The sequence below is a fragment of the Paramormyrops kingsleyae genome, chromosome 10 (assembly GCF_048594095.1).
Source record: "Paramormyrops kingsleyae isolate MSU_618 chromosome 10, PKINGS_0.4, whole genome shotgun sequence".
Lineage (NCBI taxonomy): Eukaryota > Metazoa > Chordata > Actinopteri > Osteoglossiformes > Mormyridae > Paramormyrops > Paramormyrops kingsleyae.
In genome coordinates, this window is record NC_132806.1 from 8,337,338 (window position 1) to 8,407,174 (window position 69,837).

General features: G+C 44.3%; 4 long non-coding RNA genes across 5 annotated transcripts; 1 reads left to right on the forward strand and 3 right to left on the reverse strand.

The window, feature by feature from the left end:
- Positions 1-5,155: 5,155 nt before the first annotated feature.
- LOC111844262 (uncharacterized) lies at positions 5,156-12,882 on the reverse strand. The gene is made up of 5 exons (XR_011993523.1): positions 11,904-12,882; positions 11,263-11,535; positions 10,895-11,137; positions 8,172-8,288; positions 5,156-7,725 (listed from the first exon to the last, which is right to left on the reverse strand). It is a non-coding gene; the product is annotated as an uncharacterized lncRNA (long non-coding RNA).
- A 6,760-nt stretch (positions 12,883-19,642) lies between these two features.
- LOC140593266 (uncharacterized) lies at positions 19,643-23,922 on the reverse strand. The gene is made up of 2 exons (XR_011993520.1): positions 20,276-23,922; positions 19,643-20,105 (listed from the first exon to the last, which is right to left on the reverse strand). It is a non-coding gene; the product is annotated as an uncharacterized lncRNA (long non-coding RNA).
- Positions 23,923-27,106: 3,184 nt separating this feature from the next.
- Positions 27,107-33,621, reverse strand: LOC140593268 (uncharacterized). Its single transcript, XR_011993521.1, has 2 exons — positions 32,966-33,621; positions 27,107-32,735 (listed from the first exon to the last, which is right to left on the reverse strand). It is a non-coding gene; the product is annotated as an uncharacterized lncRNA (long non-coding RNA).
- Positions 33,622-47,211: 13,590 nt separating this feature from the next.
- On the forward strand, positions 47,212-49,996 carry LOC140593159 (uncharacterized). Of its 2 annotated transcripts, none has more exons than XR_011993422.1 (2): positions 47,212-47,273; positions 49,123-49,996. It is a non-coding gene; the product is annotated as an uncharacterized lncRNA (long non-coding RNA). The 2 variants fall into 2 exon arrangements; XR_011993421.1 differs by lacking the exon at positions 47,212-47,273 and adding an exon at positions 48,684-48,778.
- The last annotated feature ends 19,841 nt before the right edge of the window (positions 49,997-69,837 follow it).

Here is a 69,837-nt window from a genome sequence, read left to right on the forward strand (position 1 = left end):
TTGTTCCTGATCCCTGGAATCCTGCCCTGTTTATCTGTGCTCCGGGCGCGTACACGATCCATAACAGAATGACCGGACTCCACAAGACACCCCAGATCGGTGAGGCTGAATTCCTTGACCTCACCGACGAGGTTTTGTATTGGCTTGCCCAGCCCGAAGTCCAGGAGGATTCCCTGCTTCGGGCTATAGCCAGCCGGAGCAGGGACGTCTTAGAGGAGATGTCCCTGCCGGGAGACGCGCACCTTGCATGGGAGGTGCGCGACAACGTGCGGCAGCTTCGGGAGGGGGTTGCCAGGATATCGCTGAGGCAGGTCGCTTTGGACTGCGGGCTGCCAAACAGCGAGCTACCCGGTGTGCCCCTGCCTCCGCCTACCTCAGCGCGGAGAAGAAAGCGGAGATGCAGAAGACGGGAAGACGCGCATGAGGTCTTTCTGGGGGCCGTTTCTCTTTCTGCCACTTACCCTGCTGCGCGGTGGAAGAATCCTCACCCGATTCTTGACCCAGCGGTGTTCGCGGGTGACGTCACCGCCGCTTTGCCTAGGCGGACGCCCGAAGCCCGTCTGCCCGTCGCTTCTCTGCCTGAGCCAGCAGCTTGCCCCTTCTTCGGGACGCGCCTGGCCCTTAAAGGGGCCAGGTCCATTAAGGATGCTATCCCGCGGGTTCCGCGATTTCAGAAGCGGGCAGCGCCCCCCGTGGTTCCTGAGGCTGCAGCGCCCCCCGTGGTTCCTGAGGCTGCAGCGCCCCCCGTGGTTCCTGAGCCACTGCCCTGCCTGGAGACGGCCAGGAGATTCTTCACCCTCCAGGGTCTGTACTGGTGGGTGGTGGGTGAACCCGCCCTAAGAGGCTCCCTGGAGGCAATTGCGCTCCTGGAGCAGCTGCGGAGGGAGTTTGCAGCAGTGACCCCTGAGTCCCCGCTCTAGCAGCTGATTCAGGCAGAGGAGACCTTGAGGGAGCTGCTCCATTTGCGTTCGGAGCTGGCTCCTCCAGAAGCTCCTGCGGCGCCCCCTGTTGGCCCAGTGACTCCCGCGCCTGCTGAGGCGCCCCCAGTGACTCCCGCGCCTGCAGAGGCGCCCGTGTCGTCTCCTGCTCCTGCGGCACCCCCAGAGGCACCTGTGTGTGCTCCTGAGGCGCCTGCTGCGACCCCCGAGGTCCCCGTCGCCCCTGTGTTGCCTGCTCAGCTCCTCGAGGCCCCTGCTCTGTTTCCCGAGGTACCTGTGATGCCTGCAGCGCCCACTGAGGCTCCTGAGCCAGCGGCTGCTGCCCCTCCCGAGGCCCCGGTCCAGGCGTCACCTGAGCTCCCCGCGGCCCCTGAGCTCCCCTCGGCCCCTAAGCTCCCAGCTAAACCCCCTGTGGCGCCCCCTGCTGGCCATGTGTCGGCAGTGCCCGCTGTGGCGCCCCCAGTGACTCCCGTGCTCCCTGTGACTACAAAGCCTGAGCTCCCAGCTCAGTCCCCTGTTGCTACTGCTGCTGCTACGGCGCCCCCTGTTGACCCGCCGCCCGAGGCCCTTTCTGCACCCCCTGAGCTCCCCGCGGCCCCTGAGCTCCCTACGGCTCCCGAGGCCCCTGTCCCCGAGGAGGTCCCTGACTGCTGCCCTGAGGCTCCTCCCTCCATAGTGGAGTCGGAGGGGGAGCTTGAGTGGGATCCCTCGGGGATTGCCTTGGTTTCCCCCGTGGCTTCTCCTGTGACTCCGCCACCGTCACCCCGGTGTGACAGACCCCAGCCGGGTCCCCGCCTCTCGGTCTCCCGGAAAGGGAGGGGACACCTGTGCCGGGGTCGGGTCCCGCCCCACCCACCCTACCCCTCGGCTCGCCTGCGGTCCCCCTGGCTGCGGCTCGGCGGTTGCCTGCAGTTCCCCTGGCTTCGGCTCGGTGGTCGCCTCCGGCGCCTCGTCGGCCAGCTGCGGTCCCGCCTCCGACGCCTCGTCGGTCGACTGCGGGTCCCCTGCCTCCGACTCGTCGGTCGCCTACGCCTTGGCCGGCGGCGGCTGCGTCTTCGCCTGCCGCGGCTGCTGCTCCCTCCTTCCCTCCGCCTGTGTCCCCTTCATCTTCCTCCTTGACTCCTCCGTTGCTCCCTTCGCCTTCCTCCTCCTCACCTTCGGCCTTCCCTCCTGCTCCCTCCTCGCGGTCGCCTGTGGCCCCTGCGGCTTCCGCCCCTCGCCTGCTGGGGTTCCCTCTGGCTCCCTGTTTCCCCCCGCCCTTTGCCTTTGTGCCCCCTGTGTCTGCTCCTCGTCCTCCTGTTTCTCCTTCGTTCTCTCCTGGTCCCTTCGTTCCTCCCGTTGGTGTTTCCCCTGGGTCTCCGTTGTTGCCCCTGTGTCTGTTTGCTTTTCCCGTGGTTTGTCGGTGGTTGTCTGCGTTGCTGTCCCTGTGTCTGTTCTGCGTGTCTGTCCTGTTCCCTGTGCTTCCTTGATGTGTTTTGCTCTTGTTTTTGTCTCCAGGTCCTGTGTCCCCGGTCTCGTCTCATCCGTCGCCTCCCCTGGGGCGCGCCCGGTGTGCGCGCCTTTGGGGGGGGGGGTTCTGTCATGCCCCGATCGTCCGCTCCTCTCATGTGCCACGCCCCCTCGTTAACCTCATGTGGAATCCCAGTGTGTTACAGCTGTTTCTGATTGTTGTCATTAGTTCATTGTATTTAGTCCGCGTTTCCGTTTGTTTCCCGAGTCCGGTCATTGACGTTGTGACGTTGTTTCGTTGCGTGCTGCCATTAAAACCCTTGTTCCTGATCCCTGGAATCCTGCCCTGTTTATCTGTGCTCCGGGCGCGTACACGATCCATAACACCTTTTGTAAAAAAAATGGTGCCAATGTCATTTCAAATGACATGAAATGAACATGAATACAAATGTACATAGCTGCACTTATGCCTAGTTGGCTCTGCGACAGCATGTATGTTTGCAAAGTGATATTTGTACAACTTACACTTCACTTTGGACAGAAGTGTCTGTTTAATATGTACATGTAAATTTACTCTGAGTTCATAGTGGATTTTTTTTTCTGAAACCTTTATTATTTATGGTTCTCTTGACAAAAACAAATACATTCAAATAATTACATTTTGACAGTTGCTGCCATTTAAACATATTTCTGTTAATAACTTTGTATTTTCACATAGTTACAAACAACTTCAAAAAGGGCATGAAATTGTTGCCACATGGTCACACACATCCTGCCCGCAGCTGAAAGCATACGGCTTCTCTTAAAGACACGTCTCACTTCCTGTTATTCACCAACACATTTAAACTACATTTGATGTCATGCAACCGAGTCAGATCCACGTTTTTTTTTACCTGCCTGACAGGTAGCTGGGAGGAAGCAAAAACACAGACCGGCTGGGGGTATCCAAGAACCGTGTTACGAAACTACTCAGACTCCAGAGCATAAGACTAACATACTGTAGAGTATCTTTGAAGAAAATCATGGAAAATTCATTGTATGGACCTAAATCATCATTCCTCATTCAGATGTACAATAGTAATTTTTGCCACATTTGTTCTTAAGATTTTTTGAATACTCATTTGACAAAAACATAACATAAGTTATCCAGCAACCACAGCTTAAAAAGCTACAACGGACAATTGGATTACAATAAGTGTATAAAGAAAAAAAACAATGTATTATTTGGGTGGGGGGTAGATAATGTATATCACAAAGCTGCAGAATGTTTTCGATGCAGCAGCCCTACATGAAGAGGGTAAAAAAACGTATTATGGAGAAAGGCTGAGCCATATTAATAAATGATATGACAGCCCTTTTAAAATAAATGTTACTGTCTTTATTAAGACCCACTAACTGTTTAATACTAGCAGCAGCACAACCAGGAAAGCCAACAATATACACGACACTCAGGGATACAGGCTAAACACGTATTACCAGGGTTGCCAGGTCTCACACATCTGGCGTGACGCTCATGCTTTTTCACTCTTACGCAAAAAAATGTATGATAATTTTGTATTACGGTAATACAAACACTCTTTACAAAATATTGTATTTGGCGCCATCTATTCACTTTTTTTGTCTAGGCCCGAAATATAAGACGACACCACTTTTTCAGACATATTTTGAGGGAAAAAAACATCATATATGGATCAAACAGTATTTACATAAAAAATTCAGATTACAGTAGCATTAATACATCCTTCGATTGTTGACTTAGGATTGTTGTACGAGGCAGGCTATACAAGGTATACAAGTGCAATTAACAGCATTATGCATCTTTTATTGAACCGTAAATCATCTGTGCTGCTTTACAATTCGGACTTCATTGTAAACAATGTCTTAATTAACTGGTGTTGGTAAGAAACTGGGATCTTCTGTCATGAATTCGAAAAAACAAAATACAAGGAATGTTCCCTGAAGCATTTTGAAATTATCACAAACACACATGCATGTGCGCGCACGCACACACACACACACAGATGTATATATTCATGTCTTTGTGGGGACCATCAATTCATTTCTATGAGCAAAACCCTAATCCCAACTGTAACAACCTTAACCCCTACCCAGCCCTAACCTTAACCATAAGTAACCAAACAAAATACAATGGTTGGCATTTTTTGCTTTTTGGTTGCCATTACAGACTTTTATAAAATCCCCAAAAAATGTCCCACTAGGTCAAAATAACAGATTTTGGTACCACTTTATAATAAGGCTCCCTTTTGCCACTTACAGTATAAATGGTAGGAACTCAGTAATAAAAAGAAAACAGTATCATGACTTTTAAAATTGTCTATTAATAAAGTGTTAGAACATGATTAATAACCAGATTATAAACCATTATTGTAAAGTGGCACCCAGATTTTTATGTAATATATACATGACCACACACACACACACACACACACACAGGCCTGAAATTAATGCCAGAGCCTGGCCCGTATCTGACAGTTTGAGACCGAATCTGACCTGGCACAAATAGTACTAGCATATCTAACACCCAATCCCGTGTAGTAGCATTAGTCATACAGGTATACAGAGACATTTGCGAGCATTTGCCGTGTTTCTTCCATTGCTGGGCGGATGCTTGTCAGGTGGCTGATAAACGAGAGAGGGGGGGGCGGAAGGTGGGGGACGGGTGTGGGGGTGCTATGGAAAGCGCAAAAGGGCAAAGGACCCGGCAAGTGCAGACTGTACATTTTCTTAAATCTCATGAAAAGAAAACTAACCAGAACCCATCCAAATATATGAAAATCCTACTTAAGCTGTATTTCTTGTGCCATCTTAGAAAGCAGAATGAAATCCCAGCTACTGATGCAAGACATAGACACCGATCAGAGCATCAACATACCAGCTTTTCCCTGTGTGCCGTGAGATTCTGTTATTTTTTTCAGGCACAAAACCAAAAGTGATTTATCAGTGCTCAACAATATTTTCAGAAATGTCTTTATAACCTGTTTATAAACTTGGACAAGCTTCTGCAAAACACACAAGTGCTTAGATTTATAAATGATCAAGAAATCTTTTTTCAAAAAAATGATTACCAGTCAGAATTAAATAGTTTTACCTTAGATGTGTTTGTCAATGGTTCAGTTGAAGCCACTTATAGTGATCACGTCTGTCTGGGTGAAATTTATCACTATAAGCAGATGATCCAACCATCACCATCACCATTTAATCCCAACTAGGGTCACCGGAGCCTATCCTGGGAACAATGTGATGTGGGCAGTCGCCAACACACCACAGGGCACACGCACACACAACTTAGACTCATCAATCAACCTGCCCTGCACACTTTTGGACCGTGGGCGGAAACCGGAGCCCCCAGCTGAAACCCACGTGAACACAGGGAGAGCGTGCGAACTTCACACAGAAAGGAGCCAGGACCAAACTCTGGCCCTTCTTGCTGTGAGGCAGCAGCAGCGCTAACCACTGCGCTACTGTGCCGCCCCAGATGATCATTATAACTGATTTTTTTCTTCTTTGTATCAGACAGATTACCATCTGACATATGTATATTTATTATAGGAAAATAAGGTAATAAAATGGAGAGCTTCGCTATTTATGTAATTTTTATTGACTTGATTTATTTATTTTATTTATTTCAAAATACAGTACAGCTGTTTCAAATGCTTTTCAAATAACGGTACTGTACAAATTAAATTACTGAACTGTGAATAATTCAAATATGTTATAGTACAGTACAGTATTGTACATAAATATTCAGTTAAATTTTATTTACATGTTGCATTTTCACAACATTAAATTGTCTCAAAACGCTTATACTGTAGTAGTTTCGCTCCTGCATCTCAGTGGCTCATTTTTGGCGGTTTATCATAAGCTTTGATGAATCTATATTTGTCATTGAGAGAGAATAACATTCTTTTTCCCGTCATGTTTTCTGTGCACACAGCATTAGCCTCAGGTAGCTAGCCAGCAGTAGATGGGTTACCGCAAGGCAAAGTAGGGCTATCAAAGTAAAGAAAAAAAGAATAACCGCTGTCTTACTTTTTCAATATGTTGTCCTGTTTAAAAAGACCCAAAATTAACACTGGAAGCAGACCACTTGATTACTATAAGCAAATGATTTAAACGGTATTTGTACAGGAATGATTGTGTCCCAAGCTTTTTGATCCATATAAGCAGTTGATCACTATAACCATGATCACTGTAAGTGGTTTTCACTGTATTAATAAAATACTTTAAAAATATATGAATCGTCCATATGTCATACTTGTGGTATCTACACATTATGGCTCTGTTACTGCACTTTTATCAGAAGCATATACTCTATTTTTGCACTGTTTAGTATTATCTCTAGTTTTCTTGTAACCAAGTGTAGCAAACAGACAAGCATTCCTGTTGCACATGGCCCATAAAGATGTTTAATAATCAATCTTGTTTAGGACTCTTTGACATGTTCACTCTGAATACTGCAGCTCTTCCAGATATTGTCTTTACATAATTATATGTGCACATTAATATCAATGGCCTGGGAGGAATCCAATCATTTATATGTGGAACTAGGGTGACCACCTAATCCATGTCAGGAGGGACACTATGAGCTACAACAGGATTTGTAAACTACCATTTCATACATTTCAATTAAAAGGACCAGGATTTCACTTAAGCACTGGGTTCTTGCCGTATGCTGATTGGTCAGTCTCCTATAATCATGCATATGTGTCAGTAATGTTAATGCGAAACAGCTGGATGAGTCTTTCAATCTAGGAACTAACCAAACATTTTAGCAGAGCACAGAATCCTTTCAGCTTTAAAGTAGTTCGTAAAAGCTGAAGTAGCTCATAGTGTCCCTCCTGACATGGATTAGGTGGTCACCCTATGTGGAACAACCACTGTCGTTACCAGCTTTAATCATATCAGTGTAACAATGTTCATATTCAGAGACAAAGCTGCAGACCCCACAGTCCCTATAAGCCCAGAAAGGCTGGAGCACTACTCAACTGACACTTGAGTAGTTTCACTTCCTTTATCTATACATATACCAGCTTTCTGCATAAAGTCTGTATTGAATTAGTTTTAAAAGTATTCAAATAATAGCTCATCCTAACACAGATCTAATACACATATCCATTGTTCAGTATTGTATGGCTCCGGAGCACATCCCAAAAATCCTGCATTACCAGCAAGATATACAAGACGGTATAATCACTCTGATTCTTTAGTTGAACTTAAATCATCTGCGCTGCTTTGCAACTGACTTCTCTGTAAACAACTTCAGTAATATCTTCATTAACTGGCCTTGGTGAGACCCTGGAATTTTCTGACTTAGTGCCTAAAAAACAAAATGAAAGGTAGCTAGCTAAAATATACCCCGACTGGAAATGTATAGATTATTTTAAAACATGTATGTGCATGTATAATGGTCTAATTCATATACAATGATATTTAACTATTCACTAAATTTTTTAAATCACAAGCTTTAGACAAAAGGTAAAGGATATTTAATAAAATGGTATTAACATACTGTATACATTTACATTTACATTTACATCATTTGGCAGACGCCCTTAGCCAGAGCGACTTACATAAGTGCTTTAAGACTCCACAATGAATTTTTCCCGATACTAGCTCAATAAAACCAAGGCTATGAATACCATCGATCTAATACTCTGTTGGAAAAGTGCTTTTTTTTTTTTTTAGGAATGCCAGAAAGTATAATGCCAGACGTGCTAATTCAGGTATTTCTGGAAAAGGTGTGTTTTGAAATGCACTACTTACTTAAATGGTGTTTCTTGTACCATCTTAGAAAGCAGAATGAGATCCCAGCCACAGTCAGGCACAGTATCAAGACAGAGACGCCGGTCAGAGCTGTCAGACCCCAGGGAGTGGGAGTTTCTGTGGACAGACACAAAATCAAAGGTAATTTATCAGCTTTCAGCAATGTTTTCAGAAACTGTTATTGTTAATCATTTGTAAAATATTTTTAAAATATCCTGCGGCCCCTCCGAGAGCAGGAGAGGACCACGCAGGGGGCAAGGAGACAGGCTAAGGGACAGACGAAGGGGACAAGGAGGGAGTCGGGGGGGCACCAGGGGAGCCAACGAAGGAGCCTGAGGGTACACTGGCGAAGGCAAGGAGGAGGGGGAAGCCGCAGCAGGCGACAGAGCAGCCAGAGCCGGGGAAGGCGCCGTCCGGCGATGCTCCAGAGCGGGGGGACCCGCAGGAGACTGAGGGGCTGAAGCGGGGGAACCCGCAGGCGACCGCCGACCAGGAGGCGCAGGACCCGCAGGCGCCCCCCAAGCCCCAGCCAAGGCGACCAAGGGCGATCCAGGGGGCAGGGCGGGTGGGTCACGACCCCTGCGGAGGTGTCCCCTGCCCTTTCGGGACACCGAAAGGCAGGGTTCGGGCTGGGATCAACCCCGCCTGGACGAGGGCAGAGGCGACAGCAGGGAGGTCCCCACGGGGTCCCATTCAAGTTCCTGCTCCACCAAGAGGAAGGGAGCAACGGCTGAGAGGTCCGGGACCTCCTCGGGGACATGGACTGGGGTCACAGGGGTAGGAGTCACTGGTGGCACCGGAACCTCAAGTGCTGCAGGGGGCGAAGCAGAAGCCGGAGGCGGGGCCTCGGGCAAACCAGGTGGCACGGCCGGGGTTTCGGGCGTGGCGGCAGGCGGAGGAGGCACAGCAGCTACCTCTGGCATGGCGACAGGCGAAGGCGCAGCAGCTACCTCGGGCGTAGCTGCAGGCGGAGGCGGGGCTGCAGGCGGCGCCGGGACCTCGGGCGGTGCAGCCAGCGACTCGGGCGGTGCAGCAGCGAACGGCGACTCTCGGCCAACAGGGGGCGCCGCAGTAGCGATCGCCGACTCTCGGCCAGCAGGGGGTGTTGACGAGACAGGCGAGGTGAGCAGGACGAGCAAGGCAGACAGGACGGGCGAGACGGCAAGCGGTGCCTCGGGCGTAGCGGCTGCAGCAGGCGTAGCAGCGACAGCGGGCACCGCCAACTCATGGCCAGCAGGGGGCGCTGGCGAGTCAGGCGAGACGGACAGGACAGGTGGCGCCGGTGAGTCAAGCAGTAGGGCTGCGCTGGCGTCTGCCGGTGGGAGGTCGAGTTCCTCAGTCAGCGGGTCCAGGGACGGTGCCTCACGTGCCGGCATTGCCCCTTTCAGAGCCCGCGGGATAGCGTCCCATACTGCCCTGGCCCCTTTCAGCGCCAGATGAGTTCCCTGGAGCAGGGAGGCTGCCTGCAAGGGCAGCTTCACGGTGGCGGTGATGCCCGAGGCGAAGGCAGCAGCCACAACGAGGCAATCAGGTAAGAGGACTGCAGCTCCCAGGCGAATGTCGAGCAGCTCCGGTTGTCTCCGGCTTTTCTTCTTCTTCTTTTTAATGGTAGTCTGTGGCACCGCGGGTGGCTCCGATGACCACCTGCAGTTTATTGGCCTCAGCTGCCATCGTCCAGAGCTGCCGCAAGTTAAGCCGAACTTCCTCGGCTAGGAAGGCGTCCTTTCTAGGGGATATCTCCGGCAAGATATCCCCCGTGTGGATCGCTAAGGCGCGAGCTGCGGGGTCTTCCTGAATTTCTGGCTGTTGTAGCCAGTAAACGACCTCGTCAACGAGATCGCCGAGTTCAGCTATGGTGAGCTGAGGCGTCTTCTTCCCGAGATCCGTCATTCTGTTATGACCAGGCAGGACGCGGGGAATGATCCGGCAGATCGAGACGAAGATCAAAGGAACGGGTTTATTCGGGGTGGACAGGACAAGGTAATGAGGAGGGCGTGGCACACACGAGGATCGGACGAGCCGGGCATGACAGGTGCTATATTGATCCCTTTGGGGAAATTGTCCTTTCACATTTAGTGCATAAATTAAATGGTTTTAACTGACACATGTCTGTTAATGTTATATATAATATAATATAACAAAGATATTTGAGTTTGACTATTTGAGAGCAGTAAAAGATGACGGGTGTTTGTATGTATATATACATACACACATACATACATACACAGTACTGTGCAAAAGTCTTAGGTGGTCAAAGAAATGATGTTTAAATGATTTTAATTTTGGTGTGTAGCTGTATGCTATTATGGCTGTGAAAGGGTGTCAGTTTAGCCATTTCACAACGTCTGCTAAAATCATGCCAGTATTTGCAGCAACCATACAATACACCCATGTATTAGCAAACTTTGTATTGCTATTCAATATCTCACTGAGTTTTTTAACTAATTAAATTAATTAGATGAGCTGGTGGTGAAATTTAATAAACACATGGAATGGCTGGGGAGGCTCTGCAGAGAGGTTTGTGAACTGAAGCAGTGATCATCTAGCCATCCAACTAGATACCAGTAACTTTATGGAGAACAGAAGAAATTCTTAGTAGTTTTTATTGTGTGTGAGACTTTTGCACAGTGCTGTATAAACTGTATGTGTGATGTGTGTGTGTATACACACACACACACACACACACTATAATGAATGTATATGAATTGGTTAATTAAACTTACTTGTACAGTTAAAGCTGACAGGTTCACTCTGAACAGTGCAGCTCTTCGTTTTCAGAGTGCAGTGGACGCTTCCTGAAAGCACCTCCACAGAAATGTGTTTACTGCTGTTACTGAATACCTTCTCCTCACCCAGGACATCATCTCTGACAGTCCATGTGTACAGAGTATCATCCCCATTGTCATCAGAACAGTAAAACACAGATGTGCCATGAGCACAAGTGAGGAATTCAACCACAGGGTGACCTAAAAATAACAGATGAACAAAAAGGATAGATACTGTCCTAAAGATATTTTTAAGCTACAATTAGAAATCTCTAATATAATGAGCATATCAGTTTCAAACCAGGAATGAGAAGTTTTAAACATACCCAGCACCACCAAATGATGTGTCTCTGTCAGCACATGTTTCCCATTCGAATCATAGCCATATGCAGTAATGTCACCACTCCAGTTCTTCTGGATGTTAGTAATTTTAAGTGTGAAATTTTGAAAAACTTCAGTTGAGGATTTGTACCTAATTGTACTAGTAGCGACAGTGTAGTTACCATATTTCCATTGTACAGCCTCTATACTGCTGTCTGGTATTTGCATATAAACAGTTTCTCCTGTGCTGCAGCATTGCAGATTTACACTGGTCACACCTTCAGGACAACAAACACATTTCATTAGCCAGCAAAATTAAAACAAGCTTCTATAACCTTTTTAAACATAGATAATTAGATAGTAAAAACTATCACCTTTACTTAATTTAGCATTTTTGTGCAACTATATGCATTGTACAAGTTCATGTTACATTGTCATACATGTCAGTTGTCTATTTCCGTCACATGTGTTTCACATGGACAAACTCAGTTTGTGAGAGTTTGTATCTTCATTGAATCAGTGCTCAATGAAATTACTTATTTCAAACAATAACCTGAGTTCGAATTTGTGTAAATCAAGTCTGATATTTCTAACAACCAGCACTAACAAATTATGTTTCTCATAGAAGAGTTATCAGAAACATTACCTGAGAGGACAGACAAAATAACCCAGGAGAGTAAATGTGCTTGATTGTCCATATCGATACTCGTACTGAGCAGGAGTTCAACGAGAAATGTGGCACCTCAGATCAAAGCTGTCATGTGACCGGATGCTGAGTATAGCACTACATTTTTCCATTACTGTACAATACTTTCTATGTGTGTCTTCGTTTTGTTACCTTCGCATTCAGTTAATGGGTTTAAAATGTACGCCTTGTGACATTTACATATCATCACAGTATATACTGAAATGGAGAATGAAAATGAAATATTTACACGAAGCACTACTTCATTTTTGTCATCACTGATTTTAATTTTCCCTCAGAATTTGGTTTGGTTGAATATGAACATTGTTACACTGATATGATTAAAGCTGGTAATGACAGTGGATGTTTCACATATAAATGATTGGACTCCTCTTTAGATTCTCTCTAATCTATCAAGGTACAGATTATAACAGGGGTAGCTAATCTTATCCACAAAGGGCCAGTGTGTTTGCAGGTTTCTGGGATAACCTTTTGGTCAGCTGTTCAAACGCAGGTCTGAGGACTCTTCAGCCAACCAGTCCTCTAATTAATCTAATTAGGGAATTGCAGTAAAATCTGCATACACTGTGGCCCTTAATGCATAAGATTGGCCACCCCTGCTTTATAAGCATATTCTGTGACATATTGAGATTAATTCAGGATGCAGCTGAAGACTCATTCTGTCTCACATATGGGAATTTAGTCCTGAAAACAGCTTTCTGTCACCACTCAACTGGTTTCTCTGGCAGTGTCCTGTAGACTGTAGCTGCAACAGGAACAGAATGAGATGCAGAAAGTGGCTGCAGTGAGACATGTATGTGTAAAAAGTCACTGTGGTGTCACAGCGTCCTGCTCTTTAATGTCCCATGAAGAATAAGAGCACAGAAAATGCAACTAAGTGACACAGAAGAGGAAACAGCAGAGAGCAGGGTTCACAGCTCTATTTATAAACCCCCCCCCCCCCCCCCCCAAAAAATAAAACTTGCAATTTAGGCTTCGGTCTTGGGGGCTCTATGTGCGTGTCTACAGAGAGTTAACTCTGTGAGCAACAGATTGCTTATATACACTCCAGTGAAATTATGGCGTCATTGTTAAAAAGGTATTGCTTACATTTTATCCAGTTGTATTTTTAGAAGTTAAATTGCTTTGTGTAATAAAGGCTGCAGTACTGTCTCTGAAGGTTTGAAACCCAGAGGAAGATGAAGTTGCATCAGGAAAGCAAATTAATCTAAAATGTATAATATAATTACATTTTATCATTTTACTCTAATATTTCCCAATGTACTCTGGTGTTAAAATATCAACTGCAAAGTTTATACTGTCACTTACTTGTTTTTTCGAAAGCTCTTGTTCCCCTCCTGCCCTTTGGCCTCATGCTTCTGTTAGTGATGTCACTAACCACAGATACATTCAGAGTCTAATTATAGGTCTCAGTGAACCAGTCACATAGCCTGATTTGTTAAAGTAACTTAAGAGATGTTGGTTTTAGACATAGTCACCATAGCAACACACATAGATAAACTGCCAACAAATGATAAGCATACAGTCAAACAGATAGTTCTTTTCCAAGAAAGAAAATTTCTTTTTTATTTTCGTTTGAATACAAATTCAGTTCCACAGGTTATTATATCAAAATGAAAGACCTTTGCCTGGGTAGATTCCAGTCATTAATTTCATAACTCAAACACCCAATGGAATTACTTGCTTTAATGTAAAACAATGTTCCTACTCAGAAACTGTATAATGTTCTGTTGTGAATCTTGGAATTTCAAACAGACAACAACGACAACTGTGAACTTATTTTATTTACTTCCAATTCGCTGTATGTCCAATTCCCCAATACTTTAGTGCCCCCTAGTGTCCTGACATGGATGTACTACACCTCCCACTTTAATGAATTAACATACAGTGATCCCCCGCTATATCGCGGTTCAACTGTCACGCCCCCGCTATACCGTGGATTTTTCCCCAATGCATCACAGTTCTCTGCGTATCACGTACCTTGCTTGTGGTCCAATTGTTGTGAGCAAACTTTTTGTGAACTTTTCGTTTTGTTTTAAGCCCTACAATTTAAGGCTTAAATGATAAAAGAATGTTTATTTATATGGTCTTTCTATATTGTGGATTTTCTGCACCTATCGCTCTTAAAGCGTGTGGGAGGGGTATTTAAAGTCTGGAACGTAACTTCCGCAATAGGGAATCACTGTATTGCTTTACTCTTCTTTTCAGTCTTATCCTGCTAGTAATAGAACAAAACAGTACTGTAACGGCAGTGTGTCTTTTCTGTAAACATTAACAGCATTACTACTTTCTTGTAAACATACAGTAAACAGCCTTATTTTCCTTCCCTAAGCTGAAGGACAGGCCAGGCCATGGACTGTTGCGCCTTGGCGATGCATTTTGTCATGTCACAGTGTCCCTGGTGAATTTTTTCAGGCATCTCTCTGCACATGGATGCCAGACTAAGGACTTGTTCTCCCTTCAGCAGGATATCCTCTGATACATGAATATCCAGTCTGTACAGCTAGTATGGTAAGAGATTATCTGGGACTGTTTTCCTGTACATAGACCAGCTTCTGTCCATGAAGACACTTATTTGTCTCATGGTTCTGTCTTTGTTCTGCATGTATCTAATCTGTTCTAGTTTCATTTTTAGTGCTGGTATGCGCTCCATGACATGATCAATGCACACTGCCTTTCCAGTGTGTTACTCTCCTAGTGCCAATGCATCAGCTGTCCCCAGTTGTCTTCCTGCAACGTGAATGCTTCTGTACTTGAATCTCATCGCCCTCAGTCTCAGTCTGAGTGTTCGCTGAGGTAAATCATCAAGTACTCAAGAGATTAGCAAGATCAGAGGCTTGTGGTCTGTATGCACCGGGAAGTCAAAACTCAAGAAATATGCAGTCAGGCGTTCACACGCCTACGTCGTGGCAAGGGGCTGTTTTTCGATTTCTGCATATTGGGTTTCAGTGGGTGTCAGACTCCTGGGTAAGTACACTACTGGTCTGTATTCTACATCTGCTGTTTCTGCATTAGCTCTCCTCCGAAGCCATATGATGATGCATCTGCTGACACCAGTTTCTCTTTTTGCACTGTACTGCACTAACACAGCTGGGGAGCTGAGTTCCTTCTTTACTTCCCCTAAAGCATCCTCTTTTGCTCTATGTCCATTGTCCAGGTATTGTCATTTTCCAATAGGTCCCTCAAAGGCTTTGTGTGATTGGGCAGGCAGGGAGAAAACTTGCCAACATAGTTCACTATCCCTGTGGAAGGAAAAATGATCTATTCAACCTTTCTAATTATCCTAACACCCCCTTGGTAGAACTACGAATCAGACTCCAAACCTTGCAGATGGTGAGCAAAGTTTTCTCATTTGTTCTGCAATCCAGCACAGCGTTCTGGCTACACAAGAATAAATAAGTTAATATACTCTAACTCCAAATCCTCTACAAGGACTTCTAAGTCCTGATTGGTCATAGAATACCAAGCTTTAAACACACAACAAACATAATTAACAAACATATAACCTTTCACCTAGCACCCGCCCAGTACTCAAAATATGGTATTTTCCCAATGGGCTTCTACTATCAAGCTTATATACTGTGGATGCATGATAAATCGTGCTTATACACTTATAGTAAACTGTACCATATAACACTGCAACTCCATTCTAGTTCTACAACATTCTGTACACTGCCCTGGGCCTAACCATTTGCAGCAGTTTCGAATCCCTTCATGTAGGTGCCCCCCCCCCCCAGGAGTTTCCTGCTGCCTGACTCTCCAAGGTCTTTTGGCTTGTGAAACTGACTATGTGCAGGCTGCTGCAAGGCAAGGACATGCAGTACCAGTTCTAAAACATCTTCATGCCTAAGGCCTAAGACATAACAACCGTCCCACAATGCTTCCCCCCCCCCCCCGGCCTACCATTGCTTTTAATGAAGTGTCTCACTCCTTCAGTACTCTGAAGTTGATAATGGCTTTAATTTTATCTGGGTTTGCCTCAGTCCCTTCATCACTTATTTTATGTCCCAGGAAGTTCACATAATTCACCCCAAACTCATGTTTTTCATTTAGAGTGAGTCCAGCATTATCAAACTTCTGGTGAACTTCGCATTGTCTATCGTCATGATCCAGCTGGTCTTTGCCAAACACCATAATGTCATCACCATGACCCAGTGTTCCTGGTGTCCCTGAAACAATCTGAAATATTCTCAGCTGGAAGTGCTCAGGTGCTGAGGAGATCCCAAAAGGCAATTTTTTACAGTTTTTCTCGATTGCTAAAACACTATAACCAATCTTTTGAACTAAAATTTCAAAACCATAATGCTATTTTTCAAAAAGCACACCCATTTCCCTGAACTATAAACACTATTCCCCTGCTTTAACACATGAGTCAGATTTGGTGAACTGTTACTGCAAAACTCTACACACAAATCCCTAAATTTTTCAGTGCTTACACCATGTGGTCATTTAGAAAGCACTAGCATTCAATAATGTTAACTTAAGTCAGCAGAGTTTAAGCTCAGTTAGCACACAATTAACCAAGTGGAAACACTAGGAGTCAAAATTTATCACACACCAATCAGAAACTTTGATGGATAGATAAAAGGGCCAAAGTCAGCTCATTCAGGTTTGAAACAATGGATCCAAAGAGATGCAAAGGAGGAGGTCGAGGAAGAGGAGTAGAAGGAGGTCCAGGACATCAGGGAGGACGAGGTGGAGGAACATAATTGGCCATCGGGCTATTGTAAATGTCCCTAGTCAGCGTGGAGGGAATGTCACTATGTGCGCAGCCATCAGCCAACGAGGGGTACTCCACCGCCATGCCATTCTAGGACCCTATAACACTATGCTTCTCCTTGCTTTTCTTGATGGTCTAAGACAACATATGTTCCAGCTGGACTACAGGGAACCAACACAGCCAGAGCAGCCTCATTACGTTGTCGTAGTGAGGCTGGATAACGTCAGCTTCCATCGCGCTGCTCTGGTTCATGACTGGTTTACCAATAACCCAAGGTTTTCTAACATCTTTCTGCCTGCATACTCTCCCTTTCTAAACCCGATAGAGGAGTTATTTTCGGCATGGCGGTGGAAAGTGTACGACAGAACCTTATGTCCGTGTTCACCTCCTCCAGGCCATGGAAGAAGCCTGCCTAGACATATCAGTAGATGCATGCCAGGGGTGGATCAGGCATGCATGAGGATTTCACCCCCGCTGCCTGGCTAGGGCCAATATAGCCTGTGATGTGGATGAGATTCTCTGGCCTGATCCAGACCAAAGACAGGATGCTGAGGTGGAATAATGTTTTTGGTGTGTGTTGTACTGTATAGTACATGAATAAAAATGTGTCACTGTATATACATTGGTTGCGTCTTTTGTGTTCATCATGTGAAAAGATTTTTGAGGGGAAGAACCACAAGCAACATAACTTGCCAGCTTTGGCAATATTGTTTTTAATTTATTGCACCAATGTGTAAGACTATGTTGTAGTGTGTGTGTTTTGAGGCCTTGTGTGTGATGTCTGTGGGCAAAGTTTGGTTTTTCAGCAACAGTGAATGGTTTTGAGTGTAGAGCTTCATTTTGACCTGAAAATACGATGTTTGGGAAATTGGGTGAGACGTTATGGATTTGTGTTTACTGTTTTGAGAATACGAGGCATAGTTTCAAGAAGTGTGTTTAAGCAATCGAGAAAAACTGTAAAACTACCTGTCGAAAGGTGTAATATCTGCCAAAACCCCGGTGCCATATGGAAAAGAGAATTTGTGGTAAATAAGATGCAGCAGGCAGTTAATGCAGTGGGAAATGGGCCCTTCAATGCGGTTTTAGGATTTCACTGGATAAAACTAAGACCCCTTTTTTTCCAGAAAGGAAATAGCTACGAATCAGAAGATTTAATTGTCTGAAACTGAACTAGAAAGGGTTGAATATTATAAATATTTGGGTATATGGTTTGATAAAAGACTAACAAAGTCAATGGATGTACAAAAAATGATTGACAAATGTAAGAAAGTGTTAAATGTAATGAGGTGTTTATGTGGAGTGGAATGGGGAGGGAGTGGGACGCCTTAAATACGATCTACACGGGACTGATTAGGTCTGTACTCGATTATGGAAGCATAGTGTATGGATCTGTGACTAAAACATTACTTAATAAGCTGGATGTGAACCAAAATCAAGCGCTAAGGCTCTGTTGTGGCAGCCATCCAGGTGGAGATGGAGGAGATGCCCCTCCACCTTAGGAGAGGTCAACTGGGCCTGGTGTATTGGGCAAATCTGAGGGGTCACAGTGAAAGTGCAATGTCAAGAGTGAGAGAAGGGTTTAGTGAGAAGTTATGGTTGGATGATTAAATGAAACGTGAAGGAAATGAAATTGAATTCATTTAAAATAAGTCTCACTGTAGTCTTTCCAACAAAACCATCATGGATACTTAAAGAATTGTCTGTTGACTTGAGGCTATTGGAAGAGAAGAGGGCAGGTGTTGTGGATAGATAGAGGGTGGAGAGCTGTGATATGTGGTGGAAAAATACAGAGAAGATGTAACTCTGTATACAGATGCATCTAAGAAGAATGATAAGAGAGTGGTAGTTGCCTATGTAATTCCATGGCTAAAATTAGTAACCGCTACAAGATTTGACATGACTGAGGTGTGTACACAGCAGAATTGGTCACAATATGTTTGGCTCTGCTTTGGGTGGAAGGCAATAAGCGTAAGATTCCAGTAATTGCTTCTGATTCCAGTTCAGCATTAAAAGGTGTCATTCAGAATCCAGACAGCATATTATATTTGAAATAGTACAGCTAGCAGACAGTCTTCTACAATCAGGAGCTTATTTAACTTTTGTTTGGGTGCCAGCCCATATAGGAGTTGAGGGGAATGAAATGGCAGATACATCTGCCAAGACAACAGCAGGAAGATCCACTGTTAAAATGCCCATTTCTACTGTTAGGGCAATAATAAAAAAGTGGACAACAACTGGAAGCCCCCTGGAAGAGGACCCAAGATTGTTTTTCCCCACTTACAGTGAGGAGGATTGTAAGAGAGGAAAAAAATCCCCAAGGATGACTGTTGGTGAATTACAGGATCAAGTAAAATCTTAAGGTTACCACGTCTCTAAAAAACTATCAGACGCTAACAGATTTGTGCTAACAGATTATTTGGAAGGTGTGTCAGGAAAAAGCTTTTTTTTGTCCTTCACAACAGTCAGACGACACATCAGGACAACATGCACCAGGTGGCAAGATAGTTTATGTGGTACATATAGATAACTGGTCCTTCCAAAACCAGACAAGGCTTATGTTTAGTTATAGCTTAAAAACCTTCAAATTACAGGCTAAATTAAATGTTTTACAGGGTATTTAATTAAAATTGAGTTATCCTTTTTTTTTAACAAAAATATTTAGTGATTTAACAACTTATTTTTACACAGATAATCATTCAACCTTGAAAAATTTTATTAAACTTACTTAATGTGTCAGAAAACTTACAAAACCTGTTGAAGTATGGTATAAATTTGTGTTCCTATCAGTTAAAGTTACTGTATTCTAACAGTTTTTAATCATCTTTTCTGAAAATATTTTTCACCGTTAACAGCTTTTGTCTGACACGCCTGCTGCCAGACTTTTGACTTATTTTACAGATTTTTTTACACTGTGATAACGCAGAGAGTTACCTAGAATACAAAAGTCTGGACCTCTCAGTTTGGTGAGTAAAGAAAATCTCTTTTATTCCAGCAATTCCAACAAACGCTCCCGTCACACTCTGGCGCTCGGTACCAAGTACCCCGAACACACAGAGCAACCAGTTGGTAAAGCATAACTCCCAATTCCCTATAAGGACTTCTAAGCCCTGATTGGTCACAAAACACCAACAAATGGAGCTCAAACGTAGAGCAGTATTCAAAACAATCTCTTCTTGCCTAAGGCCTAAGACATAACAGACCCAATATGCCTCCCCTCCCGGGCCTACCAATGTCCAATTGTTCTTCTACACTCCCCGCTTTTGAACACGCGAGATCCGCGCTGTTCACAAATAATCAGAGTCCACGGTGTAGTAGTCCTCCGGACGAAAGCGCAACGGGTAGAAGCGGGCCGGTGGCGGTTGGATGGAACACGAGTCACCAGCGGTGTTGGTGTTGCTGGTGACATTGATGACGACCGGGGGCTGAGGCCCGTAGAGCCAGGCAGGAATGGGAGGATCATCCACGTATGGAAAAGAGGGAGCCCGCAGGAACATACAGTAAGAGGTTTTGCCTGAAAAGACAGAACTAGCAATATGATTAGTAGCAACACTACAAGCAAAAGCAATATACTAAAAACTAATGGTTTAATCACCCCGGAATCAGTGAGGAGAACCAATTGTCCCAGATGTACTCAAACAGGCCATGCTCTTCATGTATCTCAGACAGCTGTTTGTGCACTGCGTCCTCTAGATCCTGCACAGCCTGAGAGGAATCAGGGATGTACGCGCAACATTCTTTCCCCACTATAGCACAAACACCACCTTTCTCAGTTAATAGGAGATCCAATGCCTCACGGTTTTGCAGAGCTACCTGCTTCACTGTGGATAATTCACCTTTAACGGCCTTTACAGTGTCAAATGTCTGACTGGTCACTTTTTCAACTGCAGTCTGCAGGGCAGCCACCTCTGTCTGAAGGTCTGCTACACCAAGGGATGGAATAAACCCCAAACCATTGCTCAGTTCGACTAAGAGACCGTCTGCTCCGTGAATAGGCACGCAGTCAGCAGAGCAGCCATGACAGACAAAGAGCCGGGGCATGTTTGATTTAGGACTGCCATATCATGATTGGTGTATGGAATCCCGTAGATTCCACACAATTGTGACCCTCTCGGGGGCCAGTCTCGAAGGAACCACCAGGGTCGGACACGCGTCTGCAGTGGACCCGATGGACCCAAGCGTCGATTCCCTCCACTTTCACTGCGTGAGGGGTCACCATCAGGACCTGGTGTGGTCCCCTCCATCTCGACGTGGTCCATCTCTTCCCTCTCAAGTCACGAACTAACACCCAGTTCCCAGGTTCGAGCGGTGTCACAGCTTGTAACGGCTTACCGTCCGCATTCCTCCAATTGGCACGAACCTGGTCCCAGGCTGCACCTGTCGCTCACCGCAGACCTGTCAGATAAGTCAGCAAATCCCCATCCACGGTCTCCAGTGTAACATATCGTGAGGGAGACAAAACACGCATCGGCCTTCCTGCATCGACCCAGGGCAGGCCCGTCATCTCTGAAATTTTGGCCAATTTCAGTTTCAGTGTTTGATTTGCCCTCTCCACCATCCCTCTAACCTGAGTTCCCCACAGCATGTTTTGGGACTGTGGGGGGGAACCCCATGATGACACGGGGAGAATATGCAAACTGCACACATGGAACCCTGGCAGAAACTCAAACACAGGTCCCAGAGATGTGAGGCGACAGTGCTAAGCACTGCAGCACCGTGCCACCCGCCTCTGGGAACATACTGAGGTTAACTGGAGTTACCAAGTTGACCATAGGTGTGAATGGTGCACACAGGTACGCACATACACAGGCAGGCACTCATGCACACAGGCACGCACGTACGCAGGCATACAGGCATGCATGCACACAGAGACACACAGGCATCATCGGCGATCACTCGGAATCGAGTAGGATGGTCCACCTGGGGGGTCCTTATTGTGGATCTTCAGATGGCTGAAGAGGCCAATTCTCGAACCACAAACCTTATCCCAACAGGTGGACGCCTGTGCGTGGCTTCTTTTAATGTGGGGAGACTGGGGCATAAACAGCCACCACACGGTCCTTGACAGAGACAAACCTATTATCAACGGCATGGACTCCAAGACAGCTGAAGGTCCATCTCTGCTGCAGCCTTCTTCCACCTTCACAGCCGTTGTTGTGATCCACCTGCATGCCTGGACACAATCCTCCGCCTGCTCCGCTCTTGAGGTCTTTCTTGAGTCGCGCTTTGTCTGGCACCTCCCCCTCAACCTTACCGCCAAGGGTGACCCTACCAGGAGCGTGGCTCCAGACGGTATCGCTCTCGGGATCTTTGGCACACGCAAGCCTCCCCACCACGACAAGGTGGCGACTCTCCGGAGAAGACACACACAGGCACACAGACAGGTACACCGACAGGCACGCATGCTCGCACACAGGCATGCATACAGGCACATACACAGTCAGGGACGCATGCACACAGACAGGCAGGCACACAAGCAGGCACGCACGCAGACACACACAGGCACGCACACACATGCATGCACGGACACACACACAGGCACGCACGCAGACACATACAGGCACGCACGCAGACACACACAGGCACGCATGCAGACACATACTTGCACGCATGCAGACACATACAGGCATGCACGCACACACAATTGCACGCAGGCAGGCACGCACACAGACAGGTACAGACACACGCATGTACATAGGCATGCACAAGACCACAGGCAAACGCACACACACAGGCCCACACACACGCACAGGCATGCACGCAGACAGGGACACACGCACGCAGACAGGGATGCACGCACGCAAGCACACAGGCATGCAGTTACACTTGCACACAGACACACACACAGGCATACATACAGGCACGCACACACACACGCACGCACGCAGACACACACAGGCACGCACAGGCACGCACGCAGACACACACAGGCACGCACGCAGACACACACAGGCACGCACGCAGACACACACAGGCACGCACGCAGACACACACAGGCACGCATGCAGACACATACTTGCACGCATGCAGACACATACAGGCATGAACGCACACACAATTGCACGCAGGCAGGCACGCACACAGACAGGTACAGACACACGCATGTACATAGCCATGCAAAGACCACAGGCAAACGCACACACACAGGCCCACAGACACACACAGGCCCACACACACGCACAGGCACGCACGCAGAAAGGGATGCACGCACGCAAGCACACAGGCATGCACAGTTACACTTGCACACACACACACAGGCATACATACAGGCAGGTACGCACACAAAAACTCTGGTTCTAAGCTAGGTATCCTTAACCCAGGACTTCCAAACATAAGCAAAACAGTTACATTACTATTAGTTAGCATTATTATTAGTAAGATTCCCTTTACATTGCATAATAGATAAGAAATAAATGGATGTAGAGAAGAAACATGTTTACAATTTAAAGTATTTTAGAGATGCTATAAGTACAGTATGCATGTGAATGGTTCAATGGGGCAAATTCAAATAAGAGGCTGAGAAGGATGTTCAGCTTCAGCCACCGGCTCTCGTGGTTGGCAGTGGGCTCTAATTTTGCCGGTTCTTTCCTTTCTTCTGTTTCCCATGCCCTGTTTGCAGGGGCACCTTCACCGCATTGCCAATTGATGTGGACACCTTCACACTGCCTGCTTCTGGATCATTTACGTTGAGGTGTTCCACTGATAGTTTATCCACTTTAGTTTCAGCAATGTCCCAATTAACAGCATTCAGCTGGAATTCACTGTCTACAACTTCTATCTCTACATCCATAATTTCCAATTCAACTGCTGAATCAAAACCCCTCTCTGCAGTCTCCTCCAATATCACTTCTCCAATCTGTACTTCTACTATTTCAAAATTAACATTACTTTGATTTACATCATAAAGATCAAACTGGCAGAGGTCTACCAGTACAGCTCCTACCTTCAGCCTGTCTTGGTGGTCGTCTGCAGGCTTTATGGAGATTGTCCTTTTATTTAGCACAAAGGCCTCCAACCCATGTGCATCTAACCGCTTATCCCTCCCAGGCTGGTTGGTGGGTGCAGTTACTGGGAAGCACTCTTCTCCATCACCCCAGCAGATGATCTCCTCCCACTTGTCCCAGGCTGCCCAATACACATCATCCGTCCAGCTAACTGCCTTGGCAATTGGCTTTCGGGTGTGTGACACGATGGAACCGTCAGCCTGGTCAGAGGGTGATTCTGCTGGGGAGCACAGCTCTTCCTCTTCTCCCCAGTCAATCACCTCTCCCCACTTGTCCCAAGTCACCCAGTACTGGTCGTCGCTCCAGCTGACAGCTTTAGCCATTCTTCTGATTCTGAATGAGGAAAAACAACATACAGGCAATGCAATGGAGCTGTCAGTCACTCCAGACACACAGAATACTGGTCTGCACAGACCCACACCTTTGCAATCAACAACCGCATTACTGCATAGGAAACTAGCTGTCTTTCACATAAAATTTAAAAATAATCAAAACAGAAGGCTGGGACAATTTAAATTTTATTTAATAGCAATGTACCGATTTCAGTCACCAGACAAAGTTTACCCGTTTCGCTACACTGCCTTTATTAGTGTTTGTTGCAACACATCCGCCCTCTCCTGGTCTGGTGGAATATCACTGCTGTAGGCAGCACCGACCGCAACCATCCGCATCCGAAGCCGAACGCAACATGAAAGCGCGGGAAAGTGTACGCGGAAAAGGGACATATCAACTAGACTTTGCGGCACAGGAAACTAGCCGACTTGCACATAAAATTTAAGTGTAATTAACACAGCAGCCCAGAACAATATTCACTTTATTTAATAGCAATATACTGATTTTACTCACAGTCAAGCGCAAAATTTACTCAAGCGCAGGAAAGCACACGCGGAAAAGTTTAATATCAACTAAAATATACTGATTTTACTTAGAAACATTTTAATATACATGCAAATTTGACAGATACTAAAGTGTAAGATAATTAACATAATAAAATGGGAGCAGACATTTATCGTACCTCGCCATCTTGGTCCAGAAACGGAAGTGAAGCTGCGTGTTTCAAACTTGCAGCGTCCCACGTGCCGAGACGTCTAATGTAACCAAGCAACGCAGCGATAACATAATTAAATAATAACATAACAATAATTATAGTAGTTGTATATAATAATAATAAGAATGGAATTTTATAAGATGAATCGTACAGCGATACCGATACATATTGATATCGGTATGCTGAACAAGGTTATGCCGGACAAGCCTCCTACAATTCAAGAACCTGAAGTTAGATTAATTCACAATTTATCCGTTTACATTTTACCGTGACTGAGCACGATTGCCCCCCCAAACAGGAAGGTTTGCGCAGTCGCACAGCAGAAAGAAATTCCTGATTAATGCCCTTATTTTGTGACTTATTTGGAGTCGTTTTGACCACGACGATCGACACACATAGATTTATTAAGTATGCAGCGCAGTGATTTTAATTCATTCATGCTGCACGTATAAGAAGTTACTTCTATATTTTACTAATTATCTTTGAGTTGTAAATGTAAATCGATCCCGCTGCATGGGATACCGATATAGAAAAGGGAGTGTGGTACCGCGTTTTTGAATGCTGTTCGGTATGTATTACATTTCTTAATTAGTACCGGTGTTCTGAGATTATATTATACCGATCAGAATAACACACTCTGATTTCGAGTGCATGCCTGAACAGAATTACAGGATGTTCTCCGCTAGCCCATAAATTCAACAGACTGTTTCCACGGAAAGTAAGCAATTATACTTTGCTGTTTTTACGTGCAGTTACAGTTATAACTGTATACGTACAAGTAGCATTTATGCTGTTTCTCAAATGTGAGCTAATACATAAACTAAACCCACCGCTGCAAAAACATTCTAGCTTTAATTCTGTCATGCATATTCTTTTATTTGTTTGCATTGTCCGGTTTTGTTCATAATTTGTAATATCCCGAATAAAGCCAATTTCAGATAACTAGATATGTTGATCTAATGCCTTTTCAGATTTTCAAATGACTTTGTTTTCAAAACAACATGGATATTGTGATTTAGGAGCGTATTTTCATTGTTAGTAGCTTAAAGTGCAAAAATAGCCCATCTTCCTATTACCTGCCTGATAGACACACTGTCCTATGACTGACTGACCACATTTAACTGGTCAGTATGAGCCTAGTTGGACCCGTTTATAGCGCCCTCCACAATTATTGGCAGCCCTTGTAAAGATTTGTAAAAAGGGTTAGAAAATATCCACCTTTTGGTGAAGCAGCTTCATGTCACACTGAAAAAATGAGAAAATCATTAACATTAATTTATTCCAAGGAAAAATCCCTTCATCAAGAAATAATTATCTTTAACAAAACACATGTGCCACGATTATTGGCACCCCTGGAAATGATAGTGAACACAATGTAACTGAAGCATGTTTCCCTTTAATTTGCACATGTTTGAGTTGAGTGGAGTGAAGAGGAACCTTCAAGCTGTAATCCATGACTTCCTGGTTAACAGGGATACGAACATGAGGTGACACAGAGCCCAAATTCCCTTAATCATCCATCAACATACAAACCAAATGTGGGAGATGTGTGTTGACCTTCATAAGTCAGGGATTGTGTATTAAAAAATAGCTACTTGCCTTAAAATGCCCATTTCTACTGTTATGGCAATAATAAAAAAGTGGACAACAACTGGAAGCCCCCTGGAAGAGGACCCAAGATTGTTTTTCCCCACTTACAGTGAGGAGGATTGTAAGAGAGGCAAAAAATCCCCAAGGATGACTGTTGGTGAATTACAAGATCAAGTAAAATCTTAAGGTTACCACGTCTCTAAAAAACTATCAGACACCCCCCCCCCCCTTTGTGCTAACAGATTATTTGGAAGGTGTGCCAGGAAAAAGCTTTTTTTTTGTCCTTCACAACAGTCAGACGACACATCAGGACAACATGCACCAGGTGGCAAGATAGTTTATGTGGTACATAACTGGTCCTTCCAAAACCAGACAAGGTTTATGTTTAGTTATAGCTTAAAAACCTTCAAATTACAGGCTAAATTAAATGTTTTACAGGGTATTTAATTAAAATTGACAGTTTTCCTTTTTTTTAACAAAAATATTTATTGATTTAAAAACTTATTTTTACACAGATAATCATTCAACCTTGAAAAATTTTATTAAACTTACTTAATGTGTTAGAAAACTTACAAAACCTGTTGAAGTATGGTATAAATTTGTGTTCCTATCAGTTAAAGTTACTGTATTTTAACAGATTTTAACCATATTTTCTGAAAATATTTTTCACCGTTAACAGGTTCTGTCTGACATGCCTGCTGCCAGACTTTTGACTTATTTTACAGATTTTTTTACAGTGTGATAACACAGAGAGTTACCTAGAATAAAAGTCTGGACCTCTCAGTTTGGTGAGTAAAGAAAATCTCTTTTATTCCAGCAATTCCAACAAACGCTCCCGTCACACTCTGGCGCTCGGTACCAAGTACCCCGAGCACACAGAGCAACCAGTTGGTAAAGCATAACTCCCAATTCCCTATAAGGACTTCTAAGTCCTGATTGGTCACAAAACACCAACAAATGGAGCTCAAACGTAGAGCACTATTCAAAACAATCTCTTCTTGCCTAAGGCCTAAGACATAACAGACCCAATATGCCTCCCCTCCCGGGCCTACCAATGTCCAATTTTTCTTCTACACTCCCCGCTTTTGAACACGCGATAGGGCTGCACGATTTTGAGAAAAAACCTAATTTTTTCTGACAAATATTGCGATTGCGATTTTCGCTTTCGATACTTTTAAGTGCATAAAACCTAAAATTATGAATAAAATATGTTGTTACTTTTACGACACAGAGGGTTAAATAAACTACATACATAGTGATTGAGGTAATGAGATTGTTTGATGCTTCGTGACTATTAAATACCTGAACCTAAATACCAAAGAATATGAAGACATAATGGAAATTAACTTAACCACGTGGCTTCGTCTTCATCCACACTTTTTGTGCATGCATCATATTGCTGTCGGTGGTGATTTTTAAGATGCTGGTATAGATTGGTAGTGTTTCCTCTGGATCGGGCCACGGCACGTCGACATATTTTACATTTAGCACTCTTTTGCTCCACGTCGTTCTTCGCGAATCCAAAATAAGTCCAAACAGCTGAAGTACCACCCTTCTTGTTAACCAAGTGCTCCCCCGCTTCCTCTCCCGTCACCGAAGAAGTGCCTTCGGCCATTTCTGCGCAGTTACAAGCTTTTTCTATTGGCACAATTCGAGGTACACGTTGTGTGTTAGCTGCTTTGCTGCTGACAGAAAGCCGGTGCACTGCATACAACCTTGTTTCCATTGCCATTTCTAATTGGCCAGCAAGCCAGGAACGCGAGATTCGACCATTTTGATTGGTTAATAGGTTTGTCCTCAAATGTCAGAGGCGGGGGAAAAAACCTCACACTCCTGAGGTTAGGTTATTGCGGGAGTTAAAACCTCAATATCGATGCGATAAAGGTTAATCGTGCAGCCCTAACACGCGAGATCCGCGCTGTTCACAAATAATCAGAGTCCACGGTGTAGTAGTCCTCCGGACGAAAGCGCAACGGGTAGAAGCGGGCCGGTGGCGGTTGGATGGAACACGAGTCACCAGCGGTGTTGGTGTTGCTGGTGACATTGATGACGACCGGGGGCTGAGGCCCGTAGAGCCAGGCAGGAATGGGAGGATCATCCACGTATGGAAAAGAGGGAGCCCGCAGGAACATACAGTAAGAGGTTTTGCCTGAAAAGACAGAACTAGCAATATGATTAGTAGCAACACTACAAGCAAAAGCAATATACTAAAAACTAATGGTTTAATCACCCCGGAATCAGTGAGGAGAACCAATTGTCCCAGATGTACTCAAACAGGCCATGCTCTTCATGTATCTCAGACAGCTGTTTGTGCACTGCGTCCTCTAGATCCTGCACAGCCTGAGAGGAATCAGGGATGTACGTGCAACATTCTTTCCCCACTATAGCACAAACACCACCTTTCTCAGCTAATAGGAGATCCAATGCCTCACGGTTTTGCAGAGCTACCTGCTTCACTGTGGATAATTCACCTTTAACGGCCTTTACAGTGTCAAGTGTCTGACTGGTCACTTTTTCAACTGCAGTCTGCAGGGCAGCCACCTCTGTCTGAAGGTCTGCTACACCAAGGGATGGAATAAACGCCAAACCATTGCTCAGTTCGACTAAGAGACCGTCTGCTCCGTGAATAGGCACGCAGTCAGCAGAGCAGCCATGACGGACAGAGCCGGGGCATGTTTGATTTAGGACTGCCATATCATGATTGGTGTATGGAATCCCGTAGATTCCACACAATTGTGACCCTCTCGGGGGCCAGTCTCGAAGGAACCACCAGGGTCGGACACGCGTCTGCAGTGGACCCGATGGACCCAGGCGTCGATTCCCTCCACTTTCACTGCGTGAGGGGTCACCATCAGGACCTGGTGTGGTCCCCTCCATCTCGACGTGATCCATCTCTTCCCTCTCAAGTCACGAACTAACACCCAGTTCCCAGGTTCGAGCGGTGTCACAGCTTGTAACGGCTTACCGTCCGCATTCCTCCAATTGGCACGAACCTGGTCCCAGGCTGCACCTGTCGCTCACCGCAGACCTGTCAGATAAGTCAGCAAATCCCCATCCACGGTCTCCAGTGTAACATATCGTGAGGGAGACAAAACACGCATCGGCCTTCCTGCATCGACCCAGGGCAGGCCCGTCGTCTCTGAAATTTTGGCCAATTTCAGTTTCAGTGTTTGATTTGCCCTCTCCACCATCCCTCTAACCTGAGTTCCCCACAGCATGTTTTGGGACTGTGGGGGGAAACCCCATGATGACACGGGGAGAATATGCAAACTGCACACATGGAACCCTGGCAGAAACTCAAACCCAGGTCCCAGAGATGTGAGGCGACAGTGCTAAGCACTGCAGCACCGTGCCACCCGCCTCTGGGAACATACTGAGATTAACTGGAGTTACCAAGTTGACCATAGGTGTGAATGGTGCAGACAGGTACGCACGTACACAGGCAGGCACTCATGCACACAGGCACGCACGTACAGTACGCAGGCATACAGGCATGCATGCACACAGAGACACACAGGCATCATCGGCGATCACTCGGAATCGAGTAGGATGGTCCACCTGGGGGGTCCTTATTGTGGATCTTCAGATGTCTGAAGAGGCCAATTCTCGAACCACAAACCTTATCCCAACAGGTGGACGCCTGTGCGTGGCTTCTTTTAATGTGGGGAGACTGGGGCATAAACAGCCACCACACGGTCCTTGACAGAGACAAACCTATTATCAACGGCATGGACTCCAAGACAGCTGAAGGTCCATCTCTGCTGCAGCCTTCTTCCACCTTCACAGCCGTTGTTGTGATCCACCTGCATGCCTGGACACAATCCTCCGCCTGCTCCGCTCTTGAGGTCTTTCTTGAGTCGCGCTTTGTCTGGCACCTCCCCCTCAACCTTACCGCCAAGGGTGACCCTACCAGGAGCGTGGCTCCAGACGGTATCGCTCTCGGGATCTTTGGCACACGCAAGCCTCCCCACCACGACAAGGTGGCGACTCTCCGGAGAAGACACACACAGGCACACAGACAGGTACACCGACAGGCACGCATGCACGCACACAGGCATGCATACAGGCACATACACAGTCAGGGACGCATGCACACAGACAGGGATGCATGCACGCATACAGGCATGCACACAAGCAGGCACGCACGCAGACACACACAGGCACGCACACACATGCATGCATGGACACACACACAGGCACGCACGCAGACACATACTGGCACGTACGCAAGCACAATTGCACGCAGGCAGGCACGCACACACACAGGTACGGACACACGCATGTACATAGGCATGCACACAAGAACACTGGCACGCGCACACACACAGGCCCACACACACGCACAGGCATGCACGCAGACAGGGATGCACGCACGCCAGCACACAGGCATGCACAGTTACACTTGCACACAGACACACACACAGGCATACATACAGGCACGCATGCAGACACATACTTGCACGCATGCAGACACATACAGGCATGCACGCACACACAATTACACGCAGGCAGGCACGCACACAGACAGGTACAGACACACGCATGTACATCGCCATGCACAAGACCCCAGGCAAACGCACACACACAGGCCCACAGACACACACAGGCCCACAGACACACACAGGCATGCACGCAGACAGGGACACACGCACGCAGACAGGGATACACGCACGCAGACAGGGATGCACGCACGCAAGCACACAGGCATGCACAGTTACACTTGCACACAGACACATACACAGGCACTCACGCAGACACACACAGGCATGCACGCACACACAATTGCACGCAGGCAGGCACGCACACAGACAGGTACAGACACACGCATGTACACAGCCATGCACAAGACCACAGGCAAACGCACACACACAGGCCCACACACACGCACAGGCATGCACGCAGACACATGCACGCAGACAGGCATGCACAGTTACACTTGCACACAGACACATACACAGGCATACATACAGGCAGGTACGCACACACACCAGCATGCACGGACGCACACACAGGCACGCACGCAGACACACACAGACACGCACGCAGACACACACACACAGGCACGCATGCAGACACATACTTGCACGCATGCAGACACATACAGGCATGCACGCACACACAATTGCACGCAGGCAGGCACGCACACAGACAGGTACAGACACACGCATGTACATAGCCATGCACAAGACCACAGGCAAACGCACACACACAGACACACACAGGCCCACACACACGCACAGGCACGCACGCAGACAGGGATGCACGCACGCAAGCACACAGGCATGCACAGTTACACTTGCACACACACACACAGGCATACATACAGGCAGGTACGCACACACACCAGCATGCAAGCACGCACACAAAAACTCTGGTTCTAAGCTAGGTATCCTTAACCCAGGACTTCCAAACATAAGCAAAACAGTTACATTACTATTAGTTAGCATTATTATTAGTAAGATTCCCTTTACACTGCATAATACATAAGAAATAAATGGATGTAGAGAAGAAACATGTTTACAATTTAAAGTATTTTAGAGATGCTATAAGTATGCATGTGAATGGTTCAATGGGGCAAATTCAAATAAGAGGCTGAGAAGGATGTTCAGCTTCAGCCACCGGCTCTCGTGGTTGGCAGTGGGCTCTAATTTTGCCGGTTCTTTCCTTTCTTCTGTTTCCCATGCCCTGTTTGCAGGGGCACCTTCACCGCATTGCCAATTGATGTGGACACCTTCACACTGCCTGCTTCTGGATCATTTACGTTGAGGTGTTCCACTGATAATTTATCCACTTTAGTTTCAGCAATGTCCCAATTAACAGCATTCAGCTGGAATTCACTGTCTACAACTTCTATCTCTACATCCATAATTTCCAATTCAACTGCTGAATCAAAACCCCTCTCTGCAGTCTCCTCCAATATCACTTCTCCAATCTGTACTTCTACTATTTCAAAATTAACATTACTTTGATTTACATCATAAAGATCAAACTGGCAGAGGTCTACAAGTACAGCTCCTACCTTCAGCCTGTCTTGGTGGTCGTCTGCAGGCTTTATGGAGATTGTCCTTTTATTTAGCACAAAGGCCTCCAACCCATGTGCATCTAACCTCTTATCCCTCCCAGGCTGGTTGGTGGGTGCAGTTACTGGGAAGCACTCTTCTCCATCGCCCCAGCAGATGATCTCCTCCCACTTGTCCCAGGCTGCCCAATACACATCATCCGTCCAGCTAACTGCCTTGGCAATTGGCTTTCGGGTGTGTGACACGATGGAACCGTCAGCCTGGTCAGAGGGTGATTCTGCTGGGGAGCACAGCTCTTCCTCTTCTCCCCAGTCAATCACCTCTCCCCACTTGCCACAAGTCGCCCAGTACTGGTCGTCGCTCCAGCTGACAGCTTTAGCCATTCTTCTGATTCTGAATGAGGAAAAACAACATACAGGCAATGCAATGGAGCTGTCAGTCACTCCAGACACACAGAATACAGGTCTGCACAGACCCACACCTTTGCAATCAACAATCGCATTACTGCATAGGAAACTAGCTATCTTTCACATAAAATTTAAAAATAATCAAAACAGAAGCCTGGGACAATTTAAATTTATTTAATAGCAATATACCGATTTCAGTCACCAGACAAAGTTTACCCGTTTCGCTACACTGCCTTTATTTGTGTTTGTTGCAACACATCCGCCCTCTCCTGGTCTGGTGGAATATCACTGCTGTAGGCAGCACCGACCGCAACCATCCGCATCCGAAGCCGAACGCAACATGAAAGCGCGGGAAAGTGTACGCGGAAAAGGGACATATCAACTAGACTTTGCGGCACAGGAAACTAGCCGACTTGCACATAAAATTTAAGTGTAATTAACACAGCAGCCCAGAACAATATTCACTTTATTTAATAGCAATATACTGATTTTACTCACAGTCAAGCGCAAAATTTACTCAAGCGCAGGAAAGCACACGCGGAAAAGTTTAATATCAACTAAAATATACTGATTTTACTTAGAAACATTTTAATATACATGCAAATTTGACAGATACTAAAGTGTAAGATAATTAACATAATAAAATGGGAGCAGACATTTATCGTACCTCGCCATCTTGGTCCAGAAACGGAAGTGAAGCTGCGTGTTTCAAACTTGCAGCGTCCCACGTGCCGAGACGTCTAATGTAACCAAGCAACGCAGCGATAACATAATTAAATAATAACATAACAATAATTATAGTAGTTGTATATAATAATAATAAGAATGGAATTTTATAAGATGAATCGTACAGCGATACCGATACATATTGATATCGGTATGCTGAACAAGGTTATGCCAGACAAGCCTCCTACAATTCAAGAACCTGAAGTTAGATTAATTCACAATTTATCCGTTTACATTTTACCGTGACTGAGCACGATTGCCCCCCAAACAGGAAGGTTTGCGCAGTCGCACAGCAGAAAGAAATTCCTGATTAATGCCCTTATTTTGTGACTTATTTGGAGTCGTTTTGACCACGACGATCGACACACATAGATTTATTAAGTATGCAGCGCAGTGATTTTAATTCATTCATGCTGCACGTATAAGAAGTTACTTCTATATTTTACTAATTATCTTTGAGTTGTAAATGTAAATCCCGCTGCATGGGATACCGATATAGAAAAGGGACTGTGGTACCGCGTTTTTGAAAGCTGTTCGGTATGTATTACATTTCTTAATTAGTACCGGTGTTCTGAGATTATATTATACCGATCAGAATAACACACTCTGATTTCGAGTGCATGCCTGAACAGAATTACAGGATGTTCTCCGCTAGACCATAAATTCAAGACTGTTTCCACGGAAAGTAAGCAATTATACTTTGCTGTTTTTACGTGCAGTTACAGTTATAACTGTATACGTACAAGTAGCATTTATGCTGTTTACACATAATACATAATACATAAACTAAACCCACCGCTGCAAAAACATTCTAGCTTTAATTCTGTCATGCATATTCTTTTATTTGTTTGCATTGTCCGCTTTTGTTCATAATTTGTAATATCCCGAATAAAGCCAATTTCAGATAACTAGATATGTTGATCTAATGCCTTTTCAGATTTTCAAATGACTTTGTTTTCAAAACAACATGGATATTGTGATTTAGGAGCGTATTTTCATTGTTAGTAGCTTAAAGTGCAAAAATAGCCCATCTTCCTATTACCTGCCTGATAGACACACTGTCCTATGACTGACTGACCACATTTAACTGGTCAGTATGAGCCTAGTTGGACCCGTTTATAGCGCCCTCCACAATTATTGGCAGCCCTTGTAAAGATTTGTAAAAAGGGTTAGAAAATATCCACCTTTTGGTGAAGCAGCTTCATGTCACACTGAAAAAATTAGAAAATCATTAACATTAATTTATTCCAAGGAAAAACCCCTTCATCAAGAAATAATTATCTTTAACAAAACACATGTGCCACGATTATTGGCACCCCTGGAAATGATAGTGAACACAATGTAACTGAAGCATGTTTCCCCTTTAATTTGCACATCTTTGAGTTGAGTGGAGTGAAGAGGAACCTTCAAGCTGTAATCCATGACTTCCTGGTTAACAGGGATACGAACATGAGGTGACACAGAGCCCAAATTCCCTTAATCATCCATCAACATACAAACCAAATGTGGGAGATGTGTGTTGACCTTCATAAGTCAGGGATTGTGTATTAAAAAATAGCTACTTGCCTTAAAATGCCCATTTCTACTGTTATGGCAATAATAAAAAAGTGGACAACAACTGGAAGCCCCCTGGAAGAGGACCCAAGATTGTTTTTCCCCACTTACAGTGAGGAGGATTGTAAGAGAGGCAAAAAATCCCCAAGGATGACTGTTGGTGAATTACAAGATCAAGTAAAATCTTAAGGTTACCACGTCTCTAAAAAACTATCAGACGCCCCACCCCCCTTTGTGCTAACAGATTATTTGGAAGGTGTGCCAGGAAAAAGCTTTTTTTGTCCTTCACAACAGTCAGACGACACATCAGGACAACATGCATGATGCATATTTTTGGCACAAATGGAACCAGAATTTGGTGCTACGCCCCTGGCGACTGCTCACAGTTTTTCATTTTTCATTCCATCTACCAATTAACTGTGGAAAGGATTTTATTGTTGCTATTTTTCTTGCGTTTCAAACTGCCTTTCCAAAGTGATGGGTGTGGGGTGCAGTGACATTCCAGACTGATGGGCCATTGACAGTATGCAAACTACTACAGGTGTGGGGACGCCTATTTCATCAATATTCATTGTGCAAGCTGAGCACTGAGTTTGAGAAAAAGAGTGTCACTCCTGTTACGATCCAGTCTAGGGTTGGACCGCAACAAAGTGAAAGGGAAGGAGGGATTGGGGAGGACAGGACAACTAGGGCTAGGAGAAGGGAACACGAGACACAGAGGGAGTCTTTTTTTATAGTATTTTTTATAGTTTTTTCACAAACACAGTACAAACACTAGGTGTAACGAACGTCAGGAGTGACAGAGGCCAAAGAAACAAACAAAAGCACATCTACCGAGTAACCCAAGCTGAGCTATCTAAGTGAACACAAAGAAAATGGTGAAACGAAACAACAATGCCTAAATCTATCTCCCTGACCAAACAAACAATAATCCCCACGTTAACGAATAAACAAAAAGGCAGACACTCCCTACACACCTAGTGAAACACGAAACACCAAGCCGAGGCAAAGGTATCAAAAGGGAAAACCGAGAGGCGAAGTCGAAACACAGGCGAAAGTCCAAAACCAATCAAGCAATCAGAGACCAAGGCGAAAGTACAAATAAGGGCGAGGCGAGAATCGGAAGTCAAGGGCAAAACAGTCATACACGATCAATCAAACAAAGCAAAAGCGAACAGAGAGCGAGCTAGCAGGCGAGAAGCAAGTAGCGGGCAGACGAAGGGACGAAGCGGCGAACTCTTCAGCTGGCGAACCGGAAACGGCTCCGAGGGCAAGGGAGGCGGGGTCAGGTCCTGAGGGCGGAGTCGAGGGGGCGGGCGACCAATCGGCGAGTGGGCAGGACGTCCGAAGGACCTGCAGGCATCCTCCGAAACTTACGGCACATATCCCTTACGGCACGTAACCAAAACTTACGGCACGTAACACCCCCCCACACAAGAGTGAACCCACACGGGTCACCAAAATACACATATCCCAAACAAAAAACAACAAAAACCACAAAATAAACATAAGAAAACAAACAGAACGGAACTTCAGGGGAGGTAACAGAGTTATTAGGATCCGGGGTCACAGACTCAACCTTCGAAGGTTTATCCAACACTGGCACGGACATGAACGTGTCCTCGAGGTCTATGTCAGCGAGCTGGCGCCGCTGTGCACGAGTAAGCACACACGCAGGAAACACCGTCGGGTGTTCCACCGCTACATCATTTTCACACAGCACAGGGTCCAGAACGACTTCGGGTAGAGGAATGATTCTCTTCCCCGCTATGTCATTCCCAAGAATAAACGTAATGCCTGGGACAGGTAACTGGGGCTGGACAGCTACTCGCACGTATCCCGAGAAATCAGGAGTACACAAATAAACGGTGTGCAGGGGAACTTCAGCCACACACAAATCGATTCCCTGCACCAACACATCCGTACCACAGTACGTTTCATCACATAGGGGAATAACTCCTTCCACCAAGAAGGACTGAGCGGCTCCCGTATCCCGCAGGATGGTCACAGGGTGCCTAGCATCAGTCACACTGAGCGAAACCGAACCAGTAAATACAAATGGTTCGAAAGCAGCGTCAATACGAGAGGACGAGGGCGAAGAACTGTTGGGGCAGGCAGCAACATTCACTTTTCTAGCTGCTGTACGAGCTTCCTTGCGCTTTAACACAGGACAAACAGATATAATATGGCCCACCTCGTGGCAGTAAAAGCACTCGCGTTTCTCCACGGGTGGTGGAGACGCTTGCGAAGGGGAGGTTACAATCGGACGAGTTTTACGAGGCAAAGGAATCGGAGCAAACACAGTTTTGTGGGTCAAAACGAACTCGTCAGCGAGGGTGGCAGCTTCAGTTAGCGAAGTGACCTTTTGCTCATTCAAGTACACTACCACTCGATCAGGAACACAGTTCTTAAATTCTTCTAACAGGACCAGTTCCTTAAGCTGGTCGAAGGTAAACACACCACTAGCGCCGCACCACTTATCAAACAAGATGGCTTTCTCGCGTGCGAACTCCACGTATGTTTGGCTGGCGGATTTGGGAAGATTTCGAAAGTTCTGCCGATAAGCTTCCGGCACTAACTCATAAGCGCGAAGCACAGTAGCCTTCACAATGTCGTAATCAAGGCTCTGCTCTAACGCAAGAGCCGAACAAACCTCCTGCGCCTTACCCACAAGCTTACATTGCAGTAACAATGACCAAAGGTGTTTGGGCCAGTTCAATGTCATAGCAATGCGCTCAAAAATGGAAAAGTAAGCGTCTACCTCATTTTCCCGAAACACAGGAACAAGACCGATGTGTCGGCTCACATCAAAGCTCGATCTACCAATTTCCGGGGAGACAGGCGAGCTCAAGGGAGACCGGGGACGGGGTCTAGGAGCGTCTTGGGCGTCAGCCTGGTCTCGGGCGGAGCGAGCTGCGGGTGGAGGTGTACCTGGTGTGGGTACCTTACGTGGAAGAGGCATTGGTTTTTGGTCGCCCATGCTCATCCGACGTAACTTCAGCTCCTTCTCAGCCTCCATCTCCATAGCCCGGACATGGAGTAGCTGAGCCTGGTACTCCTGTCTCTTAATCTCAAGCTCTAACTCCCGTAACTTAATTGTCAGCAGTAGGTCCTCCCTGGTTGAGCGGGGATCTCCAAGATCCATGCGGTGTCCACTCCCTGGATCGTCGCTGCTGGCCTCCGCTACAGCAGACATCCGAACCGGGGTGGCAGCAACACTAGGGGATCCACCCAACTCAGGCAGTATACCTTGCTGAACCAATTCATCGAGCAAAAATTGCTTAACGACCCGCTTGGAAGCCTCAGCGGGGACCAAAATGTTAAAGAAGTCTGCTATCTGTAGCAGATCATCCTTGCGGCACACATCAAATTGTTCGAGTGTGGGGTAAAGGGTGAACGCAACAAGGTCGAATTGGGCCATCACGATTACTGCAATTATCACAACACCCCCCCACACAAAAAAAATCCGCCAGACAAGCACGAAAGGGAAAGAAGGAAAGGACGAGCCCCCAATTTTGTTACGATCCAGTCTAGGGTTGGACCGCAACAAAGTGAAAGGGAAGGAGGGATTGGGGAGGACAGGACAACTAGGGCTAGGAGAAGGGAACACGAGACACAGAGGGAGTCTTTTTTTATAGTATTTTTTATAGTTTTTTCACAAACACAGTACAAACACTAGGTGTAACGAACGTCAGGAGTGACAGAGGCCAAAGAAACAAACAAAAGCACATCTACCGAGTAACCCAAGCTGAGCTATCTAAGTGAACACAAAGAAAATGGTGAAACGAAACAACAATGCCTAAATCTATCTCCCTGACCAAACAAACAATAATCCCCACGTTAACGAATAAACAAAAAGGCAGACACTCCCTACACACCTAGTGAAACACGAAACACCAAGCCGAGGCAAAGGTATCAAAAGGGAAAACCGAGAGGCGAAGTCGAAACACAGGCGAAAGTCCAAAACCAATCAAGCAATCAGAGACCAAGGCGAAAGTACAAATAAGGGCGAGGCGAGAATCGGAAGTCAAGGGCAAAACAGTCATACACGATCAATCAAACAAAGCAAAAGCGAACAGAGAGCGAGCTAGCAGGCGAGAAGCAAGTAGCGGGCAGACGAAGGGACGAAGCGGCGAACTCTTCAGCTGGCGAACCGGAAACGGCTCCGAGGGCAAGGGAGGCGGGGTCAGGTCCTGAGGGCGGAGTCGAGGGGGCGGGCGACCAATCGGCGAGTGGGCAGGACGTCCGAAGGACCTGCAGGCATCCTCCTGAACTTACGGCACGTAACACTTACGGCACGTACCCGAAACTTACGGCACATATCCCTTACGGCACGTAACCAAAACTTACGGCACGTAACACTCCAAAGTTCTAACACTTTAGTAGTCAAACCACATAAAATTTCAGAATGTCTCTTACACCTATGTGTAGCCAACCCCTGTGTCTATAAGCTTCAGAGCTGAAAAGTCTTGGCTAGAAATGTTTATAATGTGATTTTTTACAATTTCTCAGCATGTCTGAAATAGGTTTTTGAAAAGTATATGTTTAAAGTTAATTAAAAAAAAAACAGAATAATAACATTCTAAGTGGTCTCAGATTATTGATGCTGAGTTGTTGCTGAATAAAAGCACATGTAACGCTTTGGGATAAATGTTTTTTAGATAGGTGAAATATTTTAAAATGTCAAGGCATGTCAGACTACCCCGAAGGTGCCTGAGAGGCCTCAGACCCCAGAGGGTTAAAATCATAATAAAATCTCCACAATAATACTAGTAGTCACTCGTGTAATCTTCTGCTATAAACCAACCCGGCCCCCCATTAAAGCAGGAAAAAATTATGTGGCCCACACAGAAAAAAGTTTGGGGAACCCTGGTGTAGCGTCACCGAACAACGAAATAGGGAACTGCTTCCCCGCACGCAAATCCGCCGTTGATGACTGGCGGATTGTCGGTGAGATTTGATCGCGGAAACGTCATTCCAGGTTAGATTTAGAGTTTTTTTTGCATATACTGCAGAAAGCTTTCCATTCATTCACCATGACCGGCTTAAGGCAGTCTTTAAATGATGGGTTATCAAGCCAACTTTTAGAAAACTTACATTTCCCCATTTCACCGCCAAGTGCCTACTAGCTAATTTTAGAGGCTCTCCTAATATCAACACGTTAAATCACCCTGGCACAACTGAGGTAAAAGGCGGAGAAATGGTGTCAGCATCACTCTGATAGGCTATTAATTCCGACTCAGGTCCTGTTAGCATGTATATTATATATTTTTTAATTAGATGAAGTTAAAACACGTAGACAAATGGGAAACTCATAATATATTGAGGTGGATGATGAAAAATTTACTACCAAGTCAAATTCCATTTACTACCTTTTAATACCTTTCAAGAGCCTTAATTTTGTCTGATTTAATTTACTACCGCGCGGACACCCTGTTCTTGGGAGTTTTTCCTTGCCACTGTCGCCTATGGCTTACTCACTGGGGGCTTTGGGTGGGGATGCTGTAAAGTGCTTTGAGACGATGTCATGTTGTGATAATGTGCTATACAAAAATAAATTTGTTGTTGTCATACCAGTTGTGTGAGAGTTGGCGCGTGTTTAGCGTGTATCCCACAGTGTCAAGTAAATTGCTGGTTTCCCTGGCTGTGACGCTGCTAGTATTTAACTGACAGTGGCTGTTAAAAAGGATACTGTACCAACTATACGGAAATGCATGGAAGTTCCCAGGGCAGGATTTCTAAATGTGCATTTCGCCCTCTACACTGTAACCATGGGGAAGCTGGCATAAATAATCTTCAACTAAAAGTCCACAGAAGTGGCACATAGAAGTGAGGCCCCAGCACATGTTATATATTGCCAGGAAGGTCGGAATTTGTACTTTACGAAAATTCAAGATTGAAGATTCAAGATTCAAAAGGTTTATTCGTCACGTACACAGTTGTTCTTCATGTTCGTGTAGGTGGCCTTGAAAAAGGACTTTTTGTGTCTCAGTGATGGCTCAGTATCTGGTGGGTCACACTTTGTTCTTCATCACCTGCCTGCACCGTGTCGGCATTGAGTGAACCAGTTTGATGAGGTGATCATGGCTGATAACATGATTCCAGGCTGCATTGAGTGACTCAATCAACTCATGTTTTGATTTTGGATGTCTCTTGGATATCTCCAAAGCCACCTTGTGCCACAAGTTCTCAATCGGATTCAGATCGGGAGATTGGGCAAGCCACTCAATTGATCGATGTTGTTCTGACGCTTCCAGTTGATCACCTGTTTGGAGCAATGGCACGGTGCATTGTCATCTTGGAACAGGAACCGGCCTTTAAACAGCTGCTGCACTGACGGCACCATACACTTTTGCAGTACTGTGATGTACTTGGTCCCACTGACCATGCCGTCAACGATGTGCAGACGTCCGACGCCACTGGCAGCCATGCAGCCCCAGACCATGACCTTCAAAGGATGCTTCACAGTGAGGTTGAGGCACTCAGGCTTGAACTCCTCTCCAGGAAACCTCCTCACATAGATGTCTGCCTGGCTACCAAACAGGTAGAAAGTGCTTTCATCGCTGAAAAGCACCTTTTCACATGGACCTTTCACATGTCCAGCGTGAGTTCTTCCGTGTCCAGTCAACCCGGTTGCACCTTTGGACATCAGTCATCAGTGGCTTGTTGCGTGCCTTGCATCCCCACAGACCAAACTGCGGGCACCGGCGACAAAACTGTTGATGAGGTGACACTGACATGGCAGCTGTCTGACCACTCACGCAGTAGCTGAGGTGAGGTCAACTTGCGATTGCTCAATGGAATGCGTCAAAGTGCATGATCCTAGCATGATTGTCATGCTTGTGGATGACCAGACCGAGGCGTGTCTGCCACCAAACTCACTTTCTTCTTTTGTAGAATCTTTACAAGTGCTCTGTGACTGCAGCCGACTTTGTTAGTAATCTGGCAGCATGAAAATCCATGAAAATTTGTTGTTCCAAGGAATATTTCTTAAATAATAGTTTATTTTCATTTGTAATTCTTCATTCTGCCAATGCATATTTATTTGTTTAATAAATTGTGTTGTTCACAAAACTACAAAAAGTAATGTGAGAACATAGTAATTCACTACATTCACTACTGTTCATGGCTTAAGGGCCATTTGTTAGACTGCACAACACAATTGTGAAAGAAGGTGAGAGCTCCCCTAGTGGCTATGGGAGTGTATTTCCATAGAGCAGATATTATGTATGGCAGCCTCATTGCTTTTAGAGCACAAGGTGGGATAGAAGGACAAATCAAATCAATTTGCTCATTTAATATTTAAATTTTTTTTAGGCTTGATTTTTGGAAGCCCAAATTTAGAAACCCACCGCAACTGAAAATGGAATGCCACAGATATAAGTCTCTTCCATATATTGTTAACCATTTGTTGGCCCAGAGTAATAGCTTTTAGGCTAGGGATCTGTGTCAGCAATTGGAATATTGCTGGCTTAAATCATGGTGAAAGGTTAAAACAAAGGCAGTACCCTGTCATGCTATGCAAATATATATCAGAGCTATTGGTCTTCAGGAGAGTGGGCAGGTCCAGGAGCTGCAGAGTGAAACAAACTTTATAATCTGTGTCAATGAGCACTGCCTTGCCTGAAATGCTTACCTGGAAATTAACTTAAACGTGTATTACATATTATAGGAGAAATACTTAAAAATTAATTAGACTGGCTGGCTGGCTCTTGAAAGTAGGAACTGTAAATAAACTGACCTTAATGAGTATTACAGTCAGGTACATTGCAATTCATTCCACTTGAAAAGTTACAACTTAAGCTAGTTCAGTGTAAGTGTATAGCTCAGTAGTCTAAGTATGTGGCCTTGTAATCCAGAGGTTGCTGGTTCAAATCCAGCTTCAACTAGATAAGTGCATGTTTATGGGCCCTTGAACCATGGAAAGTAGTGAATTGCCATGTTCTCAAATTACTTTTTGTAGATTTCTGAACAACACAATTTATTAAACAAATAAATATGCATTGGCAGAATGAAGAATTACAAATGAAAATAAACTATTATTTAAGAAATATTCCTTGGAACAACAAATTTTCATGGATTTTCATGCTGCCAGATTACTAACAAAGTCGGTTGCAGTCACAGAGCACTTGTAAAGATTGTACATGAGAAGAAAGCGAGTTTGTTGGCAGACACACCTCAGTCTGGTCATCCACATGCATCAAAATCATGCTAGGATCATGCACTTTGACGCATTCCATTGAGAAGTCACAAGTTAACCTCACCGTGTCATGTCAGTGTCACCTCATCAACAGTTTGTTGCCGGTTCCCGCAGTTTGGTCTGCAGGGTTGCAAGGCACGCAACAAGCCACTGATGACTGATGTCCAAAGGTGCAACCGGATTGACTGGACACGGAAGAACTCACGCTAGACATGTGAAACGGTGGGAAAAGGTGCTTTCCGGCGATGAAAGCACTTTCTGCCTGTTTGGTAGCCAGGCCGACACCTATGTGAGGAGGTTTCCTGGAGAGGAGTTCAAGCCTGAGTGCCTCAACCTCACTGTGAAGCATCCTTTGAAGGTCATGGTCTGGGGCTGCATAGCTGCCAGTGGCGTCGGACGTCTGCACATCGTTGACGGCATGGTCAGTGGGACCAAGTACATCCCAGTACTGCAAAAGTGTATGGTGCCATCAGTGCAGCAGCTGTTTACAAGCTGGTTCCTGTTCCAAGCTGACAATGCACCGTGCCATTGCTCCAAACAGGTGATCAACTGGAAGCATCAGAACAACATCGATCAATTGACTGGCTTGCCCAATCTCCCGATCTGAATCCGATTGAGAACTTGTGGCACAAGGTGGCTTTGGAGATTTCCAAGAGACATCCAAAATCAAAACATGAGTTGACTGAGTCACTCAATGCAGCCTGGAATCATGTTATCAGCCATGATCACCTCATCAAACTGGTTCACTCAATGCCAACATGGTGCAGGCAGGTGATGAAGAACAAAGTGTGGCCCACCAGATACTGAGCCATCACTGAGACACAAAAAGTCCTTTTTCAAGGCCACCTACAGGAACATGAAGAAAGCTTGACGCATGTCTGTTCTACTATATAGTATTACTCATTTATTTTGCAACTTTGGCGAGAGAAATACATTACGCAAATTACTCAAAAAGACGACTGACATGGGAACTTTAACAAACAAACTCAGAAAAGTAAAGCCAAGCTAGAATAAAAACTTGATTTTTATTACTGTGTCCCCTGTAACACTGTTTTCAAATAAATGCATTGGCTCAACGAAGGAGTTAAAAGTAAAAGGTCAAAAGTTGGAATAAATGCTAAATTAACAAGTGGTTGCAGACTTTTGCATACCACTGTAGTGTGGCTGCGTTTTTATAAAGAAGACTCCTCTTCACAAGCTGTGCAATACCATTTAACATTTGTTATGTGTTTGAATTGGCTCTTGGTCATGCCAGTACAGACACGGTGTTGCCACCTCTGGCATCCATCACAGAGTATCTACAGTGGGATTAACAACATACAGTATAGGACAAGTAGCCATATTTTCCCATCTATCAAATGACTACAGTAATTTCCTCACCCAGTCACCATCTTTATTTTGAAACTGTCCACACCATTGGCAGGCCTCCTCAAGAGATACTGTAAGGAAATAAGCATGAACTTACTGGTGAGCAGGCATTCATCATTATACTTATCACCCAGTTTGCCAAACATGTTCACACACCCTTCTGACTGACTTTGCCTGAGTCACTTGCCCTTTATTGTGCTGTTGTGGTTTTTTTGTCCACTGTAACACAATTCAGTCTTCAAATGACTTCACACACACTGTTTTTTGTATTATCTCAAATTAGTTGTACTCTTGGCATAGCAATCTGACTTTTCCGGCTCAGATTCTGTGAAAACATAGCTAAAAGGCCCTTCTGTCAAAAGGGGCTGACAGACATTCGCTATAGTCATGTTAATATAATATAATATAATATAATATAAAATTCTTTAAAACCTGTTAAGTCTAAAACTGTAAGAGTAGGTATACCTGTTTACAAGACAAAAAACAAAAGTTCTCTTACATAACTTTTGTAGTATTTGAAGGATTTTATACCCCATTTTAAGCACAACTGTACAATTGATTAACCCTGCCCATAACAGCCTTTTACCCCTAACTGTGCAGTATCTGTATAAACTGGACACATCTGGTTTGACCGCCCCAAGGAGCTTTGGTAAGTTAAAGTTTACCTTGCCTTATGTTTCTGTTACAGTTTTTCTGAATTGCTAAAAGACTAAACCTCATTCTTGGAACAAAACTTCCAATTGCCAAAACTCATTTATTGAATCAATCACTCTTCTGGTGAAACTTTAAACACAATTTGCAGATTTGAGCAAAACTCTAAACACATTCCCATTCATCAAAACACATTTTGCACTGTGGTGAACTTTGATGCAAAATAGAAAACACAGGCTGCAGAAGTTCAGCACAGCCACCATACAGTAGTCATCATTTAAACACAATGACTCAAAACTGTTCACACATGTTTCTAAACATGAGAAGAAGCCAAAGAGTGACTAGAACATACAATATGTGCTAGATGAGAGTGCAAGTGCCACTGGTGAGTTGAATTTCGACGTCAACGTACAGATGGGTCACACAGAGGATTCTTCCCGCATCACCCAGCAAGGTGTCCCTATTGCTCACTACCGACAGTTACCGTACTTATGACCAGAGACCCACACAACAATTACGTTTCAAACTACATTTTCAGACAACTTCACATTATATGTGATTGTAGAGCTAAATTATTCCCTATTAGTTATGAAAGATTATTAAATTTCTTACTTACACGGTGACTATACGCTTATTAGACTGCATTTTCCACCATCGCTGATGTATTTACCCGGGACTAAGCTTCTAACTACAGCTCAAGAACTGTAGTTCAAACTACGCAACTTTACAACAGTGTTGCTCCACTATGGTCTTTGGAAATGCATCCCAGAACGGAAAGGTTAAAGAGGAGCTTTTTCCCCCAGGTCATAATGCTCCTAAATCAGGACAATACTCAATGCCTCTAAGTGCTGCTTCACACTGTCCAAATCATTGGCACATACCTCAGGCCTCTTGCACATTGCACAGCAAAATACCTCTTACCTATCACTTATGTATAGATTATGTACAGCTGAACATTTCATATATTTTTTATCATATTATTTTTCTTATTTTTTTCTATATTTTGTTACTCTCTTATCATGCACAGCTGCTCAGAGTGACCAGGGTTACATTCCACTACATGTTGTGTGTGTACAACTGTGTACATGACGAATAAACCTTTTGAATCTTCAATCTTAAATTTTTGTAAAGTACAAATTCTGACCTTCCTGGCAATATATCACATGTTCTGGGGCCTCATTTCTACATGCCACTTCTGTGGACTTTTAGATTATGTAGGGCAGCTTCCCTATTGTTACAGTGTATAGGACAAAATGGATAATTACAAATCCTGCCCCAAACACTTTTAAATGTTTTCGTAAAATACAAATTTAGCCTTTTCCACTACTACTGTATATGCCAAGCCTGGGGGACTTATTTCTACATGCTACTTCCATGTTTAAATGTAACAGATCTGCTTTGCAATGTTCTTTTTCTTTCTTGTATTAATTCTGATATAATGACTTGTACAGTGCCAACCAATGTGACGTTTCTATAATAGTGTAGATATTTCACATGAGTGTTTGCAAGGTGTACAGTAGTCTTACTTATATGAGAAAATGAAACCAGACAACACGAAGATATAGTTCGATAGTGTTTCGATATGAGATCTACAAAAATACTTAAGAATACACTTTATTGGTGAAAGAAACATTTTTATTTATTGATTTATTACGATTTATTTTACTCATCCAGAACAGGCACCCACAAACTGTGAAGTTCATGGTAGCTGGACGTCCAAATGCAAATTATACGCGACTAGAGAACGCTCAACAAATTATATATTTTCAATTTTTTTTTTCAAAAAAACAACAATGAAATAATTGTTAAACATTAACAACAATAAGGATTTCGGACAATCGTATTGTACTCTGTAATATGGATGACAAAATTGCACTGGCTGAACGCGCAGCTGCTGCGCCTTCCTGAGCTCCTCGAATACCCCTATGTTTACATCCAGCGTATACTCCACCCCTGCAGCCGACGGCAGATCGCGCTCCACGTCACGTCAGCTGCAGACACACCTCGAACGCACCCCGTGATTAGGTAACGTCGTATGGGTTTCTTTCTATGCCACGTGATCTGTCTACGCGGCGTGCGTCTTTTGCGACACGTCTGTTTATAAACACGGAATCCGCTGTTTGTAAACGGTCCGCATTTTACCCTCACCCCCCCATTTCTTCCAAGCGGCTTGGTATTACGGTGTTCCCGGCAATTCAGTTGCCCTATGTTTCTCCTGTCTATCAGGAAATAATGTTTCCCCTAATATTAAAGCAAAGAGGTATGTGAAATGTCTGAAAATCACTCAGGTACATTATTACATGTGAATACAGTAGATCGTCACACATAATATAGTCTTATAAGCAATACTATACCGTTTTCATCAAGAAATAGCTCTATCGAGCGAAATAAGTAATTTAATTTATTATCTGTAAAAACAAAAAACATAGAAAAGGCATGTGATGTTTTAAAATTAATATATGGCTTGTTTACCTCAAGAGCTTCGTAAAAAGACATGAAAACAACAGCGAAACCGTGTACAAATCAGCGCGCGACAGGGGAAACAGGGAAACTGAATTGCCCGGAACGGCAAAAACTTTTTTATGTCGAGTCGTGCCATCCAAATCCCACTGGATCTGTGGCCTGTACTACGAAGCGGGGTTACTGGCTTATCGGGGTAACTTGTTGGATTTAAGGTAGTCTGGGCAAAATGTAAGTGAGCGAATATGAAGTCCATTTAAACTGTGGTACCTTAAATCCGACAAGTTACCCCGATAAGCCAGTAACCCCGCTTCGTAGTACAGGCCACAGAACGGCAAAAACTTTTTTATGTCGAGTCGTGCCATCCAAATCCCACTGGATCTGTTCATACGACCATATGGCGATTAAAGCCTGTGTTTCCTCGTTTGTCCATCCTTCCATTTTACTTTTTTATATTTTTGTTTCTAAGGCTTTTTATTTTGTTTCTCGCTGTGATCGCTCTGTTCGCTGTGTGTTTCAAAAGATGGCGGTTGTATTTTGTGTTTCAGCGGTAGGCTATTTGCATAACCAATCGACAGCAAATACATTTGTAGGTCCCACCCCAAAGTACCGAAGTATCAAAGAAGTACCCCAACTGGTTTGGCACTTTTGGTACTCGAGATTTCGGTACTGGTGAGAAATGAATGCAAATCTGGATGAAAATAAAAGGGTGAGATGTTGCATAAGCCTATGGAAACAATGCCATGACAAATGTGCGCCATACTCAAAGCTAAAGGCGGTCCAACTAAAAATTTAAATGGCGACTTTTTTTTGGACGGGCAGTGTATTATATGCATGCTCTTGTAAAAAAAAAAAATCTTTATAAAGGTAGGATTTAGTATTCCAAAAACTTTTTAAATAAAAAAATAGCTGATAAAAACGCGTGCGTGCGTGCGTGTGTTTCTGTGTGGGCGGGGGGGCGGGGTGTCATATTCGGCCAATACGGTATATTATACACATTCTAGAACGTTCGCGCATTCTATGATGTTGACCCATCCCCAACGAATCTCATTCTTGATCAAGATGGCAAGGTAAGTGGTAGACTCCCCCTCTTCCAGCAAATTTTCGCCAAGATGGGGATGCTAATTATTATTGTTAATGACAATTAATATTGATTAATTGCAATCAGTTATTATTGTTAATTATTGTACTGCCAAACTAGCTAGCAGAGGTGTTTGGAGGATAGGTGATGAATGTGTATATGTAACATTAAAATGCTCTGGCCGTCTACTTTGATGGTACTTAGATGTTTGTTATTAAATATTATTTGACTAAACCGGATTATGCAGCTGTTTGTTCTCTGTGAGGTTTTCACTGTTATCTCTTTTCCTGTACTGCTACCTTTTTAACCGAATGCTGTTTCTTCTCTCAGCAGCAGGCGAATGGAAAAAGCGGTTTCCTGGATATACGATGCTTACTGGGCAGCCTGGGATAAATGGGATGAGATAATCCAGTGGGAAGATGAGGAAAAGTCTTCATCCACAACCCCTCCCCATAACCTGGTTAGCTCACGTAATGGAGGCTTGGATGCTGGTGTGGCAGAAACCGCTGTCGAAGAGAGTCTGCAATATTATCAAAAGAAAAAGAAAAAGTGTCGAAAGACCAAGAATCAGACACCAGCAGCAGAAGAAAAGAGAGCTGAGGTTGGCCTAAGACCAAAAGTGGAGACCGAAGGGTTCATGAAGCTGCAGCAGGTGGAGGTTGCAAAAGTGGAGGGAGGGAAGGTCATCATAAGAGTCAGAGATGAAAAAAATTTGAAAATTGAAGATCTCGACATCGAAATAAGCCTGACAGACCTTCAAGAATTCAAAGGTGACGCCCATTTTGAGATTGTTGGGCTTGACATTGGCGATGTCATTGTGGAAGTGGTAGAGGATGACATACAAGAGACAGAAATAAAAGTGGAAGTCACAGAAGTGGAATTTGCAAACTGCGAAGGCGTCCCATTGAATGACGTAGCAGTGGATATCTGTGACCTGCTAATGAAGGAAGTGCAACTAAGGCAAGATGACTTCCATGAAAATGAAGCAGGAAGAGTGAAAGTGGCAGCCAAGGGTGGGAATGTGGTGGAGCTGCCATTGAAGACCTCCGGCACCCGTCGACGAAAGAAAAAGAGGAGGCAAAGTTAGGATTGGAAGCCTGACCTATCCAGTGCTGTCAGAAAAAAGAACACCAGGCAGAAGGTCAGCATCCTTCTCAGACTTGTAACCAAGTGTTACTATTAACTTTTAATAAATGATTACATTTAATGTGGCGAGTTTGAAGTGTGTTCCTGAAGACTGAATATCAGGATGATGAGAGAAAAGTTTTGAGTTTAAACAGGAACTGTCAGACCATGGCATTGGTGCAGATGGGAAAAAGACAATGATCCACTTACAGCTCCCAGACACACAGGATTTATTGATGAAACAATACTACTAAAACAAAGGACCACAAGGGGTCACAAACAGATGGAGCAACACTAAGGTAAATAACTAAATAAGACCCTCGTGTAATTGCATAGGCTAGGCTTGCATGGGCTACATTTAAATAAAACAGAATAGAGGTACTTTATTCATCCCTGTGGGGAAACTGTGTTTTCATCTGTCCTGTCTTGGTATCAGTGAAAGAAACATACAGTACAGGTGACAGCAAGTTTGGCTGTTTATGCTTGAAATGATTAAAGTCAATTTTTAGGCCAAAACTCAGCCTTATATTAACTATCCAGATAACTAGCCACCACACCCCCAAATTATAACGGATCTTCTTAAATTCTTTTATAATTCACCTTCCTCTTTGCACATATCGACAGCAGCTGATGCCAGATCTCCTGGTGAGCTGCTTCAGACAGAACAATCCTCAATTCACCACTAGGGGGTGCCAACGCTGCAGCTTGGTTCAGTGATTGATGTTTGACAAAGACAAGTTAATTTCTCTCCACATATTCTTAAATTACAACATAACTGAATCACTTTCAAATTGTTTTTAATCCATGTTAATCTTCTGAACAAGGACTAATCTTTGAGGTTTCTGTGGTAACAAACCTATAAATCAAGATTTTATCAAAGTGTTTAAAACACACCATCTATTTTCTGATGACAGATGCCAGACCTATTCACTTTTATATCTAACAATTTGTACAGCTCCTTCAGTATGTTACATAAAACACGTGCCTTCATCAATGAGAATCTGCATATCCTCAAGATTTTTTTGGTAATATTGCATAATGGCACTACTCAGAATGAAACACATGGTGTATAACAACACAAGAGAGGAATGCAAAAGCTGCAAATTTGAATTGTTTAAAGAATTAAGCGGTTCATGAATCAGCAAGCCAGTGTTCTGATGCTGCAAAATCTCCAACCAGACTGCACAGGGGTGAAGAGTCTGTGGGTGGTGGCTCGGGTCCTGGATTATAGACTGAACCTTGTTACAGAGGCAGTTAAGGTACAGTTGGTCAGTGGAGGGTAGGTCAGTCCCAGTGATGTTCTGAACAGATTTCACAATGTACAGAGAGATATTAGCGATGTAGGTAAAGACAGGGGCTAGCTGTGGTTGGATAATGCAGGCAGGGACGCCGTCAGGGCCAGCAGCTTTGCATGGCTTGACCCTCCTAAACATTCTCCACACATGCTGTTCAGGCAGCGGCAACAGAAATTCCCCCAGCTAACTTTATGCTTTCTGTGGGAGAGTGTTCTGTGTTCTGGTCTCAAACCCTGCATACCTGGGGACAGATGACCATGTCGAGCTGTAATCCACAAACAGCAGCCTGAAATAGTAGTTGTTTTTTTCTATATGAATCGGGGTGATTTGAAGGAAACAGCATCTCAGTGACCTGTTGTGGCGGTGGGCAAACTGCAGAGAGTTTCAGGAATGACGTCCCAAAACAGAGAAAACATCTAAGGAGACTGCTGAAACTAAAAAATTTGGGTTAAGAACTGTCACAAATCGCAGGGCACGGACCAGGGAAGTAGGAGAAGGAGACGAAGGATCGGGGAATGAGGGATTTAATAGGCAATCGGAGAGGCATACAGGGCAAAACAAATAACGACTTCAATGACTGGGTTACATGTGTGTGGAGTTTGCATGTTCTCCCCATGTCGTCGTGGGGTTTCCTCCGGGTACTCCGGTTTCCCCCCACAGTCCAAAGACATGCTGAGGCTAATTGGAGATACTAAATTGCCCATAGGTGTGAGTGACTGGTGTATGAGTGTGCCCTGTGATGGGGCGGCCCCCCGTCCTGTGTTGTTCTCTGCCTCGTGCCCATAGGCTCGGGACCCCCCTCGACCCAGTAGGATAAGCAGTTGGAAAATGGATGGACTTCAATGACAGGACTCGAGAAACATACTGTGACACAGACTTAACTACACAGGACTAATGAAAACAACTCGAAACAGCTGATGACACTGGGATTCCACATGACGTTAATGACGTGGCACACAGGAGGACTGGACAAACACAAGAATGGGTGTGAATGATCATGATCGGCGATCACTTATACATTTGGTGAAATAAAATCGTAGAACTCGTGTCTAAGTTTAATAGGAAAGTAAGAGCATTTCCACACGTACAATGTGAAGGGAACTCAAGGGATTGGGACTAAACAGCTGTGTAGCCTTAAGAAAACGACTTATAAGTGAGGCTAATCAGAAAAAAAGGCTCCAGTTTACTAGGGAGCATAAAGATTGGACTCTGGAGCAATGGCAGAAGCTCATGTGGTCTGATGAGTCCAGATTTTCCCTGTTCCAGAGTGATGGGCGCATCAGGGTCAGTAGAGAGGGGGATGAAGTGATGCACCCATCATGCCTAGTGTCTACTGTACAAGCCTGTGGGGGCAGTGCTATGATCTGGGGTTGCTGCAGTTGGTCAGGTCTAGGTTCAGCAATGTTATGTGCCCAAAGAATGAGGTCAGCTGACTATCTGAATATACTGAATGACCAGGTTATTCCATCAATGGATTTTTTCTTCCCTGATGGCATGGTCATATTCCGAGATGACAATGCCAGGATTCATCGGGCTCAAATTGTGAAAGAGTGGACACCATTTTTTCACATGGATTGGCCACCACAGAGTCCAGACCTTAACCCCATTGAGAATCTGTGCTGGAGAAGACTTTGCGCAGAAGTCCGACTCTCCCATCATCACTACAAGATCTTGCCAAAAAAATAATGAAACTCTGGACGAATATAAAAGTTGTGACCAGAGCATGTGAGCGGAGTGGAGCGGTGAGAATTTCCGCTCCTCGCTCACGAGGCTGTTGGCTCCGCCCGCTCCTCCGCTCTAATTTGCACTAAGTCACTCCGCTCAACACCGCTCCTCGCTCCACTAAAATTTCCTCCCGCTCCAATTTAAAAGAGGGACAAATAATCTGCATGCCTAACAAATGTCACCTTAAACCGAAGCCTTATATCATAAAGAAATGTGAGCAACGGCACTCAGAACTGAAAATATTTATTTTTAAACAACATATAGGCAACAATGGACAGGTTTGGCAATGGCATTCCACACAAAATAGGCTTAAAAATAAAGGAATCAGAGGGCTTAATAGCCTAAAGAATATACAGGCTAAGCGCATCCACGTTTTAAATTCCTCAGTTATTTTCTGTTGATGCTGCTGCTGCGTCTCTCTTTATAAAATTAAATTTCACTGACAGCGTTACGTGAATTTAAAAAATCCTATTAGACCTAATTTTAATGACAAACTAATTAATTTGATTACCAAATTATAGGCTTTTATACTTTTATTTACTTTATAGACTTGATATGCTACAACCATATACAACTTGCTCACATTTTGCTCTGGCCTCCGCGTGTTCGCTTTGCACACTCGTGTTTCAGAGAAAGGTCTTTTTAGATTCCAAAGCGGATCTAAATCTTGATAATTGTATAGATGAATTCTGGGTAGATTTGGGCACGTCTCAGAGTCGTAGTGTGAGCGGTATCGGAGCAAAATTGGAGCGAGACAGAGCGACCGCTCCAGCCTTAATTAAAAAACCGATCCGCGCTCTGACGAAATTTCGCCCGCTCCGCTCCACTCCGCTCACATGCTCTGGTTGTGACATTGCAGAAGCTTATCGAAAAGATGCTACAGTGAATGCATGCTGTAATCAAAGCTAATGGCGGTCCAATGAAATATTAGAGTGTGTGACTTTTTGTTGGACGGCCAGTGTATTTTGTTTGCCATCCATATAAATCTTCATAAAGCGTATTATACATGACATTCTCCGGACCCTGCCACCATACCTGTTGTGACCAGGGGTAGCGAACAGGCAGGAAGCAGGGAAGGACGAGGCAGGCGAGGATGCAGGATACGAGGGTTTATTAGGAGGAACAGGGCAGACGGCGATGAACATCAGAGAGATGGATAATGCCGCTTCTTTCAAAAAGATTTATGACCTAAAGGTCAAAAAGGTCACGGGTCAAAAGTTCACTGGGTGGGTGTGGTTTGGGGCGGAGCCAGGTGATGTCACGACTAGTGACTATTTATTTATTTTTATTCTTATTAATATTTTTACATTATTTATTTATGATTATTATTTTTAAATTATTTATTTTTTTATTATTTAAATTATTTATTTTATTTTTATTATTTTTATTATTTTATTTTATTTTGAGGAGAGTGAATTGTGTGCTTATGAGTGGGGTTTTTGTCGGAATAGCCCTGTGCTATGAGGCTGACGGTGCCGAACACGGAGCTGAGCGCGGAGCTGAGTGGGTCGGTTACCTGATGGAGTGTGACCGTACGCCGGGGGTGCCTGTGGAGCGGTACCTTGGGAAGGTCCCGGTCGGTCCGGCGGAGCGTGTACTTGGGCATAGCGCAAAGGACTCGGAGGGGGTGCCTGTGGAGCGGTACCTTGGGAAGGTCCCGGTCGGTCCGGCGGAGCGTGTACTTGGGCATAGCGCAAAGGACTCGGAGAGAGCGATGCTGGAGAGCTGTGCTGCGCGAGACTGAAAGAAACTGGGAGAATGAGAAAGTTGCAGCTAAGAATGAGAGGAGGTGGGTCTGGGAAAATGGGTCTGACGCTATCCTCCTCCAATAAACGCTTAGCAGCAGTTTGGGAGGTGTGTCTGTGTGTGTGTGTGTGTGTGGTAGGGTTTTGTTTTCTCAAACTTGTTTCAAGTTTGTGTTTTTCCTCATGCAGCCGTTATACTACATCAGCGTAGGTCAAATCCCGGTCAAAGTGTAATTGGGCCACACATCAAATTGGACATTTTGTCTTACAAAAATTTTTTTTTTAAGTTTTGGTTTTTCCGATACGCCCGTTATGTACATCCCTGGGTCGAGCGTATCATCTGCGCACAAGTACAAATATGAGTTAAAAGAAAAACACAGCGACATACATGAAATAGACATAATTAAGAAACTGAGATAATCCTATAACTTGACAGGCTATATCTCCTTAAAGAATCCTAAGAATAACCAGTCGCAGATATTTTTATTACACTGAGCGGTCACCGTACGGATTTTCCTCCTTTGGTAAAGAAACACAAGTACCCCACTGCAAAAAGAAAGAAAAGAAAACTACACAGGACTTGCATAGAGTGAGTATATTATTTCTTTTATACATGTTTTATGATAAACGCCATACATGAAAAATAACTTATTCTAATAATAGGTATTCTCTGTTTTTTTTTTCTATGTACGAGAGACGCGCGGCGCGGACCGGTCAAGAGAAAATCTACGCAAGACCTGAATCAGCAGGTATGGACGAAGCAACACCCCCTCCTATACCCGAAGCGTTATTAAATGAAATAGACAACATCAACAACGCTAATAATGATGCGGTTTACTTTGCTCAACACGACTCGCCACCCGCGGCGTCTGGTGAAGCGACGGCCCAAGAGCCCTGTTTGCTACCATCCTTAGAGACATTATTAAATTTCCTCTGGTTAGAACCCCTCTAGTCAGGGGTGAAAGTAGTTTTCATTTCTTGCCGGTACTACAATCTTTTAATCACTTTATCGTTTTATATCTCTCTTCAGTCGCTCCTGAAAAAAACTTTAATATTTAAGTGGGCTTACGTGAAATGACAAAAATGTTTTACTTGCAATCACTAAAAAAATATACATTTTTAACAATATTCGGGTCGCGGTCGGTCAGGTCGTTTGAAATAAAGATGCCAATTAAACAATTATATAATTTACACATTTTTTATAAAAGACAAAGACTTCATTGGCTGAATAACTGCGGAAGATGCAGCGCAAGCTCGAGACTTTAGAGAGGTGACGACTGGGGAGTTCCAAAAACGCACCGACAGAAAGAGCAAAGTAGACATTTGCAGAAATTATTAAAAGCTATTGATCATAGTGCTGGCTTTGTCAACCTTTTTAAAAACAATTGGTACCTTTTAGCCTTCTTTTTAAGCCCAGGCCCTACTGTAATAAAATGTGTAGTGTGAAATTCTCGTATAATGAATTCGAGCGTCCCTGCAGCGCACCCCTTCAAAGTAGCCTAATATGCGCGCATAGGAAACAAGTCATGACAATAGTTTGTCTGACAGAAAACACCTGTGCAGCGCTCTCTGATGTCGGAATAAACACAAATCACCACAAAAGAGGAACACATTTTTATCGAGGGGATTCTTCACACCAAACGCCCTGCCAAAATCCGACAGAGCGCAAATAAAAGACCTGTCTGCAGCAGACGCGTGCAAGTGCACCACAGACTAATAGCTATTTCGAGTAGCCTAAACGCTATTCTCTTCATCGAATGCATGTCTCAAATTACATTTCGTGGGTAGACTTAAACAGCGGACGTTACTCATTGTAAATGTGTTTTTTAGACCGCATAGACCCTCTACTCTTACCAGTACTACGTACCGGCTGTAAATCTTATAACGGTACGTCGTACCGGAGCGTACCGGCTTACTTTCACCCCTGCCTCTAGTTCTATATAGCACCCCCAAGACCCCTTTTTTCTAAGAGTGATACTGGATCAAAGCTTTTTGACTTTGTCAGGAATCTCTATTTAAACTAAATAAATTAAAACAAAATCAAGGTAAGGCATGCCCATACATGTAAGGTAAGATAAGACGAGTTCAGTTTATTTATATAATTCTCTAGAGGTTTATTTTATCATTATTTTTTTATTGAAAACGAGAGGAATGCTGTCAAAGAAAGGTCCAGAAATCCACACCAAAAATATTAAAACCAATCTTTTCATGGATAAGGAAGCCTAACAAGGTAACCAAGAGGTAAGAAACAAATTGGATGAAAAATAATTGTTTTGAGGGTACTTTCCCGCATTTTCTGTAGCTGGGGCAAAATTTCCAGCGCCCCAAAACCATTTAATTCTGCGATGTTCATAGGCCAAATCTTTATTATTTTCGCCTAGCAACCATACACGATTGGCTATTTCGCTGCACTTCTGGGGCGCTTTGATGAGTGCCCAAGAAGAGAAATGATTGGTGGAAATCTGTCGGTGGAAATTCACTGTTGAATGAGTAAAACTGACAAAAAATAATATATATAATATATATATATATTTTATTTTGATATATTTTATATCCCCCCCCCCCACATCTGGGAGGGCGATGCCCGAGCGCCCCCTATGGGCCAGCCGCTATTGGTGGAAGCAATAAAAACGGCCAATAGAATGTTAGGTTACATCTCTAGGTGTGTGGAGTTTAAGTCGAGTCGATTATATAATTCCTTGGTAAGACCCCACCTAGAATATTGTGCGCAGGTTTGGTCACCATACCTTAAGAAGGACATTGCTGCCTTAGAAAAGGTGCAACGGAGGGCTACGAGAATGATTCCTGGTCTTAGAGGAATGTCTTATGAGGAAAGGTTAGCTGAGCTGAATCTGTTTAGCCTTGAGCAAAGGAGACTAAGGGGGGACATGATCCAGGTATATAAGATTCTAACAGGCCTGGATGCTGTTCAGCCAAATGGCTATTTCAATATTAGTTTAAATACTAGAACTCGTGGCCATAAGTGGAAATTAGCGGGAGAAGATTTTAAAACGAATTTGAGGAAGCACCTCTTTACACAGCGTGTAGTTAGAGTATGGAATAGTCTTCCCACAAGCTAAAACCCTGGGTTCTTTTAAATCAGAGCTAGATAAGATTTTAACAACTCTGAGCTATTAGTTAAGTTCTCCCCAAATGAGCTTGATGGGCTGAATGGCCTCATTTGTAAATTTCTTACAGTATGTTCTTATGTACAAATATTCTCTCCTAACTTCTTTATTTAATGTATGTCTCTGCAAGGGTACTGTAGGGGCATGAGTACCCTGGCAGATTCACAGAACCCAGCACTATACAGGAGCCCTTGAATATCCATCCATCTCCTACCGCTTTTCCAGGTCGGGTCGCGGGGGCAGCAGTCTAAGCAGGGAGACCCAGACTTCCCTCTCCCTGACCACTTCATTCAGCTCGTTCCCAGGCCAGCCAGGAGACATAGTCCCTCCAGCGTGTCCTGGGTCTTCCCCGGGGCCTCCTCCCAGTGGGACATGCCCGGAACACATCACCAGGGAGGCGTCCAGGAGGCATCCTAATCAGATGCCCGAGCCACCTCATCTGGCTCCTCTCAATGCGGAGGAGCAGCGGCTCTACTCTGAGTCTCTCCTGAATGACCGAGCTCCTCACCCTATCTCTAAGGGAGAGCGCAGCCACCCTGCGGAGGAAACTTATTTCGGCCGCTTGCACTCGCGATCTCGTTCTTTTGGTCACTACCCACAGCTCGTGACCATAAGTGAGGGTAGGAACGTAGATTGACCGGTAAATCGAGAGCTTTGCCTTTTGGCTCAGCTCCTTCTTCACCATGACAGACCGATGCAGCACCCGCATCACTGCGGACGCCACACCGATCCGCCTGTCAATCTCCTGCTCCATCCTTCCCTCACTCGTGAACAAGACCCCGAGATACTTAAACTCCTCCACTTGGGGAAGGACTCCTTCCCCGACCTGGAGAGAGCACTCCACCCTTTTCCGGCTGAGGACCAAGGTCTCGGATTTGGAGGTGGTGATTCTCATCCCAGCCGCTTCACACTCGGCTGTGAACTGCTCCAGTGAGAGCTGGAGGTCACGGTCTGATGAGGCCAACAGAACCACATCATCTGCAAAAAGCAGAGACCTAATCCTGAGGTCACCAAACTGGACACCCTCAACGCCCTGGCTGTGCCTAGAAATTCTGTCCATAAAAGTGATGCTTTACAGTCAGAGGAAAATCACATAAAGCCTGAAGAATTTCCCAAATAGCCGAAGGAGAAAGGTGGATCAATCTGTCAGTGTGAACAAACTTTAAAATCATAAACCTTATACCTTATACATACAACTAAAGTATCAAAATCAATATCAATCACTATGCATGACATGTAACACATTCCAACAAGTAATATTTTATATTTCAGTTAAAAGAATGAACAAAATATGAAATCGGATTATGATACACCAAATATACCCTACTTTTTCATGATGGGGTAATGGTGATCAGGTCCAAGTATGACCACTAGAGGGAAACATAGCCTTTTGTAACATAGGCCCTGCAGTGTTCCTGAGTAAAAACATCATAAAGTAAGCTTACCCTAGATAACTAAAGCAAAGGAACTCAAGAGATTAAACCTTTCTTTCCTAAGTTAATGCTCTTAAACAGACAGGTTTATTTCCTTCTTGCTTCTAAATGGACTTTGTTTACCAAGTTGGTCTTTTTCCTATCACAATTGTGCCGGTCAAGTGGGAGAGCCTTATAATTAGCTGATGGCAAGTGCTCACATTTCCTCGTACTCTTGACAAGTTCCAGTAAAGACATGAAGTCAGTTACCCTCTTGGACATAAATGAAGTCATGGATGTCTTCCAGTATACTGATGGATGTAACACAGAAGGACAAATCTTTTATAGACGTGACATTTTAGAGTATGCACAAATCATCCTATCAAAGTAATTAATAAATAATACTACACTGTGGACTGATTGGCATGTTTATCCATCCATCCATTTTCCAACTTACCCAGTACAGGATCATGGGGGAACAGTAGCCTATCCCAGCACATGGCATAAGGCAGAGTAACACCCAGATCGAATGCCAGTCTGTCACAAGGCACTCACACACACTCACCCATAATAAAACATTATGGGCCATTTAGAGACACCAATTCACCTAACTGTTTTTGGCCTATGAGGAAGGCCACACTACACAGGGTCACCATATAAACGCCACGCATGCAGAGCGGAGCGTTGTGTAATCGTGTTCATGCAGTAATCACGGGAGCATGATGAGTCCCATGGTCTGTACCTGACCTGGGGAAACCAGCAGAAGCCCGAGGTCCTGAGCTCAGGAGGCCTATGGTGCAAAGGTACAGGAGAGCAATAAAACACAATCTTTACGGCCCATGATAATCAAACTTTCCGTAAACTAAAGCTTTACAGCCTTGTTTTGGTTAATCATTTAAGTAACAGGTGACCACAGATATTTTGTTATGAAATTATTATTATTTTTTTTAAATTATACTTATTTTTTTACTTATATTAACCATAAAGGTTGACAAATGTAATTATTTTCATCCTGGTTTTGTCTACAATCAGGGCATATTTCAAAAATGGCTGTTATGGTTAGCTAATGCCAAAATACCCTATGCTCAAGGCGCACAGGATTTGTAAGCACTGACACTGATACAAAAAGTTCTTGTACGGCCATGTCTGGACTTTGTGTCCCTTCTGCACTTATTGTGGCATATTGTCTGGTCACCATGTAAAAGTAGCAAAAGGTAGTGAAGTACATTGTTCAGTCAATGTATAAATGTTAATATGTCATAATGTGTTGTGTAGTAAATGTACAAATGTAGCACCATGGGTTGCAGGGAGAGTATTTTGTCCCAGATGTATTTTGATGGGCTGATAATGAAGTTCTCTTAAATCTTGAAACAAGCAGTCAATGATTTTAAAGACTTTCGCATCCCATTGCCCTCGAAAGCTTCTATCTTCTTACTTTTCAAATTGCAAATTTCAAGCTGGAGGTTGTTACATTCTTCCTTGGTGGCGGTCTTTCACTGATGCTGGTATATACTGTGTTTGCCTGATGATGGTTTTGCCAAATCCTGCCTGTTTATGGTATACAGTGTGCTAGCTTGCTAGTAATGCTTTATGGTGTAGTTTCTTTGTGATGGTGTACAGTACAGCTACTTCAATAAGAGATTCAGTGTGTTTGTTTCAGTGTAAGAACTGCCATTGTACAGTGGTGTGACAGGAAATTACCCACCACACTTCCTCTTTAATGAAAAAAGACTGCATCAAACACAAAGATTCAAACTGACCTATCCTTGGCATATCATTCTAAACAATACTAAATATGTCTGACCATTAAAGAGCCTGTGAATGACTAGTCTCATAATCATAAATTAAAATAAAGTGGAATTACTTTAGCACGTTTAGCCTGTTACAATGTAAATAAAACCTGAGACACAAAAGATGTCCCTATCTTGGGAGCTGTAAAATATCTCCTTAGACATACTTGCACGTATAATCAAACATAATAATACTGCAGAATAGTTTGTTTAATACAGTCTTTGATCTTCAGTCGTGTTTCAGTCATCCAGCATGCGATAGTCACTTGATGGTGTGAGCAGACAGAAAACGATGTCCCATTTCGCCGCCATACTTATCCGTCAATATTTACTGTTGCTGCAAGGACGTGGAGGAGCTGGGCAGACCTGGCAGATTGCAGCAGCAATATCCTTAAGGAGATACTGTAAGATACTGCTGGTGTGGCTGGTTTTGGACACAGGGAAGGGCCATGGGTGGTTCACGTTCAGCACCTGGTGATAAATGTCCAGGATTATGAGCTGTTGTTCATTTTGCTAAATGCTACCAACCAGGGGAAAAAATGGTTCCATTACCTATGTACTGAAAACCTGCTATTTATTTCAACAAGTTAACTCAAAGATTATGATTTATTTATATATTTGACTGTTTTACAGTTTTATAAGAATGGTTGATTGTCAGGGTCAGGTCCTGTTCCCAGTCTTTCGTGTCGCTTCCCCGTATGGCCAGCAGGTGTCGCTGGCCATCCTGTCCCTCCTGTCAGCCTTTGTGTTTTCTTTTGCTACCTGTCAGCTGCATGGCTCACTGTGTAGCGCATGCAGCTGCCTCCAAATCCCTTTGTCCTTTGTTTTTGTAGATTTTGTTCCCTTGTGTTTCAGTTGTATCAGTTTTCTAGTCCCTGTTTTTTGATTTGTATTCAGTTTTGGTCTTTTGCCCTTGTGCCCTTGATTGTGTTTTTACCCGTCTGTTGTTAGATTCTGTTTCCTAGTTTTTCATGTTTTAGTTTATTAGTTTCACCTGTGGCCTGTTTTACTAGTTCTTGTTAATTAGTCTCACCTCTCCTGTGTTAGTCTCGTTACCCCTTAGTATTAAAGTCCCTGCCTCAGTTCAGTTCCCCAGTGGTTCATTGTTTGATGTTTGTTGCTGATGTTGAATATTCTGTTATTTTGTAGCCCCCCCCCCCTGTTTCCCTGCCCCATTTGTAGTTAGTCCTTGTTTATTCCTTTTTCTGCCTTTGACCCCTCGTGGTCCGTTTGTTTTTGTAGTGTTCCTTGTGTTTTCAGTTTGTCTATAAACCCCAGTTTCCCTGCAAGCCGCCAGTGGGTCGTCCCCCTCCCTGCCTGCATCATGCCTCGCCAGCGCCCCAAGTCTGCCCTGGTCCAAGACACTGATGTTGCAGGGCAGCAGTAAACACTGCCTGTAATCATTAAAATAGCCTTGTAGAAAACAAATAAGCACAAGCAAAGAAAAGGAGGCAGTAACACTGACCTTATAACACCGTTACTTGTTCAGTTGTGCCATTTATTCCTCAAACGAATTAATAATGCAGAATCACCTGGTAGCTACAGCACCATCGTTACTGAGATTTTAAAGGAACTAACCTGTGATTTGAAAGGGATGGAAAGCCACGGCGGTGCCAGTGTCAGGCTAATGAGGCTTCAGCCCACAGTGTTTTTAGCAAAATCAGAATCTTTTTTATTCATGGTTATTCATTTATTTTTGTGTGTTATATGTGCAATGTATTTTTATTATTATTTTTTTTAATTGCCCACCCCCTCTTCGGAGGACAACTTTATCTTACATTAAATTAAAGAGTAAAGAGTGTGGCCGCTCTGAACTCACCCGTCCTAGTACCGTGAAGGAAAAAAAAGGGGGGGGGGGGATACAGAAACAATCGTAACAATAACAGACATTAAAAGGAAAAAAGAAAACAAGGCTATACAGAAATAATAATTATAATAATGTAGGTGGGATGGAGAAAATGAAGACTAGGGGAATACAGAATACAAACAACCATAAGAAACATAACACTCATTACAAGGACATCAAACAACAAAAATTATAACAACAACAATGTCAATAATAATAATAACAATAATAATAATAATGATAATGTTACAAATAGGTATTATATACATGTAGCATACACACACGTGATCCTACCCATACACATGTATATTTCAATTCCTATATCTACGGTTGCATTGTTTTCACATGGAACATTGTCTTTTGTGCTTCTCCTTGTTTAATAAATCCAATAAAATACCACCCTGCCCTGCCCAGCCCAAACCGAACCCCCCAATCCGCCTAGCAGCCCCCATCGCCTCCCTGTCCCATGTTGGTATGAAGTGTGCATGTACACTCACCTAAAGGATTATTAGGAACACCTGTTCAATTTCTCATTAATGCAATTATCTAATCCACCAATCACATGGCATTTGCTTCAATGCATTTAGGGGTGTGGTCCTGGTCAAGACAATCTCCTGAACTCCAAACTGAATGTCAGAATGGGAAAGAAAGGTGATTTAAGCAATTTTGAGCGTGGCATGGTTGTTGGTGCCAGACGGGCCGGTCTGAGTATTTCACAATCTGCTCCATTACTGGGATTTTCACGCACAACCATTTCTAGGGTTTACAAAGAATGGTGTGCAAAGGGAAAAACATCCAGTATGCGGCAGTCCTGTGGGCGAAAGTGCCTTGTTGATGCTAGAGGTCAGAGGAGAATGGTCCGACTGATTCAAGCTGATAGAAGAGCAACTTTGACTGAAATAACCACTCGTTACAACCGAGGTATGCAGCAAAGCATTTGTGAAGCCACAACACGCACAACCTTGAGGCGGATGGGCTACAACAGCAGAAGACCCCACCGGGTACCACTCATCTCCACTACAAATAGGAAAAAGAGGCTACAATTTGCACGAGCTCACCAAAATTGGACAGTTGAAGACTGGAAAAATGTTGCCTGGTCTGATGAGTCTCGATTTCTGTTGAGACATTCAAATGGTAGAGTCAGAATTTGGCGTAAACAGAATGAGAACATGGATCCATCATGCCTTGTTACCACTGTGCAGGCTGGTGGTGGTGGTGTAATGGTGTGGGGGATGTTTTCTTGGCACACTTTAGGCCCCTTAGTGCCAATTGGGCATCGTTTAAATGCCACGGCCTACCTGAGCATTGTTTCTGACCATGTCCATCCCTTTATGACCACCATGTACCCATCCTCTGATGGCTACTTCCAGCAGGATAATGCACCATGTCACAAAGCTCGAATCATTTCAAATTGGTTTCTTGAACATGACAATGAGTTCACTGTACTACAATGGCCCCAACAGTCACCAGATCTCAACCCAATAGAGTATCTTTGGGATGTGGTGGAACGGGAGCATCGTGCCCTGGATGTGCATCCCACAAATCTCCATCAACTGCAAGATGCTATCCTATCAATATGGGCCAACATTTCTAAAGAATGCTTTCAGCACCTTGTTGAATCAATGCCACGTAGAATTAAGGCAGTTCTGAAGGCGAAAGGCGGTCAAACACCGTATTAGTATGGTGTTCCTAATAATCCTTTAGGTGAGTGTATAATGTGGTCTTGCTGTCATGAAACACCACATTCAGAGTTACTATAGAGTTACTAATGCACTTTGTATGGGGCAGACAGATCCAAGTGCATTTACTAAGTGTAAAAAAATAGTAAATGTATTGTGTGAAATAGTTTGACGCAAGTAACATAAATCAGTGACCCCCCCCCAACAGCAAATTTGATCTTGGCAACAACCTCCCCCCCCCCCCCCCCCCCCGCTTCTGGGCTAAGCCCCGGATATCTTCAGATCCTAGAGACGCCCCTGTCATAAAGCTTCATCCATACACAACTTCATTGAGATCAGAGAGGGGAATGATGCCTACAGGCGGAACAGGAGCAGGGAGGTATGGTGGAGCATGAAGACCATCGCTGGATGCAAGAACAGAAGACAGGGGGTAAACCAGAATGAATAAAAGAGTTTAATCTGTTATTGTGAGTTGAGATTTGAGCATCCACCTCTGCTGAACCCCCCAGCTGCCCCCCACCATCAGAACTGCTGCTCCTAGAGCTGCCTTCCCTCCCCCACCTGTAACAGCTACCGGTGCCCCTCACCTGTCCTCTCATCCCCCACCCAGACTCCCAGACTGGTGAGTCCCCTTCCTCCCACTACCCTGCTTTACCCAGCTCCTTTCCATCCTACACCTGCTTCTGTTTCCTGCTGTACCATCATTTCCCAGTGCCTAGTGAAGATAGAGCTGTGCAGACTCTGTCCAGGAAAAGCAGCAGGTCTTGATTGCATTGGTCCTTGGGTGCTCAGGCCCTCCCAGCTCGGCAGAGTATCTTTAACTTAAGCCTCAGTCTGAGGAAGGTACCAATACTATATAAAACATTCCGCCTGGTTCCTGTCCAGAAGGGGTGTCCCAGTGTCCCATCTGATTACCGACCACTGGCACTGATCTCACACAGCATGAAGACTGATCCTGAGTGACTGATCCTGAAGATTCTTTGTCCCCTGGTTAGGTCCTTGTTTGATCCCCTTCAGCCTGCTTACCAGGCCCAGATTGGTGAAGCCATCATCTACCTGTTGCACCATACCTATTCCCACCTGAACAAGCCAAAAGGGACTGTGAGGATGCCCTTCGATTTCTCCAGTGTCTTCAATACCATCCAGCCACACCTGCTTGGAACTGGCATAGATTATGGAGTACCTGGTCAGATGCCCACAGCATGTTCGTCTTCAGCATGGTGTGTCTGATGAGGTGCTGAGAAGTACAGGAGCTCTGCAGGGTACGGTCCTGTTTATCTTTTTCTTCACCCTGTACACCACTGACTTCAAGCACAACACGTCCTGCCATCTGCAGAAATATTACGACTGTAACATTTCCATTCCATTTCATTTTTGAAGCCAGTGGAAACGCAAGCAAGTTCTGAAAAGGCACCAAAGGGAGAACCAGCCCAGCACTGGCACTAGCACCGGCTCAATGTTGGTGGAAACGAGGTCACTGTGGAAAAGAGGAGGATGCTGTCCAGACTTATGTCGCTCACCCACTTCCCAGTCTGGCGGTTAGACAGAAAAACACATTCAGCCACAGATTGCTCGACATTAAATACTGCACCTAACAATTCAGGAAGTCATTTCTTCTGATAGCCATTAGACTGTCCATCCAGTGAATCACTCAGGGCACATCTGCAATATATCCTATTTATATGAATATTGATTTATTTATCTTCTTGCACTATATTTACTTAACACCATATTCATCCACCTGTTTATTACCATTTCTGTATCTTATACTTTTTAAATTTTATACAGAAATTGTTGCATGTGGTATTGTCTATTTTTGTGTTTGTGAGGTTATGTACTATACAGCCTGCAATCACAAACAATTTCCTCCAGAATAATAAAAGCTCTGATTATTGTTTGAGAAAGCGTTCCTAGAATCATTACTGTTTGTGACAGCTACCATTTTAATAGTACCATTAGATGAGTTTATAAACTGGTGTGATAAGTCCCATCTCCTGTTGAACACCTCAAAGACGAAAGAGATGTCTATCAGTTTTAGGAGAGAGATGACATCCTGTCTGAGAACCATCAGAGGACTATCCATGTAGTCAGGTTCTGAGTGTCTGTATCTGGGGGTGGTCTTAGATCACAAGTTGACGTGGGATCACTGTACAGAATATATTCAGAAAAAAGGGCAACAAAAAGTTGGTTTCATTTGATGTTGACCACAAAATTCTTCAGATGTTCTATAGTGCCTTTGTTGAGGGTGTTTTAACTTATTGTTTTGCGTGTTGGTTTGGCAGTATAACAGTAGCACAAAAACACCCTCAGGAACAGTAACTACTGCCAGCGAACTCCAAGGCATTGATCTGAGTAGCCATTTACAGATCCAGAGCTTTTAACAAAGCAGAGAGAATCCTATCAGTATCTAGGCACCCACTTTTTATTGCCTTGAGTTGCTACCTTCAGGCCATAGGTACCGTTATCCAGCTTTTTCTAGAAATAGGACGAAACAGTCATTTATACTGCAAGCAATCAGCTTCTTAAACACCTGAATGGTAACGTTGGGTCTTGATTGTTTTTTGTATCTGTTCCTCCTGGACATCTAAGTAGATCACGTCGTAGGCCTTTTTGTGATGTATTTCTCTTGTAGCTTCCTCAAAGAACTCAAGTCTATTAGTTAAACAGCATCTACCTCTCCTAAATACATGTCGGCTATCCCTCAGAATGGTATTTGAATCCAGGTAATCCACCATTTATACCTACTACAGCTATAAAAAGGCCTGCATGTAGATATATCACACATGGTGTTTTTCTACATATGTAGATTCTTCTCACCACCAGACCACGGCCTGATTGTAGCTCCTGGGACATTGGATATATGGACCCAGTTGACTGCTTATACACTGTGGTGCTAGACCTTTCAGTGCCTAATAGGTAAACAGTAGCACCTTGTAGTTGATACAAGACCTAACTGGAAGCCAGTGGAGTGAGACCAGTACATGACTGATATGCTCATGTTACCAAGCCTTTGTTAGGACTCTTGTTGCAGCATTCTGCATCAACTGGAGTTTATTTAATGATGCAGATGTGCCCACGACCAATTGGGCATTACACTAGTCCAGTATAGAGGTTATAAAAGCATGTTCTTACTTTTCTGCATCCTGAAGTAAGAGCATTGTTCTAAGTTTTGCAATATTCCTCATATGAAAGAAAGCTGTTTTAACCAGATTATTTATGTGAGCATCCAGAGACAAGAGTTAAGGGTGACAGTAATGCTTTTTACCACTGTGATTACATTGACTAGGCAGCCGCCCAGATTTATTCTATCAACAACACCCTGGGCTATTCTAGGGCCCAGTAGTAATACCTCTGCTTTGTCAGGATTTAGCAGAAGGAAGTTACTGGTCATCCAGCCCCTAACTTCAGGCAAGCATCCTTCAGTCTTTGGTAGCTGTAACAGCCCTTTTGTTTTAGCAGATATGTATGTACAGCCTTGTTCAACAGCTATTTAGAATGTGAATAGCGATCTTCGGGTGACAGCGGTACTACACGCCCCCGATGCAGGTAAAACAAAGTAAGGTGACATGGTTTAATTTTTTGCCAGTTTAACCTAATTTAAAAAACTTTAATACTTCTGACAATAGACATTTTGAAAAGAAGACAGATTGCGGATTTATCTAGCGTTTTCTTCATGATTCTACCTTAAGATTTCAGCGAGATATAAACTGAAATAGACACAAAAAGTACGCTGCATCACCAACTATGCACTCGACCCCAGAGGGTTAAACTAGCTACCTGGGAGAACTGAAAACAAGGCCTGGATTTGGAATCGAGGGCCTGAATTAAATTGCCCTGCTGTAAGGCATAACAAGGCACTTGTAATGTCCCATGTTGGTGATGAAGTGGTCATCCACTCATCACCCCTTCTTATGCAGATTAGGTTAACCCTCTGGGGTCTAAGGAACACACTTTCACTGACTGGGGAATGGTCACACCATCCATCCATTTTCCAACCCTATTATCATTCTGGGGTGCGGGGGGTCTAGAGCCTATCCTGGAAGCTACGGGCATGAGGCAGGGAACAACCTAGCCGGTGGGGGGAAACTAGAGTACCAAGAGGAAACCCCACGGCAACACGGGGAGAACATGCAAACTCCACACACATGTAACCCAGGCAGAGACTCAAACCTGGGTCCCAGTGGTGTGAGGCAACAGTGCCAACCACCACACCCACATGGTCACACATTTCTTTCAATATCTTAAACTTAATTCATGGCAAATAAATTATTTATTATATATTTGTTTTCGCATTAAACACATCTTAATCTTAGTGTACTTTGTAAATATGTCAAAATTATGTGAAGTTGTCATGGATGGCACTGGAGAACCCCCATCGGCATCTCAGCCACGCCCCCCCGGGGATTCCGGTCGATAGGGCTTCCCCGAGGTTTTCGCACCCTGTCGTCCAGTTTTTCTTGTTTTACCAGTTGTTCCTGTCTCAGACACTCCTCTCCCAGCTGTTCCTAGTTTTCCCCGGTTTCGGTATTCTATATCTGGCAGCTCGGTTTTCCGATTCGTGCGAGATCTTCATGGTGTGCCCAGAGTTCGAGTGTTTTCTCCTGTGTCTGATTTCTGGTGTTCTGACTTCTGCTGCGATTACTAGACTCCGAGATTTTGCCTGCCCTCTTCAGTACCGACGCCGATCGCCTGACACCTGCCTTAAATAAACGGAAAGACCTGAAGCAGATCCGCGTCAGTGTCCATCTTCTTGTCTACACAACAGAAGTTTGTAGTTTGACATCAAAGTATAGACATTGCGAAATGCAGTTTGGAACACTTGCAGAAACATTATAAAAGTACATAGTAAGCAATGGTGGAAGTTTGTTTTGATCCCAGATATCTTTCTTGTGTATTTCAGTTCATAACTCGCTGAAATCTTATTATAGAAACATGAAAAAAATGCTGACTAAATCTGTAATCTGTCTTCTTTTCAAAACGTCCATTGTCGGAAGTATTAAACTTTTTTAAATTAGGTTAAATCAGCAAAAAAGTAAACCATGTCACCTTACTTTGTTTTACCTGCATCGGGGGCGTGTAGTACCGCTGTCACCCGAAGATCGCTATTCACATTCTAAATAGCCGCATTAGCGCGCATTCAAATCGCATTTGCATGGTAATTTGATGAACAGCGCAATGGTGAAACGCGATCCAGATACATCCCCATCAGCGCCATAAAAGGGGGGGGGGGGATGTGGCCAGGTGTCAATGGCTCATTCATTCACATGAAAGTTGCTACATATTCAATTAAAGGAGCCAGAAAT